Raw genomic sequence first — 58,556 nt, 5'->3', positions numbered from 1 at the left:
TTACTTCGTTCAAGTATAGCTCTATTGCTGGAGTTTGCTAATTGAATAAGCTGTTTACGGATTATATCAATTAATTTTGCTATATTTATTCTTGAGAGGGAGGATTTGATAATAGCATTGGAAAGCGCATGCCTTCTATATTTTATTACCGGAAAGGAGAAGAGAGGAGAGAGAGAGAGAGAGAGAGAGAGAGAGAGAGAGAGAGAGAGAGAGAGAGAGAGAGAGGAGGAGGAGGAGGTAGAATAGTGATTTATGATGTAGAACAGGATTCAGAAGCGTTCTTTACAAATACAGTGCCCACACACAGAGAGAGAGAGAGAGAGAGAGCTCACTGTTCTCTGATCTTTTTCCTGGTAGTATGTTGCTCTTCCGACAAGTTATATGTTGCCTAAATCAATATTTAGCGTCAGATATTGTGGGAAGAATATTTTAAACAAGGAAACACTTTCTTCTTCATCTTTTTCTCTGTTATCTTGGAAATATAGGAACTCCTTTAGACGGTAAGCAAACATTTTTAAAATAGGACATGTCTTTCATACTAATTCGCAGAAACTGAAAAATAAAGCATACACATCAAATCTTATTACATAGAATTTTAATTCATTCTTCAAAATAATGTACTTCGTTGTAAAGTACAAATTTCTTATGCACTTGAAAATGCCATCAGTGTGAAACGTGCAAGGCAGCACCAAGAGAACATAATGCTGCGATCTTTCAAGAACTAAGCATTCCTACTTAAGGTGAGATGTTCATCAATTTTTTTTTTTTTTTTTTTTGCAGCGAGAACTTGACCATTTCCAGTACCGCATCCTATTGGTTGTGACGAGTGTGACGTCACAGATATTGCTGACATGAAAAGAGAATAGCACGTTATTTAACAATTCACGAAACATACTGAATGGAGTGGACTTTCGCTCTTCAGCATCACTCGGTTTTAGTTTTGTTACGCGTTAGTCTGTGTATTCCCGGAGAGAAAAATTCAAAGTAAATTGATGTTTGAAGAAAAGAAAAGGGAATGCAGTTTGATTATTGACAAGCTTTTAATATAGTTTTTCATATTGTTTGCTGAGTGAGGATAATCAAGTCCTATCAGGTAAAGAAATTTTATTCATCTTAATAAAGTCTGGGATTAATAATAAAATTAAAAAAAAATAATAAGAATGAAAACGTAGTTGCTGTATTTAAAATCTAATTAGTGATATTTTAAACTGAATTTTCATTCTTGCCTATTTGGAAATATAAAACGAAACAATAAAATCACCCATTTTTCCAAACATTACAGAAGAATACGGAATATTTTTCTACAGTTATACGTAAAGAGGGTGGATATTGCATAAGATGATATTGTTTCCGCTTTCTAAATAAAATAAATAAATAAATAAATATTCTTTTAACGGTAAAAAAAAAACAACAAAAAGTTCTAAATGGACTTCGAAATGCTCAGATTCATAACGGTAAGACGATAGTTCTGTTTCCTTAAACTAGACGTTACACTTCCCACCTGAACATGCTGTTCACCATCGGACGACGTCAATTCCTCTTGCGTTTTGTAACGTCGAAAAATAGCAAGGATAAATTGACACTCATTCGCATTCATCTCCAAACTCTTGCTTTTTTTTTCTTGTGGACAACTTTGTAGTTATACTTTTTTCCCCATAGCATAAACATTTCATAATCTTAACTCTTACACAGAGATAAACAATAGTCACACATACTGAATAAAACATTGCATTGAAAGAACGTGTTTTGTGTGTTGAGCATTATTTTCGTATTATTTGTAACGTACTGAAATGCTTCCATGATGACACCAAGCAATGTTAAAAATTATTTAAGTGGCATTTTTATTATTGAATTTAATGTCGTTTGAGGCTTTCACTGGTACATTTCAAAGGAGTGAAAAGATGACGTGATGTACGAAAATAGTGGTCAAATCGTAAAATTAATGTAAATTACAATTGTAGATCATTAGTTATTTCTAAAGTGATGGAGATTATTCCAGTCTTGGAAAAGTTTATACGGGGGCCAGAATTTGGAGTGGATAATAGAAAACTTTATTTAGATTGTTATTGTTTAAATTCATGGCCGAATCGTTTACCGCTATGAGGACACTGTATTGAGTGTACATGGCTATATTCTTCTTGACGGTTTACCACTTTTATGGGAGGAAAAATCCTGTGACACCGGATGAGACTGGTTAACTCACCCTTTATGAAGAACAGCGTGCGTTTGGTAAGTCATGTTAATCAACTCACATTTGTGAAGAGCTTTGAGAAAATGCCTTATTTTAGGTTACTGCGTCAACCACAGTACTGGAAAAAAGATACCAACCTAGTGGCATGGATAAAGCGATGATTGTTCGACAAATAAGTGAGGTGTCCTTGGGCCACTGATATTCAATTTATAGCTCAACAACACAACGCCTACCAATTAAAAAAAAAAAAAAAATCGGCTAACGCCTTTTTATTCCCGTATACGGGGAGTAGGCGAGGCCATTTAGCCCTATCTAACTTTTGGAGACTGAGTGGGCAGTTCAATCTCCACTGGTACCAATCAGAGATAGATGGCCCAGGGCTATCACTAATTAAGCGGTACACAGTGAAGAGAGATGGCTCAAATGTGCCGCCATCTCGTGGTCCCTAACCCTAACACAATATATTTAATGTCTGAAATAATGTGGGTTCTACGGTCGATTTTCTTGCGTTTACGGAACGAAAAACCCGAGTTTCCGGGAGGAAAAACCCGCTAGCCCGTGCCAGAGATCGACTAACTCGGGAACCGGTCGAAAAAAGGCTTAGAAAAATTTCCTCTAGTCGCCGACTAGACTCGAAACCAAGTCTTCCTTCGTGCGGCCAAGCGCCGTGGTGTGTAAACGCCACATCCACTGAGCTACACAGGCTCAGCCTACCAATTTAATCAAAGTTTAAATTTATTCGTTTTAAACTCGGAGTGTGCTTTAGGAGAGCGAGGAATAATTGATACGATGGCCATTTCGAAAATAATGCCTGAATGTTATTAAGTGTTTGGAGTGTGAATAGTCTTGAACCTGTCTAGATTTGTTTTGTTCCCTCATCTTTCCGCTACAACTGAGTGCACAGTGGTGTACGACCGCAGTTGTATTTCACCTGATATCGCGTACAATGGACAAATCAAGTTTGTGGAAGTATGTAAAACAGCACTTAGGAATTAAATTTTTTAATACACAAAACTTTGAGCGCTATTGAAATACACAGCGGATAATAAACTTTTTATGGTGAAGCAAATGTGATGTGAGTATTAGTCAAGAAGAACAATAAACAGAGATGTCAACATTAATGACCATTCGCCAACTGGCAACCAAAAATTGCAACTGTATGATCTCCATAAGCAGAAAGCTGAGCAGCTAATTAGTGAAAATCTATCTCACAAGAGGAATTTTGGTTCAATAGCTATCCAAGTCATCATTCGGAACTGTGGAACATTTTCACTACATCCCGGACTTAACTCCATCGGACTTCTTGTTATTTCCCAAATTGAAATGTAATTTTGAAAATGACAAATAGCCAAAGAAGAGGGAGAAAATGATTCGGTTCAACAGCCGTTTAACTATATGGGGGTGGGGCAAGTGACACCGTAGAGCCAGCCGCAACAATCCAGAAGGTAATAAAACAGCCTTTAAAGAAACTTTTGCCCCTTTTTTACGGTTTGGTGTTTCTTGATTTTGGTTGTATTATTTGCGCTGTGATTTAGTCCTAAATAACTAAAATATTTGATAAAACTCCAGTAAAACGTGCTTGCATGTGAAAATAATAGGTAGAAAGGATGAAAGACAAAAGTCATTGAATGACGCCGGTTGTAAATTTCTATTTACGTCTCTGACTACACTACAAGGACATTGAACAATCACGTCCCTTTCGAAGGGAGTATATGGTGACAAATAGTGTACGATAATTTACAAATAGACTGCAAATTTATCGTACATTAATACCATGAGTGAGTATAAGGGTTCTATAAATCCAATAACCTCTTTAGATCAAGCCTGATACTTTCTCGAGCCACGTCATGCCTTTAGTAAGGGTGGTAGTCTCACACTATGGCAATGAGAATATACTATGGCCTGAAGACTTTCACAAACACGGATTCTAATCCTTAGTCAATTACTTGAAAAGTGAATTATGAATTCTGCCAACTAAGCATTTAGAATGATTAAATGGCTAGAATATTCTGTATTCACTCTTTACAATAATGTTATTGTTTGTTTTGTGAAATCCCACATGCAAAACCAGTGCATATCTAGAGAGGAATAAATTAGCTTATTCAATGAAAGATAGTTCTGCTTTTTGAAAAAAAAAACAAATTCATGCTAGAGACGGCTGATTTCCTCCAGTTAGTTCCTGTTATTTCCCTCTATTCGTATTTATCAAAGGCTTGACTGGCCTAGGTTAAGTTATCCATGCTCCGGCTAACAGGCTGCAAAAGTTCGATTATCACCACGGTAACGGATGTTTTGTGATAGTTTTTAGATGGGAGACGAACTTCATCGTCCGCTGTAAAACCACTATCCTGCTTACTACAGATCTGAAATGGCTTGAAAGTTCTATGTCTGATCTCTAAAGCACGTCCACTTTCTGATCTCTCCCCTAGCCTATTTTTGTGACACGCATATTATGTAGGTTCATTGATTCATTCTGCTGTTGTCATACCTTGGTCCTACTGTCAACCACAGGAATTGGGATTCTTCACACACCAGATCTCCTTTTTTTTTTTTTTTTTTTTCTTAAAAGAAAAATTCTCGTATCGATGTTCTTGCATTTACGATACAATATTTGCTCGAATTTACCTGATAAAAGTGTAACTAGGTGAGATTGTCTACTGCATCGGTTCCCAACCGGTGGTACGCGTACCACCAGGGGTACATGCTGGGCAGTTCAGGGGTACACGAAAAATAACACAGGCCTGCAAAATTCCAGTCATGAAAAGTTGTCTGGAAACTATTAACTGTTTCTGATTTATTTTTGACCGCTGATTTCAAATATCTCTTCCATTTTTCTCTATCACGTAAGGATTTTTCACAAAATGGATCTCAGTATTATAGTAAAATAGCTTTAAAACACATTATATTAAGTAAAATAACAGTATTTAAACTTTTCCTGGAACATTTTTGGAATGAAAGTATTGGGAAAAAATACTTACTTTATATTTCCTTGTGGCGTCTTTTTCTTTTTCCTTCCAAGCTTCTTTTTGAACTTTTTCTGTGAACTTCTTTTCCCGGGTCATCTATGTGCAACATCCAGTAATAGTCCGCCATCATGCTGACATTCCACCTGCCCTGACACCTTCTTTCCATCTCCATGCCTTGGTGGAATCGCTCTCCTTGCTCTTCGTTGATAGTTCCCAGATTCTCAGGAAAGTAGTCTTTTTATAGTTGGGGTCCTTGTGATTTCCTAAAAATTTGGTCACCACCTCTTTCAAAGCTTTCCACGCTTCTTTTTCAACGGTTGCCATTTTTTCTTCAAACAGTTATTCCTTCACAAGTTTCCTGATGTCCGGACCGATAAAAATACATTTTTTCAATTTTGCTGTAGATAATCCCGGAAATTTTGCACAGATGTATTTAAAACACTTTCCTTCTTTCGACAAAGCCTTGACAAATTGCTTCATCAATCCCAGCTTTATGTGAAGCGGGGGCTAAAAGGATTTTTTCCCTAGCAACCAAAGTTTCGTGTAACACATTTTTACTTTCAGGTTCTAATGTGACTCTTTCTGGCCATTCTTGATCCAATGTTGCTCTCGATCTCGGCTGTCCCACTCGCACAAAAAACACGGTTATTTGGGGTATCCTCTTTGCTAGGTGAATTTTGACATCAACATTATTACACGACACTACGTAAAAACATTAAAAAAACCCTAAACACATTAAATTAAATCTTCACACCAACTTAGAAAACATGCCACTTTTCAGAAATATGATAATCTTAGTAGTCAACGACTAAAGTTCAACTAAAGAATCACACAAGAAAATATGTCTGTGACAACAGGAAAGTCATTCGTTATCTCGACGAATTAGATTCAAAGTAGCCACCTACACTTTTATCTGCATTTCTCCCTCTCTCTTATATCTTAAGAATGAGATATAAGAACATTTAAAACTATTTCAAAAACAAGGGGAATGATTAATAGAAATGGGTTTAAAAGGGAGTACACAAGTGGAAAAAGGTTGGGAACCACTGTACGCGTTTTTGGTATACTGCATTGAGAACAACTTTTATTGTGTTTGACTGATTACGACCCGTCTGTCCATTAAGATCCTCGATTTTTGCAGACACAATTGGTTTCTTACACCAAGAATATTCCCTACCACTTCTCTGTGACAGTTTCACCATTCTGTTCTGAGTATCATGCTGCGCTTCAAGTTACTTAGGTAGCATTATTGGTCCATTATCGCACTTTCTATCTCTCTGTGTGCTTTATTTATGTAGTGATGAGTAATACCGTATTTGAAGAAGCGGTGGATTCCACAGATTTGAAGATATACATAATAAATTGAATATGCAATGTATTTGTTTCAATTAGATCTGATCGCTTACGCCTATTTCTAAACTCTACAGTCATAACCTTTTTAATTTGTCCTTAATATATATATATATATATATATTAAGTATTAGTATATATATATTATATATACTAATATATATATATATATATGAGAAAGAGCGAGAGGACCCTTTCCATGCAGAGAAATTTAGAAATAATTCTCTCTGACAATTAAATATGTTGGATTGCCTTACCAGTGTGACAGTGCTTCTACTGAGCGAAATATTTCTGATCTCCTGTGATCTTTCAAAAGGTATGAGACTTTGGCCTACTTTCGTTCGACCTTATCTTCGCTAAGTTCATAATTCTGGTTCAGGAAGCACGTACAGTCTCTTAGAGAACACACTTCTTTCCTCTTCCAAGTGCGTGTTCGCATTCAGGCCAGTCTATAGCATTGAGGGGGGGGGAGTTCAGAGAGTTTTTAGTTCGAACCTATCTAACACTACGTTTTTAGGTGTTTCGCTCTTACGGCCAGTAAAGACTTTTCGCAAATGATCAATCATTTTCACTTGAACACTTCAGAAAATATGGGGTATTTGATAGTCGACATGTGATATTGACCAAGTACCCTCATTCTGTTTAGAAGTTTCGATTGATAGTTTTGAAAGGGGTAAATGCAAAATCTTTCCATACCTGCATAACAACTGAAAGTATTCAAAAAAGTAAAATTAGAACTAAAACGATATTTTAAAAATAACTAAAAATGTTGCTTATTATGATTCGGAGATTTTGCATTTTTTTTTCACTAAGCACATGTTAGGATAAAAATTAGAATTATAAATAACTCCAATCTTTATTGCGTCTATTAAATACACTGCGGTGGTACAGCTATTCGATAAATAAATATTTTTTTTATGGCATATTGTTACCGGTAAGTAATGGGCAATGTTCGAGAAATATTGAATAATTGGCTTTACTAACAAATTCTCAAGTCTGATTGGTTACCGTGCTATCCTTATTGCTGTTGTTAGCATACAGTAATCGATGGTGAGAAAATAGAATGAGAAAGTGAAAGAATGAAAATGAAAACCCAATTAAAACATCATAGAAAACTCTGAAACTTTTCAATATCTTAATTCAGTATTTTATTTATAGCATATGATGATATAACCGCCGTGAGGCCCCTTTTACGGGGAAGTATGGCACCATCTCACTCCCCCAAATTTTTATCCGGTATCGGGACCGGCATAGCTGACGAATCAAGCCTATGGCTGGGTCTTAAGTATTCCTGACTATAATCTGTGTGTGTTCACGGGGCCGGTTTGCCTGCTTGCGGGAGGGAAAATCCCAGATAAACTGGGGAGAAAAACCTGCTGTCCACTCCCAAGACCGGCTAACTTGGTTATGTCTGAGAAAGATCCTTAAGTTCCTCACGTCGTCGACGGGAATCGACTCAGGACACTCCTTTCCCAGGCACATGGTTGCGAAGCGCATAGCCACTCGGTCAACCGAGCGGACCTTAATCAGTTACTCACCAACGTCAAAGTACTTTTACGTTGGTGAGTCTAAAACAAAATTAGACATTAATCTGCTCTTCATTGAGAATGATCAGAAAATGTATTGAGTTGTTTTGTACGTTAACCCGAGGTCAATTTGTTTGCTTCTGCATACGAGGAAGAGTAAAGACAGCCTAGTTCACCTTGAAGTGGAAAAGTCCATAAAATGTCTCAGTCCCGAGTGGCTAGCATCTCCACTCGACAGTCAACAGCCTGAGGGTTCGAATCCCGATATGAGCAGATCATGATGTCGGTGATTGGTTTTAGGTAGAAAATGAATTTCATTGTCCAGTGTGAGAATACACACAAATCAACAGGTATTTGGAATGGTGAATCTCGAGTTTAGCGTGCCTTGTTATGTCATGATCATCATGCCGCTTATTACAGGTATTGACCATATTGGTCTGTTTCGGTCTCATTATCCATCCAATATTCTTTTTTCAGGTCTACCCTGCCTTCTCTTTCCAATTGGCTTATATTTTAGTATTTGTTCGACATCTGGTGCGGACCTCAAACACATTTAATACTAGTTTTAATGGCATCGATTTAATACATGGCTGCCAAGTTTTAAGGTAAAATATCGGGTAATGTAAAGTTGATGTCGTTGCTTTTCTACATGAATTGAAGTCTCTGGTGGAATAGAAATAGCATTACTAATAATAACGGACTTACTTGATTTATTAATGGATATTTGATTGACATCCCAATAAGGTTGACTTTGTTAGGTTAAGCCAGTGTTTCTCAAATTGGCCCCCCTGTGGGGCGGGGCAATTTGAATATTTTGGGGGAAATTAGAAAATGATGTTGCATTCGTCACCTCATCACCGATATACTCAAAAAACTCATCATTATAGGCGATAAACTGTCGGTGTTGCAACTCTGACTTTCCCAGAAAAATAGCTGACATCACTGCACCAGTCAACATAAATACAGTATCAAGAAGAACTCTCAGAAAAGCAAACTGATGAGTCTATTAGAACTTTATTCAACATAAAAGGAACAATGGCATAGCTTTCTGACGAGACTGAAACGAAATACAGAAATTCAACTAGTTTTGCAAAAAAAAAAAAAAAATACTGTTGCCCTTCCCTTCGTCATATTTAGTTGAATGTGGCTTTAGTGCTGTAAATGACTTGCTACTGAAAAAAAGAAATCATCTGAATATCACAAACCACGGGGATTTGAGATTGAAAATGACTAAATTAGTACCTCAAATAAAAACTCTTTGCAGCAGACATCAAGCTCAAGGATCGCATTAATTTGGATTTTATTTTCCAGAGTTCAGCTCGATTTATGTTTTATAATATACAAAGTGTAATATAAAATTTATATTCATTGAAGAAAGTCAAAAAATCTGTTTTACCAATGTTCCTTTTTATTTAAAGTACACATTTATATTATACTTTTTCAGAACTTGGCTGACTATTATGCTGGGGGGGGCATCAAAATCTTTGAGGGGTTGAGGTGGGGCATGATCCAAAAAACGTTGGGAGACACTGGATTAAGCCATCCCATCCGTAACCAATGAAATAAAATGGTTTAACCTATGAAATAAATCGAATAGTTAATTATTATATTAAGTTCTTAAATAATTAATTAAATGAAGTTTTTAATATTCCCCGCAACGAGAGGTTGAATAATGGAACCTTTGTGACATGTAGCTGGTTTGAAGAAGTTAATTAATCAGGTTAGGGTAATGTACATAGTATTTATAACCTGAGAGAACTTAAGGCTCTGAAGATTACCTAATTGTTCACTTGAACAATTGCACTGTCAAATAGAACAGTACAATTGTTCAATTGCAATGTTCCTCGGTCATACGACACGTTATGGTATATGAATGACGTAAATAAGGTATTTATTCATGTCATATACTCAAATGAAAAATTTAGAATAATTTTCGCAAACGTAAAAGTTATTCTGAATAGCTTGGTTTAAGGGTCTTCTGAAAATCTCCCTTTTAGCTCCTTCATGGTACAAATTCGGATATAGTCTAGGCTAACAATCTTTTGTGGGTGGGGTTCAAACAAAAATATTATCAGTACTATAAGTATTATATCCTATGCTATTTATTATTAGTATAATATTAAGCATAGTAATCCATTCCTTATTTAAATGGATTATTTTGGTCTGATTTTATTCAGTTTACGTTGCATTAATGTGTTTACATGAAAACCAGAGTTCCTTGGGTTGCTGAAAAGTATAACAAGAAACCAAAAAGTGTTCAATCTATTTATTCTGAAGTATTACAAAATACCTTTTACATTCGTGTCACGCAAGGAAGTGAAATATACTTTCTTACTAGTCAAATATACAAAACGAAATGTAGCTCATTCAAGGAAAAAGATGAAGGATGTCAAAGAAAAAATACCATGTGAAATAACATTCCCTATTCCACGCATTCCCTTTTGCTGTTACATCTAATATTCATTATTATTACGTCCAATAGTCCTTACTGTAAAGTAATTTGCCTCATGTAAAACCCAATTTTGATCACAACAGTTAGCTCCTCCTATTTTAATATTCTTCAATATTTCTCCATTGATGAATTCTCTAGTCAATTTGTTGGTTTTGCAGAAGGAAAAAACTTCCGTGTAAGAAGGGCTAACTCATCATCGGCTGAAAGGTCCTTATAAATGTTGCTTGTCTTAGATAGAATTTGTATCAACATATACATGCATGCATGCTTGCATATATGCCGATTTTGGATCGTAGTTTCGCTACTTCTGTGCTTTCGAATGAATAGCGAACTCAGTATAGCATGCATCTTAAAAAATAAAGAAAGAAAATATTCTGTTTAAGCTATATCGTTTTTTTTTTGTTTGTTTGTTCAGTAGTATATCATATTCTGCAGGACAATGTGATTTCCCTCCCCCTATCCCTAATTCTGTAATGTATACTGCCTAGGTTCTTATAAATAGCTTGATTGGTGTGTGTGTTTGGTGTGTGTACCATTCCAATGGGCTAGTTTGAATATAAGTATTTAGTAGCTTGTTGATTGCTTGCTTACCATGTCCCACAAACAAACTCAAGACTAAGACTAAGACTAAGAGTAAAGTATATTAATCTCCTGAATATGGTTTTTAAAGCTAAACTTATATTATATTTTAACTATATAGGTGATTATATAGCCCAAAAGACTGCAATAACATAAATAAAATTCAGATTTTAAAAGACAACAAAACGTGATGCACTATAACATCAGGTGTCATATTTCACAACTGGTAATCACGTACGACTAGACAAAAGAGCAAGGCTAAGTGGCGTAGTACTGGATCGCTGAGTTAAATATTTGTGTACCAAACACATAAAACACAACATTATAAAAATTGTTTAATTTATCGCAAATAATTTTTAAAATAGCGACCTCTCATAACAATTGAAAATAAATGCTAACATTTTAAAAACCAAACGATTATCATGCGATTAATGTTAACAGGACATTTTGAAACTTGAAACAAAAATGATATTTAACAAACAAATAGGTTCAATGTAGCTCACGCGCTTTATCGAAACATGCTATGTATATTCCTTGCCTTTAAAAACATAAAACAAACTGAGTTTCCGTACATACTTTTCTTGGACTTTTACGAGGTATCTTTTGCTCCACCCACGTTTCACATTTTGTACAGGTGTGGATAGTCCCATCATACTGAATGCTAGCATTTGAAACGTTTTATGCTGTTACGACGTAGAATCCTACAATCGTTTATTGCTTTTGAAACTACAGTTTCGTTTACCTTTATATATATGTTAACCACAAGGATGAGAAAGAGTTTTGTTTTTTACGATGCCAAATATCATCACCCCAAATGTGGGGACGAAATTCGCTCAAATTCGATAAATTAAGGATGTTAAAATTGATTTCATGTATTTTTATATGAATGCGATGCGATACGTGTATTTACTAAATTAATTATTTATTTTGTTTTATGATTTTGAAATAATTAAAAATCACTTTAAAAAGGAATAGGCAGCTAAAATCTGAAATAATCGTATCGCATCAGTGTGTGTGTGTGTGTGTGTGTGTGTGTGTGTGTGTGTGTGTGTGTGTGTGTGTGTGTGTGTGTGTGTGTGTGTGTGTGTGTGTGTGTGTGTGTGTGATTCATCCTGGATAAATTATTGCCTCTTTCACCAAAATCATTCTGAGAAATATAATAGCATTTAACAATAAAGTATTGTGAGAGAAAGCATTCAAAGAACACAATTGCCTTTAGTCGATGAGTCACGAACAATTAAGAGTGTAAAGGTAGGTCAGGAAACATTAATATTAGCTGTAGCCTCTCATAAAAGTAGGTCTTCAGTTGAGATACGTTATATGATGGTAAGAGTGTTGTTTCAGTAAGTTTAAGGAGAAATCTTTAAAATACTACCCTCACACACGGAAGAATTGCATATTTCGAAGAGTATAAATGCCTTTATCTTTAATTTATTAGTCGTATTGTGAATGTTATTCTAATAATGCGCACACAATATGCATGTGGATAAGTCATAAAGAAATTTATCAGTCTGGCTATGCAATATCATTGAATATTTTTGAATTATTAAATGTAATTCGATAAACATGTGAGAAACAGGATAGTAAAGGATGTTGCCAAGGGAAAAGAAATTACCTAAGTAAACCATAGATTACATTAGAAAAAAAAATAATAAGTAGGTTATGCATATCCTCTCTTGTACACTTCGAAATTTGCTTTTTTTTTTAAGAAAGGCATCTTATGTATAAGACAAAATAAATGAACATTTCATAGATCGCCGTAGGTTAAATCTTTATTTTAAAATCTCTGATAATAGGATATTCGATCGGTAGTATTCTTCATTCAAGATGACACATCTTGAAAGCTATTCTATGGTCTTAATACAAACCTCCTTGTGGCTGGAATAAAAACCAGATGCCATGAAATTCGAAGAAAGATCGTGTAATATAAAACCACAGGCGTGCGATCGCATATCAAATAGTTGCTTTTTAAAAACACCGATTTCATGAGCACTAGTAATAGCTCTGTAGAATAGGCGAATGTATATTCTTTATTTCAACTTGCTTTCATTAATAGGACGATAGTACTTTTTTTATCCCTCCAGGAAACTGATTTCTGACTATAGTTTTAACGCTAATTTCTCCTATAACAGGATTAGGATCGCATTAAAAAATAAAATAAAAATAAAAACGTAGTCAACATATGTTGAAGTGAGAAAATGCGAAAGCTTGTTTGTCTACTTGGGAAAGATGCGAAGAAAGATGTTTTGATTTATTTCAAACGACATTCGAAAATAGTAAATGAAAAATCTCGTGGTTTTAACGTTTGAAATATATTTGAGATACGCTGATATATAACATAAGTGCACGTGTTTCGTTTTTATTGACTTATTCGTTTTTTTTTTTTTTTTTTTTTTTTGGACACCCTCAGGTTTTAGCATTATTCGTTCTGAACAGATGTATTGAATTTCTCCAGACAAAGAAGGTAACTTTCAGAAAATTATGCAGTCTGAGTTCTAATCATTAAACATAACGAAACATCATTAAAGATAATGATGTTTAAATGATAAATACCTTCCTTAGTAGATAAATGTGAAGTACGTTCTTTTCGAACGCTATCCACCATTACACGCAAAGAACCACATGAGAAAAAACTGGCGACGAAATACAAAGGTTGGGAAGCAGATCAACTCTGGGAAATTTTCCGAGAAGCTCCTCTATGCCAGATTCTATCAATAAGCCTTAGAATTTATAAGGGAAACACGGATTTCTCTAGATCTTTCAGGATAAATGTCTGTATACGGTTGACGTAGGTGAGAAAACCTGTTGTGCATCTTGGATGGTGGAATCCGTAGTTGTCGCTGATTAGCTGGCAGTTTTCACTTTCACATAAATCAGTTCCTTTAAAAATTTTGAAGAGAACTACAGAAACAGCAGAAACTTCCAAACGTCTGGCCAATTAGCATTCGGATCTCAATTTCGGTACTTGAAAGAATGCTATGTAAAATATTTTTTAGCAATGTACTGTACAACGTTGTTGTTTATTGTTGTTGGTGTTGTCAAACGACTCATCGTATCTGGTTAGCTGTACTATCTTGTAGTGAATGAAAATTGAATTGGCTACCATACTTCTCGGCATTAAGAAATATTGCGTAATGTTTGTACATTGGTATCAAAAAGTTAAGGACGAACTACATCTTCATATGCAAAACATTTCATGAATACAGCCAAATGGAGACATCAATTTATTGCCAGCATACTAATAAACTATATTACACAAAAATGTGTTATAAATTTCGTAAAAGTTAATTGCAATTCGTTTTTTGGCAAAAGTTACAAATTTCCTGAGGACGTAGTTAAGGAATTAATGTACAGTGCTTACAGAAAGTTATGCGCAGAGACATTTTAGTATGGAATATGTCCACCCCGAATTGAGATGCAGTTCTCGCAACGTCGTACCATGCTTAGCACTTAGCATCAAGTGATTCACGAGTTCTTGAGACAAACTGATCCACTCCTCCTTCAGAGAAAGGATATGACCTTGCTTATTTTCTGGAGGGGAATTTCGAGCACCAATGCATTGTTTCCCAAACGTGTTCTATGGTAGCGCTTCCCAAACTGGCGGCCGTATGTTTCGTTGAGGGGGCCCGTGAAATAATGAAAACAAATTTAAAATGTTTTAAGACTAAGTAGATTTTTTTATCTTAAAAGAAACGTATTTAATTTTTATTATTTATTATTTCTTTTTTTTGTAATTTTTTTATATTTTAATGGAAAAAATTACACATTCATTGGTTCACAAATTTTGCTTCCTGCGTATTTCGGCGCTTAATGAATATTAGTAAATATATGCTTATTCATGTAAGTTTCATTTCAAAGGAGAAATCTAAGAATTGCGGTTTCAAATATTTCACCTGATATTGACTTTTTGTGTAGCAGTATTGAAACACATCCATCACATTAAATTGTTATTAAATTTCTTTTACGTTTTTAATTCTTTCTTTCTTTATTACTAATCGTTTTACGTTTCATGTGCTTGTACTGCAAATGTACAATAACAATCTGTATATCTATCTATATAAAAATATGAGATAATGTGCCATGTCAAATGTGTATGTAAGATGCTAAAAATGTAATATTTGCATTTGATTTTTGCAATATTCGCTGTGTATGTTTTGTATTGAATATGAATACAATAAATATTATAATAATATATGTCTATATTACGATTTTTTTTCGAGGGGGGACCGTAAAATATTTTAATTTTTCCAAAGGGGGCCCTGACATCCAGAAGTTTGGGAAGCACTGTTCTATGGGATTGAGATCTGGAGAGCGTGCTGACCACTCGATTCAGTTAATATCCTCGGTCTCCAGAAGTATCTCTACTGCTCGTGTACGATGTGGTGTGGCATTGTCATCCTTAAAAATGAATTCTTTGCTATAGCACTACGGAACAATCGAACATGATGTTGAAGAACTTCGTTGCAATATCGTTCACCAGTCACAGTTCCTTTTATCCAGCACTTGTAGCTCGGTGCGTCCATTAAGCATAATGTATCTCCTCAAAATGATCCTAGCATCGTCTTAACTATCCCTTTCAAGAACATTATCGCAATATAAAACAGTACCACTTGCGCGCCAAATCAAGTGTCGTCTAGGATCGGAGGAAGGACTAAAACGACTCTCATCTGTAAAGAGTATATTAGCCCATTGGTGTCTTGTCCAATTTTTATGCATACAAAATCACCGAAAACGTGCTCTACGATGAGCTGTAGATAAAAGGACGCAGACTACAGGCCTTCGAGCGTATAGGCCTACTTCTCGCAGATGTCTTGCCAAGATATCCGCGAAGCTGTGCTACAATGGAGCCGACTTGCAAGCTGATCTGCTTTGATGCATCGATTACGCTTTGCTCTAATAACTAAGTATCTGTCTTCGTGCTCCTTGGTAGAGCGAGGACGACCTCTGAGCAAATTTCTGGAACAATTCCATTGGTTTGAAATGCTTCTCAGAGCCTGTATACAACGAGATTTCAAACTCTCTGGCAATATCAGTAATTCTGGGGCCTTCTTCAAGCTTTTCAGTAATTCTTCGCCGCATGGAATCATCTAGATGATGTCTATGAAATATTACAAAACATACAAATTTGCCACTTTATTCCTTCACGAGAAGAGCTTCCTTCAAACACAATTCGCTTAACCTTTGCCTTCCATCTTGTTGAATGCTGCCACGTGAACCCTCTGCGCACTATTCGAAAATCTGAATGTGTACCCGCTTTCTACTCGAAAGCATCATTTATAAAAAATTTCATCAGCTAATTCGTCTGAATTCGCGGTTGTAATTTTCAGAAATAGTGTTCGTCCTTAGGTTTTGGACGCCAATGTAGATTCTGCAATCGTTCAGATATTTGACTTACTCCATAAAAAGAATAAGCCATCCTAAAATATTATTCTGATAATTACGTATGAACTTGTTGTTCCTGACTTCAGTCAAGGATGAGAAATTCTGTGGTAGATAAATCAAAATGCTATGTATAAAATCGAATCCGAGTTAATAAAAAATTCGGTTCAAATACAGACTCTTCTTATAGATACATTTCTCATCCATTCTGTTGGAAATCAGAATGGGTGAGATTTTGAAAGTCTTTGCTCAACTTTATTGCAAAAATGGAAATCTTCCTGGTTTAGAACGTGCAGCAGTTATTAAACCAAACCCCATCTGTTAGGAATAACATATAGCTGATGATGCTCTATAAATTAGAATAAAAATATTTAAAAAATGGAAATAATGCGACATAAAAAAAGACAAAGACAATTCGGCCTAGACTTGTTTGTGGTAAAATTCATTATTAAAAGTTTTATTTATCACCGCACATAATATATAAATGTCTTGTTTGGACCAGTTTTACTCAACAAATGGCCCAATTTAAACCAAACACGTTGAATCGAAAGAAACAAAAATTGAATGCCGATTTCATTGAAATCTAACCAACATGCATGTAGATTGGCAAAACGAATTTAATAAGTGCTACTCATTTTGAAAAACTTAAAACTCGGTTGGTAAAAATAGGTGGATTTCGCAGTAAGTGAAGCTCCAGAAGTGCAAATGATCCTCACTTAGTGGTTCAACTGGCTAAACTGGAAAATGAAATACAGAAAAAAAAATATAGTACAGCGGAAGTGAAAGCGGTCAGGAAATTTAACATTCTCTTTTATTCTCCTAGCGAGATCCCATTCTGAGAGTTATGTCAGGTTTATGTATTATGCCAGATTTATAGCACCGTGTAAGGTTCGTGTCTTGCAGTGCTTCAAGGAAGTCATCTTACAAATCAGATGAAAAATAAACTTTAATCTCAATGTGTTAGGAGATTTGGCTGATTCAATTCGGTAGGCTTACATGTCACCCGAAAAAACGCTGGACTTTTTAGTCAGGTAAAAATGACTCAGAAAAAGATAAATTTACCTCAACATTTGTTTTTTGGAAATGAGAGACTGTTTTACGCTTTGGCTTCTCTCTGCAACAAGTAGCAATGCCGAAATGTTCAGTATAAGTGGTGGGGGTAATAAATGTTGTCAAACTACTCATGAAATCTAATCTCGTAAGATTGTTCATAATGACAGCTGATTTCTTTAAAATATTTCCACATACGTGGTCTCACGTTAGTAAAAAAAAAAAAGATGTGCTAAAGGGAATGATAAAAATTAGCAAATGGTGTGACGCAGTCATACGCTATCTTTAAGGTTATCAACATTCATATTGAATAAGCAAAATCAATCACTTCATTAGGTTAAAACATTTGGTAACTGACTTCCTAAAATGCCTCTACCAGTTTTCGATGAGCGGTCTACCTGTGTTTCCCATTCAACTAAAATTCTTTATATGAAGTTTATGATCTAGCGAAATATAAGCCAGTTAATAAATATCTTTTTTTATATAAAATAGTTCGTTTGATGTTCTTTATATGAAGGTTTCTCGTATATATCCTAGATAGGAAAGTTTTGTTTCTTGTAACTTTCTCGTGCTATGAGGGAGAATTTTATTTATTTATTTATTTTTTTTAAATTATTGTAATCCTAACTTTGAAAATCTGTTATCAGAAAGTCTTCACTTTTTAACTAACCAGCATGCATCAACTAAACCAAACACAAGAATACGTCAAACAAATATTACCAACTCGTTTATTCTAATCTTAGCTAGCGTTATGGTGTGAATGTCGTATGAGTTCTTCGGTCGATTTTTTCTGAGTTATGGGTTAAAAATCTGAAATACCATAAATACCATACTTAACTGCTACAAATATCAAATACTTGGAGAACTGGTTGAAAAAAATCTTTAAAAACGTTTCCCTGATTGGTGATCAGAGGAGGTTTTAAGTAAGTTTCTCTGATCACCGAACAGAGAAGCTTTAAAATGTTATTAGTTCTTTCTTCCAGTTTAATTTACAATTAGGAGGAATTATAGGTATGATTTATTTACCAGTTAGTGAGAAGTAGTTTTTCACCATAAACAACGTGACAGTAGTCCTTACCAGAAAACATTACAGAAAAATTTATTATTAATATTATTATTATTAGTAGTAGTAATAATATTATTAAGAGAGACCTCCAGGGAGTCAGTGATTCATTGACGGTATGTTATTTGCACCAGCTGACTTATCTGTTCTTAAATTCATTCATGCTACATGTACACACAACATCCAACGGTAATCCATTCCAATCGCGCACCACTCGATGAGAGAAAAGATATGTAGACTGCAAAAAGATATACAAACTTTGATCTTAAAGCGAAATGCAACCGAAAGAGGCAGAAACTCTGGACTCGTGAACAAATTCTAAAAGGCACCACTTACAAGAGAACAAATGATCTCTAATTGCATTTAAGCCTACATTTCTTTTTCAAGAGTCTGGGAACGTTTAGTTCCGCATCATAAATATTGTAATTAAACCTTCGAAGTATTTTATGGGTACACTAATCCTGTTAATTTTTACCATCTTTATTTGGATCAATTATCGATCTGGTATTTTTATTCACAATTAAAAATAAACAACTTTTGAAAATTCACGAATACAGCTTAGAAATAAATAAAAATTGTGACTATTCTAGCAAGAATTTTGTTGCTTTCCAGTCCATTCATCTTAAAAGAAAAGGTGGAACGCCTCTTGTTTAAATGATTACGACCATAAATTGCCTTTCACCGTGAGAATAATGCAAGCAACCTAGAAAATTTAAAACCACGTTGTATGAGGAATTTCCTTTATCATTAGCACTTATTACTCAGGTTAGTTTAATTTCCTTCTCCTCAATTACATAACCACTTTCCGAGAGAAAGCACTCAAACCGGTTCTACTCTTTTATTCCGTTTTCTACAACCTACTATCACCTTGTTCTGTTCTGTAATGTCTGTTCATTCGAACCTCCTCACTTATTAAACTTTGAACAGAGAGTTTTGATTTAAATATTCAGTTTTGTTTTCAGAAATTGTTTGGGTGGCCTACATTTAAAGAATCTGTATGAATCTTCCTAGTATATTCAGAAGATTCGATATAGGTTCCATCTTTTGAGGAAGTAAAACAAAAATTCAACCAATGGGCAACTTTTATAAGGAAAATGATTAGCTCATAAACTTCCATTTAATCCTTCACAATATAAACGAGGTGATACGCTCGCCCCGATTTCGTGAAAAACCTGACATTATAAAGAAGAGATATTTCCAGAATGGCAATAATTTATCTAGAACCGACGAGGAAGTATTCTATGTAATTACAAGAAAACAGTTCTTGTAACTACACAGAATAATTTCTTATCTTATCGGCTCTTCATAGAAATTTCATTATGAGATTATGCTAAAAATATTCCCACAGATTCAAGTTCGATTCACTCGTGTGAACATTTGATATGAACTATTTACAATATATTTTGTTCACTACTTGCCTTTCAGACTTTTTTTTGCATGAACCTCTTCATATTTTGCTTTAATAAAGAGAACAGAAATTTAGGTCCCAAGTTTGTACCATTTAATATTTTAGAAAAACAAAAATACAGAAAGTCATCTGTAGAAAAACCTCTTGAAACTGGTGGCAGAAATATACTGCTTAGGTAAAGTGTGATGTTTGTAAACATTTCGTGGATCGGTGATGGCATAGCTGAAGGTTAATGAGATCACGTGATCACTTGAAGAGAGCACAGATACTTAAATAACAGCAGTATAACAAAGCAATATCAAAAAAAGAGTAAAGATACGAAAATTAAAATCGAAAATTCGTTCCAAATCGCTCAATTGCAATATCGAATGAACACAATTGTTCGAAATGATAACTTCATAAGAACCATTATTTTTATCGTCTTTATTTTAAGAGGAAAATTGAATAAGAATTTCATTGTGAAATAATTCAGTTAATAAAGGATTAAAACTGGAAAAAAAGTAATCATTGAAATTAATTTAATAAAAGTACTGATATTTTTTATTGTAAGATACGAGGTGGGGAGGGGGGGATCTGGAAAGTTCTGATAAACATCTAGAACAAAAATGATATTAAAGAAAATGATATAATCACAAGAAAGAAAATATCTTAAAACCCTTTAACTTCCCCCCCACCCTTTTTAAATCAAATTGTAATTTGTTCTTTTTCTTTCAGGATATTTATATATCCTAAAAGATGTTTCTTATGAAGACATAAAATTAATTAAGTTTTGTTCTAAGTGTTTATCAAAACTTTAAAGAACCTCCTCGCATATTTTTATTTTCTATAATTATACAGATATTTTCTTTCTATAATACTGTGAATTTATTTACATCACGCATGTTTGCTAGTATGGTTCTGTTCACCACCAACAGTTTAATTCAGTCACTCGTGAAATTATCCAGAAAAAAAAAATTTTCAGGAAAAAGGACGATTTCAAACACTGTGGCAGCTCTGAATATGCTAAAATATAACTCTCATTTTGTAGACTGAATTTAAAAAAAAATCAAATATCTTCCTTTAGTTTTAATAATGTTGCGTATTTTACCACTTTAGAATAATAAAGCAATATTTTGGAGCATGCGCGGGGCACGAATATGATGGTTATTTAGAAAGCTTTTCCCCTTCCCATTCATAAAGTTCAAAAATGTGCAGGGGATTAGTTGGATCCAAACACAAAACGCTGAGAGAAATATTGTGTAGTTTCTTAGTATGCTCAACTTCTTGATTACTAAACTGATAATGGGCCAAAAGCTCTCTTGAGCACTATATGACCTGTCTCTGCATGACGGTCTCTCTCTCTTTCTCTCTCTCTGTTCATATCTCTGCTCGGTGTGCAGAGATCTGGGTTTACCTTGGACAAAATTGGTTAGGATCCTCACTCAACCAACAACCAATTGGCACGTGAGCAAATGCGTGAAGTAACTCGTAAGATTGAGGCACAGTACGAGTATGTTGAATGTCAAGCACACACACCATCGCTTTTGCCGCGAGTTAATGGAGACTCACTTCGCCCTTACTACTGATCATCATTAGAACGGAATCTAACTTACTGTGAAATCTTTATTTTAAATTGACAAATCGAACACATCACGCACTAGCTTCATTAGTTCTTTGTGTACAGCTGTTTCTTATGCAATCTACTTTCTCAAGTATAATCTAGTGCTGACAAGAATTTTTGGCAAACAAATTTTTGTTCATTTTCCAACAGTGATGAAATATGGCCTTGGTTACAGAAGCAGTATAACATTTTCCATCGTAATCGCAGGAGAGAGGGGGGGGGGAGTAAACATAACTTATCCCTTAAACAACCCCAAAAATACCTTTATAGTTAGACACCGTTCTCACGTAACAGTGTAAGAACACAACTACAAACGATGGTTATGGAAAACCACATGGCAAATGAAAATACTTCTTTCTATCAATCTATTTTATGGCACCGTAACAACTAACTATTGTTTTTGGGTCAGCAGAAACAAATAGCTGATAATCCTGGATTCACCAGGTAAAGATTAAACATGGTGATTCTTCGTGTCACGTTGTCTCCATTAAGCATTATGGTGGTGTGTTTCATACGATGATGATAAGTACTTACCAGATAAACGCTTTTCTAAGTAAAGAAGCTAAGCAGCAATTCTAAGCAAAGAAGACTTTAACCATTTAATAACCAAGGTTGGCTAAAAAAGTTGAACCAAATACAATTTTCGCAAAAAAGAGTAATCATTTTATTCACTTTTTCACAGACTGCCCATTGCACCGTTATGAAAAAATATAAAAGTTAACAGTTTTGTCCTTATATCTCTAAAAAGCCTTTTCATTTTCCAAAGGAATAGCTCCTTTAGCCTTAAGTAACTTTTGAAAATCTGTAGCCGGTCTTCATCGTTAGCTATCACCAATAACTAACCTCATAGCTATCGATGATTTTGAAGAAAACGTTCGCATCTAGTGATTCTAAATCCAATTTTCATACTGTTGTCTGAAATAATGCGGGCTGCATGGTTAAAAATCCGAGTTTCTATGGAATGAGAAAGAGAATAAAAAAAACTCCATAGGGAAAAAATCCGCGCCTTTTATTCCCTACAGGAAGTAGGCGAGGAAGTTTTAGTCCTATGCAATATATGGTGAACTACTCAATTTGTATTTTTTATTAGTTTTTGAAATCCGTTAATAGTTTCTATCCTATTTATCATCGGAAGGACAAGAATCAGAGAAAACATCGGCCAGCTCTTCAAAAAAATGATCTAATTTAGAAGAATGCATGTAAACGATAGTGCTCACCATTTCTATTCATTTTGAGGCAATAATTACTCAGTTTTATTCTATGGGTGTTTTATCCACAATAACATTTTAACATTTAATTCACTTTAAGTGAATTAAATGCTAAAATCAGTTATTTCCTGTACTAGCGAAAACGATTGCAAACAACGTACTATGTACTACGCGAACAACGATTTCAAAAATATATCTCTCTTCTCCGAAAATTGAAAAAAAAAAGTCTGTTTATTCCTTACAAAGTTCCTCCCGGTAATGATTGTTGTCCTTTAACTCCACAGGAAATTTTCCACACATGAAACTTGAATGTATTACAAGCTTAACAGTTATAAATTTTCATTGCATCATATTCCTGGGACCAAACTTGCCAGAACATGAGAACAAGAACTCAAAGAGGGTAATGTCATAGTCAAAACAGGACACACGATAAATTTATATATTTCTATAATCTAAAACAGATGTTCTTAGATAATTACTGTTTCTTATTAACTGCCATGTTTGTGTTCAATATATATATTCTATTAACTTCATTGTATTGTTTCAGAAAAAAAAATTGAAGAAATCTTGTGCTATACAAATCTCACCATTCCATGCCACCGTTTCATCAACAGAGATGTCCTCGAAAATGCACCATAAGATCTGTAGTTTATGGAATAAGTATATGGTTTGCGTTATTCTTTATTGTGTTTCATTATACACGAAACCAACATGGATTCCCGCATATGATAAACCCGCTACATCGGGGACTACTACAACAGCAACAAAAACCATGGAATGGTATAGGAATTTACAAGTACATAAAGGCCCAGAGTAACATTAATAACCTGAGAGATTCGTCATCAGTTGTGTTGAAAGTGGATTACTTGTCTGTTCCTAATGACTACCAGATACTTAAGATGACATTGAACATGTCAAATATTCCAGTTCCTTATGATATACAAGTACCTCGAACCTCCAGTGGCAGTGAAGGATGCAACAAATATCCCGATATTTATGACCTTGATTTCAACAATATTTATTGGCAACAGTTGTCCACATCGAATGGAACCTTTTATCTATATGCAGCTTATTATGATGACAGATCCCGTGTTGGTTCAACTCCTGTACTCCGAATTCTGTCCATGGTGGATCGTTTGAACCCACCAGCTCTGTTTTGTCAATTTTGGTTTGCTGATGGTGGCTCTTCAGCATTTTCAAATGCCTCTTACAAATATATGTGGTTAAGCACGTGGGGAAATTATCAAGATAATATTTTGCAGCCGTTCTTAATTTCATGCCCAGTGCCTTTTAACGAATCACGTGGTTTGGTGCCATACTCGGTATCCTTGGTCGAAGAAAAATGTACTAGACCAACTACTAATTTACGAGTGATTAACACGAGACCATCCCAGAAAAAAGACTTTGCAGTATGCGTTAAAGGACTGGATTTTTTTCACAAAGATCTTAGCGTACGATTGGTAGAGTGGATTGAACTTTTACGTATTCTAGGCGCCCAAAAAATATTTTTCTATGAATTTGAAATACATCCAAATATTTCCAAAGTAATACGCTATTATCAAGGTAAAGGATTTGTAAAGATTACTCCAATCTCCTTACCAGGAAAACAGCCTAATCACGCTGGACTACGACATCTTTATATGAAGGCCAGAATCATTAACAAACGACAGAACGAGCTGATTCCCTATAACGACTGTTTGTATCAGAACCTCTATTCTTATAAGTATTTGGTGTTACTGGACACTGATGAAGTTATTGCTCCTGTGAAGCATAGCAAATGGTCAGATTTAATGGTCAAAGTTGTCCAGCAGGCTATGCTAACTAACAAAACTTATTCTAGCTATGATGTTCGCAATGTGTACTTCCTGGATGACATGCTGGATGATGGGAGCAAACATATAGTACACGAGCAAGGAGTTCCAAGTTATATGCATATGCTGCAACACATTTATCGTTCTAAAAATTTTACTATGCCTGGATTTTATGTGAAATGTTTCCACAACACTGAGGAAGTAGTGTCATTGCATAACCACTTTCCAATCAACTGTTTCGAGGCTTGTAAAACATTTAGTGTGGGTACAGAACTTGCTCAGCTGAACCATTACAGAAATGACTGTGTACATATACTTCCAGATTGCCAAACAGATTTTAAGACGTATACTGTTAAAGATACAATTTTATGGAAATACAAAGATGAACTTATTTCAAGGACAAAAGAAGTGCTTTCCAGGTTGGGATTCTTCGACAAGCGTTGATTTGAGAACCCCCCCACCACCACCACCACAATTCATATAACTGAAAATTGTCATCTTAAAACAGATTCAAATTCATATTGCTCGCAAATTGTGCCACACAGATGGAGAAACAATATAGAAATGTCCCATTCTATCCATATTGACAGGATTAGATATGTTTGAGTTGGATAAGAACGACATAAAGGAGCTTACAGACAAGTTCTAGTATTAAAAAAAAAAAAAACTGAACAAATAAGATATTTATTTACAAATCTGAATAGATGAAGTATGTCTCTTCAGTAACCCAGTATAGTGAAGAACTGAATGTAATCCTACTGTTTATATAGAAGTGATAATTTGTTCTTTATTTAAGTAAATAATTTTCTTTTTAGCCATCTGCGTTCTTTATTCTGATAATGGATTTGAAGAAGGTAAGATTGTGATACTGGTAATTTAAAATAAATTTTGAAAGGAGTCACCGTTTTTTTTTTTATCAGAAGTGACTTGTGACTTAAATTTCATATATTAAGATGAAATAATGGATAATATTTGTCGAATATGATAGCTTATTGAATTATAACACCTACTAGTTAGTGCATTATTTAGTAAACCTACCAACTAATCAAATTTATTAATTCTAGATTAATAAATGTGGAGATTTTTTAAAACAATTCTGGATTTAACAAGTCAGAAAAAATAAAATGGTGAATTCCATATTAACAAATAATTATCAAGTAAATTCCAATGTTTTGCAAAAATCGACGAAAGATAATATAATGCAAACCATTAACTGCGCATGCGTACGTTTTCTAAATCGACAAGCAATCTTAAATAACCCCATTAATTTGTAATTAACTTCAGAATAAGAAGAAATTTATTTTAATTAAAATCGACTTGATTTTTCAGAATTAGATGAAAAAAATATTAAATAAACTTTTGATAAGCTCTACATACAAATTTATGAATTTCTTTTCTTTTTCAAGACACATGCAACATCATAATAACCATTCGATTAAAGTTCCCCTTTAAACCACTTTCAGCAAGGTGTGAATGCTATTTTCTTGCAACGGTACAAGAAATAACGGTTTGTTAATATTTTCGTTCCATTACTTCAGTGGTTCCTAAATTTTTCGATTCTCGGCGCTCTTGCTGAATCCAGGTTTTCCCAAGGCGCCCTATATCAAATTCTAACAAGTACACTTTGCGAAATAGCGAATATTTTTTTTAATTAAAGGGTACGTAAAAATAAATAAATCACGTATTTATAAATAAATATTTATAAATAAATAAATCAAGATCACAAAAAAAAATAATTGAACAAATTCAACTAATTATCATTAATGGGATAGATGAGCCTGTTGATCACCGCACATTTTCTCAAATCTTGGAATCAAACTGGACACAGCCATCCTAATTTCCTTCTCCACATTGATTTTTGCGCGATACTTAGTTTTTATCACAACGACAGCCGAAAATCCGGCTTCACACAAATAAGAAGTCACAAATGGAATTAAAATTCTCAGAGGTTTTTCACTCAGAAGGGGATATTTATCTTTTACTGATATCCAAAATTCAGTTAATTCCATGCTGCTAAATTTTGTTTTCAACGTATTGTCGCAAGAGAACTCAATAAGATTCTCTTCTTCTGCAGCAATAAATTCAGATGGAGCACTGGCATTAAATGGACCTTGAATCCATGCAAATTTATCGATATTATCATTTTGAAAATATTTCTCAAACTAGGTGATAAGCTGTGAAAAGTATTCTTCAAAAATGGATTTCATACCTCGAGAGAAATCAACTCCATTGGAGGTCAAAAACTGTTGCAACAAGGGGAAACATTCTTTGCCTCCGTCTTCATTCATTTTTCTTTTCCATAGTTTTAGTTTTTTTTTTTTAAAAGTTGAAATTTTCTCAAACGACTTTAAAAGATGCATGCTGCATTCCTGGAGAGATTCAAATCATTAATCTTTTCAAAAATATCACATAAGTATGCTAATTTTACCAAAAAATCTTCATTCACAAAATTTTCGGTATATTCGGTATATTTTCGGTATAAGAAAAATATAAATTTCCTGTCGCAGTTCAAACGTAACGAGACAAAACATTACTACGAGAGAGCCATCGCGAAGTGCTGTAGTACAACAAAGACTTGTGCTCGGATCCCATATCCTCACATAGTTTTTTGAAAAACCTTGCCTTCAATAGCCGAGTTTTTATAAAGTTTACTACATTCACTATATATTCTAAGACCTGGTTCAATGTAGGGCTCAGATATTTTGACGCGTGTGCTTCTCTGTGAACAACGCAATGCATCAGGGGCTTTGCTTCAAATAAGTGCCTGCAATCCTCCATAACAGCCGGACATAGAACTAGCACCATCAGCACAGACACCAACGCACTTAGTCCACGGCAAATTATTTTCGGATATAAAAGTATCAAGGATCTCGAACAAATCTTGAGCCTTAGCACCAACAGTGATACTTTTACAAAAGAGAAGGTCTTCTACAATGTTATTACCATCTATAAACCGTACAGAGCAAATCAAGTGAGCATCATTATTATTATCTGTGGCCTCATCCTGCTGCAACCCAAATTCCTTCCCTTTTATTTTTTCAATTAATTGAACATTGAGGTCCTCCGCTATGTGCTGTATTCTGCGACTGACGGTGTTATTGGACAAAGGCACTTTTGAAAGCAGCTTCCCAGCAGACTCACGGATCATAATGTTCACCATATCTACAGCAGCCGGTAGAATGAGTTCTTCTGCGATGGTATGAGGCTTCTTATATTTTGCGATTCTATGTGCCACCTTGTAAAATGCTAGCAAAGCATTGCTTAGTATTGACGCCTGCTTATAAAAACTACATTTTTGTTGATTTAACTCTTTTAACTTTCTGATAAAAAAGTCACGAGATGTACTAACCATGCTGGGATGAATGGTTTCTAAATGGCGTTTCAACTTACTTGGTAGCATTCACTCTGGTGCCAAAACTGTCATACACAGTACACACTGCGGCCTCCCTTCACCATTGACTTCTGTCGACGTAAAAGCAAAATCCAAATAACTGTCATCATATTTTCGATATTTACGCTTCTTCACACTCTTGCCACTATTTGACGGTGTGCCCTCTTTATTTTCCCTCTCACAATGCTTATTACTGTTTAGTAAAAAACCGTTTCATTTTTAAAAATACATGCGAGAAGAAATACTTCAAAAACTTCACTTGAAATCACAACAATATTCAGTTGACACAATCTTCAAATACTAATTCAACACTAACACCGCGCGAAATCGACAGCTATTTATATACGAACATAAAGTACCGAGAAAGTTAGAGAAACTACTAAAACAATCGAGAAATTTAATTATTGTAGAGCGCCATCTAGTAACTATTTGTAGAGGCTTCTGCAAATAGTTATTATTAATAAATTTAGTTTAATCCTTTATCCCAGTGAGAGCAAACAAAGTTTGTGCCTGGTCGAAACTAGTCTGGGTAGTGGCCAATCCCTTAATGCATAACAGTATACATATCCACAAGGAGATGCGTTTTGCATTATGGGAGATACTGGGATAGGAGTGTTGGTAGCTTGCTCCACCTTTGCTATGAGTTGCCTGGTGTTGTACTACTTACCCAGGTAAGATAGTACAACACCACATTCAGTCCTGAAGATATTTTCAGGCGCAAACTTTGTTTGCTCTCACTTGGATAAAGGATTAAACTAAATTTATTATAGTCACAAATATAGCCTAGTGAAAAATAAACTTCAACAGTTATTATTAAGTGAGTTACTGGTTTGCATTAGGTCCGCTAGACGTCCTATCACATTGAATTGAAAATGGAAATAAAATTATGAAAATTTTGTAATAATCGCGGCTCCCCAGGGCGCCGAGGCGGAGACTTTGGGAACCACTGCATTACGTAATTATGAGAAAAATAAGAATTCGGTATATACCGATCCTTTTTTTCGAGTCCTGTTAAACATAGCTAGCAAAATATGCACAGAAAGAACTGAATGAGGACAGATTATCTAATGACCTTCAGTTAGTGTTTTTAACTTCTTTTTTTTTTTTGAATCAGCACACGTAGCAGAACTAAAGCCTGAAGCACAGAAAATATGGAACCTCAATAACAATAAGGCGCATTAATTTATAAATGCATTATAAATAAATTTATGAATTATTTTGAAAATGTAATCTAAAATTTTTCTTAAAAATGTAAAAAATAAAATCTTTCATTGAATTATTTTAAGAATGATTTTTTAATAAATTATTATGAGATAATTTATAATAATTCACATGATGTTATGACATTTTATTTTGTCCTATTAGCAAGAGAGAGAGAGAGAGAGAGGATTAAAAAATATTACAATATATATGTGTTTGTGTGTGTGTGTGTGTGTGTGTGTGTGTGTGTGTGTGTGTGTGTGTGTGTGTGTGTGTGTGTGTGTGTGTGTGTGTGTGTGTTTATAATTGTTATTAATACTTCATTCAGAAGAATCTATAAACAGGGATGCTAGACTTTTGCAATATCTATTCACACAAGAAAATCTATCATTTATTTATTTATTTTACGATATCCACACATCACATAGCGTTTATGCAAATATGAAACTGTTTGAATGCCTACCTCTTAAAAAAATGGTAATTTCTTAAAACACAAAAAACTGTCATTAGTTAAAACGCAAGAATCATAATGACTGTACTATACTAAAGTCTTGTAGTTGACAAGTGATCTAGAATTAGAATAGATGTCTACGTATATCAATATTTGTCATTTAAAAAAATTACAATAAAAGCTGACAAAAAAAATCAATAATACATTTTGTCTAAACTTTTTACCGTTCTTGTACTTTCTATATATGCTGTTGATGGACTATTAATATTATATCCATTTATCAACATACCAGCCAATATCTACAACATTTAATAACAGGGATTTTATCCCGAAAAATATTCAGATAAAAGTCATTTGAAAATATGATATAAATCATCAGAATTATAATCACAATTTTCACTAGTAATTACTTTCAGTTTTCTTCAGTTGTGCTAATCTGCCACTCCTCTAGTAGAGCGTCCATTTTTCTTCTTTCATCATTAATTCTACGAGAATAACAAATACCTTGGAGTTACCTTTCAAGATACTATAGGTGTATATTCATACCGATAAAAAATACTTTATATCAACATTGATACAACTGACAATTATAAAGAATTCATACTTATAAAATCTCACTTGTATATTTATCAACTGGAAATTCTTTTTCCTCAACAAGTGGATAAACGTTAATATATATTATATTAACTTTTATTTTATTTATATATATTATATAACCTATAATATACTCTATATTATAGGTTATTTAATAACAAAATCTCTTTAAATATTAAACATATTAAATATCTTTAAACAATATGTATAAAATCACGTGATTTGAATGCGGAAAAAGGAACGTCATGTTCTCATTTATAAAGATTTATTATGTAGATTTTGATAAGCTAAAAATAGTTTGAAAGTTCAGCATATTATTTATAGCACAATCACATTGCAACTGATCAAAAATCAAGTCCAAGTACAATAAAACGATTTTAAATATAACATGCATACAAGAAGAATTGCAATGCCATGGGAAGAGGAAATTTCAACTACGAAAGGCTGTAAGGCTACAGCACACTAATTAGTATTGAGAAAGTGGATCAGCTAATGACTAATCCTTGATAATCTAGAAACGATGACATTCATCTGCCACCTAAAGTTATTTACAAATAGAAATGCTCATAATGGGTTTCGAACTCGCTTCCTGTTGGTTTGAGAGTGGAAGCATTATTCGTTCAGCATCAGGCCTGCAAATGCACTGTTCACTCATCTACGCATGTAGCGTGACCACTATAGTTCGCCCACCGTTTATAGGTCTCTGCTTGGCGTCTTGCCAATAATAGTGGATTCATGCTGAAGGGGAGAAAGAAATGAAAGACGTACGAATTGGTCGCCAACACGCGAAATCACGTGCTTTATATAGGTAAAATTTTCCAACTGTTATACAAACAACATAGTTAATTACAATAATCATATAAGAGAAGTTAATTTTCCGACCGGTAATAATAAACAACTCATCCCACAATACGGACTGATTACCCTATTATCGGAATGGATTCTCCTTTTTCTGACATGCGCAGAAGTGTCGAAAGATCTCTAATCGGTGGGCGAACTATAGTGGGAATTATTTAAGAGGTTTTATTGTAATTAATCAAATATTTTGACATCATGTTCTATCTGATTAATTATATTGTGCTTTGCAATTAAAATTACACTAAATTTGGAAGAATGAAGAACCTAATAATAAAAGAGAAAGATTTAGAGATCGACAACGTGAATATTGAAGAATATTAAATAAACAACGAAGTGAACAATCTATTTTGAAAAAGAAATGTCTTGAAAATTATGTATCATTAATATACAGACTGAATATAATGTATTTTAAAGTGTACTACTATGAAATAAGTATGAGAACAGCGCTATAATCCAGGTAAGTTTAAACGGTACATGCCTAAAAAGCATAGGCCAATCCTTCCAAAATACGAGGATGCATGCATGCATAAGTCCTCGTACTTTGTAATGATATGAGGCAGGTTAGGACTATTATTTTTCAAGTCATGAGTATCATCTATGTCGAACGACCTGGTTCGGCCCACACTCGATGTTCAATTTTGTCCCACAGGTTCTTTTAAGAGCGAATAACTGTTTCGCACACCAGTCAAATTTTTTTAACTTAATATTTTTCACCACGTCACAATAGCACCTGCGTGATCATGTGCATTGTCGTACTGAAAGAGATTTCCAATATACTGCTGTGTAATGAAATACAAAATGTACTGCACTATCTAAAAGTGCTGCATATCTCTCGACGTCGATCCTTTCGAAAAATGCAACCTGAGGTCCAAAAGGATGAATGCCGAAACCATCACTTCACCTGTGGGCGGATATAATGGCCTAGACCAGTGGTTCCCAACCTTTTTTCCACTTGTGTACCCCTTTTAAACCCATATCTATAAATTGTACTCTTTGTTTTTAAAATAGCTGGATTTCTGTTCAGTGCCTATTATTAATAAATAATAAATATTATTATTTATTAATAATTATACAGATCATTAGCCGACTGAAACATTGTTGGTGAGATCGTTGAGCTTACTTTGATGCACTTAGTTTCTTGAAATCAGGCTCAAAAGATGCAAGATACAATCTTAAATCCGGACTTGCATTAAGCTTGTTGCGGTACTTATTTTTTATGAAGGTGTAAGAAGAAAAAGCTCTCTCCACTAGTTCAGTATTAGTAAATGGAAAGAGATTTTGAAGCGTCTCCATTAGCGATGATTCAAACTTAACATTTATTGTTCTATAACTAACGTTTTGCAGTTTGTTTGCTTTACTTGTTTTTCTGCCATTACTGATTATTTTTTGTGTACCCCTGAACAGCCCAGCACGTACCCCCGAGGGTACGTGTTGGGCTGGTTGGGAACCCATGACCTAGACTCATACTAAAAGAAACAAATCTAGACCATGATATCTGCCACAGGTGAGATGATGCTCTAGCACATAAGGAGTTCCAAGACATATGCCACACTCGTCCACCCAATTGCAAAAAGGGTGCAGCATGTTTCGTCATTACTGTCATTTCTTAATTCGATGTACCAGTCAGCATGTTCTTTGTGCCAGTGTGTAATAGATATCTACACATTGTTCTGGTACTAATCTTAAATCTCTGTAATTGCATTATCCAGAAGTGTTGCATATCTATCTTGAGTGTTTCCACTTTTCAACGCTCTGCAAGCGACTCACAAATACCACTGTCGTCTGTAATGCTGATTAACATAGTTGGTGTTTGGCTTATGTGCAGTTTCTTTTCTGTAGAAACAGATACCGAGCAACCTTTCACTTAGTGTTCTATTACTGACGTGAATTTGCAGGTTCTTTTAAGTTCTTCGTTGGTCATTTCCACATTGAACTGACGAGTGACTTCTATCATATGTGCAACAAAGAGATGCACCATGATTAGCTGATAATGTTATTGTTGACCAGAATTGATTTTAGGTGTGCAATCATTTATTATTTCCATGAACTAATAGACACGGATAAGGCATTCTACGAGCAAACTTCTTTGGTAGAATGAAATTTTAAATGTGATCTCTGACAATTTAATGCCTGTTAGCACGTCTGATGTTATATTATTTAGAAATTTATTTATTCTATCCCTATTTATTCTTCTGCTGCTTCCTAATTTGTTTCACTTGGATCTTCTAACGTTATCTGTTGTGTTGTTCCTTGTATTCATTATATCCTCAAACTCACATCGTTTTAAAACTGACTCTGATTCGAGTTAAAAATGATCAGAAGTTGTTCAACATTTTCAAGGTTAAACTATGGGCACATGCGTCATCATAGTTGTCTACATTATAGACATAACACAACACCGATTTTTTTTCTGTTTTCACAAGGATATCATCAAAATACTGCCTGAACTCAGCTATCTTGACCATCTATCCATAGAAAGCAAAAAAAACTCACTGAATATTGGAAGACATTAATAGAACATCAAGCTATTATCTCTGGTGAGAGTTTAATCCAAAACGTTCTCCGGAGATAGTGAACAATGCTGACATGTATATGTTTTATATTCATCAGTTAATATTTAGGCTCTCGTCTGTTACGAACTTTGTAGAGTCCTAAACAGTTTTGCACGTCAGAAATCTGTCATGTAAAAATTAGTTGTTTTTCTAGGCCTGCTTACTTGTTACACATGTGTCTCCTCAAACCACTGCAGCAATATCAATATGCGTAGGTACTGCCAATGGACTTGACTCTACTTTTCTAAGAACAATGAAATGATTGCCTATTTTCAAGCCAGGAACCATTTCCTCGTGTTATGCACTGATATGACTTTTTTTTTCATGTAAATCCCACCCAAGATAGATGGAAACCTATCATATGCTGTTAATATGGCATTTCTGTTATACAGCCATGAACTGAAGGCAGATTTCTACAGGCGTGATGTTGGGACGTGGTTTGTTCATAGAAAAGCATTACTGTTCACAACACCTGTTTATATATGAACTCAGTAAGTGCAGTTGTCATTTTTAAACTGAGACTGTCTCTGATAGGCTGTTGCCTACTGTCTATCAGCCAAACAACATACTTTGCTTGATTGTGTACCAAAAATTGTTCAGTATAAAGACCGAATTGTAGAATCCCCCGTAAGGCATAAATATTTGGAAAAGCTTATTTGGGACAATTTTGAATAACTTCTTGATAAGGCTTCGTTAAAAAAAAAAAACTTTTTCCTACGTGGATAGCATTTCCACATCTACAGGCTGTGGATGTGGAGATGCTATCTACGCATTCAAACATCTGTATAGAGATTTGAATACATGCACAATACACTAATGTGCTTTACTCACATCAGCATATTGTGTTCGAAGCTTTTTCCATTTTAAATTCCCCCTCAAAGTAGGATATAAACATTGTATGCACTACAAGAAGCTAAAAGTAACATCATTGTGATTCGTTGTAGTGTACACAATGTTAATATCCTAGTTTGAGCAGAATTTAAAATGGAAAAAACTGAAGACAATATAGGGAAATACAGTTATCTTTATTTAGTTATCAAAAGAGTTATCTCTGACATAAAGAAACCAGTATCTGACTGCAGAGCATTTTCCACATAGCTTATTTTAAATTTCCAAATGAACACACTCATTATTGTTTATTTATTTTCTTTTTCTCCCTATGATAAATGGGACATTTTAAGATCCGATATATGAACATTTCCTCTCCCATTTCAGAATGATATGTTTGATGGTCTGCAGCCTGATTAGGAATATCTAACATGACAATTCTTAGGAATATCTAATCAGGCCGCAGACCATCAGGCTGCATGGATGAGAACTCGAACGTTTTTGCTCTTAATAAACAGACTTATTCTATCACTTGGAAGACGAGTAATGAAATCTTACTGAAACTGTAAAAATTTCCTTTACCCAGGATGCGTGGCATTTGGACACTAGTTCAAAATCAAATCAGGATTGAACTTTTACGAATATGTTATATATGTTTTAAGCAAGACTTAAAAGATCCGTAAATTAAACCCTAAGGATATCATCATTTAAAATCGTCTATATTAGAAAATATAGACGATTTTAAACCCATATTTGAATTTCCTTCGCAAGTAATGTTGGTATAAAATATAAGATCTCTATTTTGAAATATTGAATATTTTCAAACTTTTACTGATAATACGATGTGCTCATAGCTCAAGTTGGTTTTTTTTTAAAGAATGAGGAATAAGAGCAGTTACATTACAGTCATTGAAATGGGGGAAAAATGAGTAAGGAATAGTTGGCTTTTCTGATGATCATCGTATCAATAATTGGAAGAAAAATGGAAAGAGTTCAATGTGGTGATACTGTAAGATAAACGTGAATGAAGTCCAAAAACTGCTTTCCAAAATAATGGGAGAGAAAAGAACAAAGAAGAGAACAAACAACAGATACTCGTGAAAGGAATAAATAGGAAAACGAGGAAGAAAATATAAATAGCGGCATTAAGAATGGTGAAAAGCAAAGAAATTTAGATACACTTGAAATGAAAATAAAACTAAACAAAAGAAAGAAGGTAACGATAGTAAAAAAAGACGAAAATAGAAACGTCATAAATATAAGGAACAAACACAGAGATGAGGAACGATGCAAGTAGAAATACAACAGAGGCGATAAGTGCTTTGGAGGCAGAATCTTAGAACAAGGAAAGAGAATACTAAACTGTACAGTTTCTTTCGGAGTCTTTCATGAGGGAACTCAATTCGTTTGACTAGTATTGGTGACGTGGGGGGGGGGGATCTTATCTTTTATCTCTGTTTGAAACATAAAAGGGTACCAGCGTGTGATCAATATTGATTTCTGTTAGGGGATTGTTGATTTCTGCAAGAAGGTACTGCCACACACACACACACACACACCACTATATTGTGTTCGATGCGGGAAACGAAAATTCCATCACTAGTGAAGGGTTTAACTGTTTCAGAATTGATAATTGCAGAGCTTATCAAAAATTTATTTAATATTTTTTTAACCTTAGTCTTTCCTTCTATGAATACTTTCTACACTATCATATCAGTATATCAACTACATAGTTTACTCTAAACTTGTACTTCCAGAGATAAACTACATTGTGAAAGTTATCCTTTGACAGCAGCATTCGTTATGTCGTTCATGCTCTATCCCCGTAATACGGTCCACACAACCTAATTAAATTGGAATACATTTCTTCAGGAGTATCAGAGTTCGAGATTACATAGTTCTTCATAATGAGCGTTTGCAGATGAAAGTGTTCATCGTACCGAACTATTGACTCTTGTCGATCGCCACAAATAAATCGAAAACTATTTGTTTTGATGTTCATCAGTCAGGTCCCTTAATAGTTCATATTTCATTTTTTCAAATAACACTCAGTACGGATGTTGTTTATTAGCATTTCGTACTAATTTCGCGAAAATTTTAAAAGCGTCTCCACTCAGTTCCAGTAAGAAAGTAAAGAAGACTTTTGTGAGAATAGCAAGGATTAGATCGCGTCTTTATTTAGGTTCTAGGAGCTGTAACGACGCCCCACTCCCCGAAAAAAAAAAAAAACACTTTCTACACATTCGAAAGGTTGCAAAGCTTATAGCAGACCCTTGTTGTGGGAAGAGTGGTAATGAAGAAAGTAGAAATCTATTAATTCATTTCTTGAATCTTGCATAAATATAGCATAAAGCATTTTAATAAAGATTTTGGTGCCGAACCCGTAAGTAGGATAAGAGAAATTCAGGCTTGGGTGGATATGAGATGCACGTAGAATTAAAATTTGCGCAAGTTAGAAGCATCGTCTTGAGTAGAAAAGTTTATGGAAACTAAGAAAGCTATAGATGTGATGTATCTGTGGACAGCACAAACATATCAGATTTCTAGATCTTATTTCAGATCTACATTTCTAGATCTTATTCTCTGACTTTGATAACAGACAAGGTTAACAGAAGTGAGATCATTCTTGCGAGAAATAACAAAAAAAGGACAGTAGTTTGTTAGCGATGAAGTTCACAACGTTGTCTTTGCTCCATTTGAGAATGGTAAAGACATGAAAGGCATTGATATGGAAGATCTTGTAGCTGATATTTGACCAACTACAAAATCTGTGATCATAGAGAAAGAAAGTTATTTATGTAGAAGTGGAAAGCATGGAAGAGATCCTCCCTGGAGAATTTAGGCATTGGGAGAGAAATCTAAGAATCAAAATATATAAAAAGTATAAAAGAATCAAAAAAATCAAAGAATCTATCCACCATTACATTTGGATGTAAAAGATAGAAAACAGACCATAGGATGATAGTTTATGTGCAGCCTTTGTGCTAGATCAGATTAAATGCCTTTTTTTTTAAGTCTTCCCATACTTCGTATCCAAAGATAGGTGAGGACGGCTAGAAGATCTGTTTTGGATCGCGACTGGAAAAGTAGAATTATTGTTCCCTAATTGGACAGTGTAATTCCAGATCTTGATTTTGAGAAAACTGTAGTGAAATAAATACATTAAATGTAGACTTACTGCTGTGATCGATCATGAAAGATTATAAAGTCGATATACAATGATTATTAATTCCGGAGCACATGTTTTCAAGACAGTTTGTAGGGGGAAGGGAAGAGAACATCGTGACTAAAATATTATTTTTGGTATCCAAGCTATTCTTCTGATGTATTTATACCGAAAACACCGAAGGAAACATGAAGCTAGCTGTTTTCAGAATTATAGACAATTAAGATCATCTATGTAGGAGTCGTAGAAGAGGAATGAAGTCAGGAATTCAATATTATCTAGTGACGCTTAAAATGAAACAATTTTCATGTCAGAGAGGTAACAGAAATTTGCATCCGATGACTCTGACAAGGGACTAGATGTTTTCATTTTATACATTTAGGCATTCCGAAATCGGATTTGAATTTTTGATAGTTTAATGAAGCTTTTACGAACTATAATGTTTGACTATGTGCAAAATAGCCAAATTTCGAACTCAATCCCCTTTTCTTTTGGTATATATATATATATATATATATATATATATATATATATATATATATATATATTTTTTTTTTTTTTTTTTTTTTTTTTTGCGAACTTGACGTACAAGCAAATACCTTTATAGGTGTTTTCATGTTTGAGAAACTGATTACTGTGATTAATACATAGATTAATTAACGTGATTAATCCGGTTAATAGAATGATCCTTCTATTAATTCGATATTTTGGATAGCATCAAATATTTGCAGTTTATTTATGCTCCTCTCGAAATGCGAGAACAGTACTCTAAAGTTTGGTGGATTTAAGTTCTGTATAAAATTAGCCGCTAGACAAATGAGGACTGGTCCATGATCAGCAGGAAGTATGACATCAAACGATGGGAACCTGGGCAGGTTATGGATACAATGTTTATGCCGGAAAGACTAAAAGGGAGAAATATGAGTTATACCGAGAAGGGAGAAATCTGACTTGGTCTGGAATTCAATGTATTATTAAATACTGAGAAATGACATGTGAACTTTATTGCGACAAATAAAACGGAAGTATGTTTTGATTGCATTAAAACTGAAAAGGCTGTTCTCACCTCACTGGTTTAGGTAGTTGAGGTTACGACCAAAGTGACTAAGGCCAGGAGGTCACCGCATTATGTTGATTAATTGCCTGTGTTCAACGGTCGATTTCCTTGTTTGTGAGAATCCCACTGGAACATATAAGGAGATCATCAACGAAATTAGGGAAAATAAAAAAAGTTGGTCAATGTCAATTTGTGTCCCAGAAGATAATACATCTATTTCTTTTAGTTGACATAAAAACAACTTACTCCACTACATGATATCAAACATTTTATTTAATTCAATGATTTTTTAAAATAAATTTTTATAAGTGTCCGATTTTCTGAAATGTCCTTTTAGGAGGCTGGAGAGAGAGGTGTTTTAGTCCGTCTTTTAATTTTTACCAGTGCTCTCAATTCTTCTATCCCCTCCCCCCAAGTTTTCTCTTCAACTCTTCCAGGTCCTCGCGTCAACTGCACATCGCATTATTACTGCTTCTGTTCTCCATATCTAATCACCTGCTCCAACGGAAGAGCATAATTATAGATGCTTTTGTTCGCAAACAAATGTGTCAAACACAAAGTTAAAAAAAAGTATCGTATCACAAATAACTTGTAGCAGAAATTCAGCTTCGCACCAATACTGTAGTGTCAACATCTATAAAAATAAACAAACGGGAATCCCGCTTGGAAAGGACCAAATGCACAAAAAAAACTTATCTCCTGTTCACACAGCAATCAAGAATTTAGGTGGCTCGTTAAACCGATTTGGTCACACTTTCTGCACTTTCATTATTTTTCTCAGCTCTCTCTCTCTCTCTCTCTGGTAACTTTGGACCATGATCCCAATGATAGGCCTAACCCCCCCCGAACACAGAAAAATCAAGAAAAATTTTCTCTCAATGTGGAGTAAGCACCTTACTGAAACATCTATTTAAAATCTCCAATAGTATTAATAACAACGGGTGTCTGCTGGTCATGATGGTATCTATCCCCCCTCCCCACCGTAATGCTTAAAATCTCAGAATTTACATCCACAGTATATTATATGTCTACAAGCTGTCATACTCGCTTGATAAACCAAACAAAATCGGTAGAGTCTGCCTATTTTCTGCTCATCCCAAAAATGTGAATAAAAATCAGCTATAAAACTATCTTTCCATTTACCCTCCCCTAAATTACTTCGAAAACAGTGGAGAAGTTCATCAACTTCTTTACTTTCTGAAAATACATCATTTAGCAATTATGATGTCACTCTCGCTGCAGCACATCCCTCTTGTACACAAGTCATAACAAAAATTTGGAGAATGTCGTATGGTTGCTTTTGACATTTCCAGAGCATTGATCAGGTTGGGCAAAAAGAGGTCTTTTTATTAATTGACTGTTCTGTAGTATCTCTGGCTATTTATTGTGCATTATAGATGCTTCCTCCCTTCAGATTTCCCTCATCAATCCTACAGTATCCAAGACTTTAAACATTCATCAATTCTGTTCTTCCTGTGCATTAATAAATTGTTATAAACTCAAATCCTGTCCACAGTTCTGTTGGTGACAGTTCTCACTTCACTTCACTTTTTCTTATCTTTGGTAATACTCAAATGTCAAGAAAGATCACACTTCTTTTCTTGAACTTCTTTTTCTCTAAGCAATACTCCAGTTCTTTTCTGGCAAACAAATAACATCCATAGCCTCAGCATCCCAAAACCTTCGTATTCTCTTCTGTTCAGGAAACTAATTCTTATCTTTTTTCAACTCCGAATATAATATAAATACCAAATTCTCCCATAGTAAAATATTGTTTTCACAATTGATAAGACTCATCAAAAAATTCCCTAAAATGCTTGTGCTGTCCAAAAGAGGAGCATCTAGCTTCACTGATGAATAACTCTCACTCTTTTGCATACTTCCTGCAGTTACCTTTATCGAGATGTTCTCTTCCTACCTTATGCCTGTTCTATAGGTATGCTGCTGCTGCTGCTGCTGCTGTGTGTGTGTGTGTGTGTGTGTGTGTGTGTGTGTGTGTGTGTGTGTGTGTGTGTGTGTGTGTGTGTGTGTGTGTGTGTGTGTGTGCGTGCGCGCGCGCTACTCCAATGAATCTAGCCGCCACCAATCTTCTCTACTCTCCAAGCTTGGAAAAAATACGAACAGCTACTGGTTAATATCCATATCCAGTTCAGCTTCAAATTTACTGAAACAACTTCTCTATTATTTCTCTTTCATTCCATCTACATCTATTTTTGGAATGGCCTATAACATCTTAACACCCCATGAGGTTGATATTAAATATTTCTTTCTTTATGGATGTTTGTTTTTGTAAACATTACCGCTCATATTTCTTATGTATACTTTCTAGAGCTGGATGGCATGTCATTCTTTATGTGACTTTCGTAGTAATAGAAAAGAGACTTCGATTGGTGAACTGAATTAACCTAATGAATAATTGCTTCATTAAACTATTATGAATCGAACTTCCAAAAATGAAAATGAATCTGCCTATTTCTATAACAGCCATAAGTTTATGCTTTTACATTAATTTTACATAAAATAAATAACATATTCTGTTAAATCATAAATATAATAAATGCAAATTTTCATGAGGAGAAAATAAAATATGATAATTATCGTTAGAACCAATAGAACGAATTTCAATCCGAATTTATTTTTCAACTATCATTAAAAAAAATCAAACAGCATCCTTATATATTTTCACCGAAATTTGAATTGTCCAGACAGAAAGAGGCTTTCGATTCAACTATGGGACTTCATGTAGAAAGCATATCCACTGCAGAATATTAACAACAAAACATCCGAGTTAAAATAAAAAATACAGATAAAGAGCAGTGCAAAAACGATTCTCTTGTCATGATCATAAAAAAACTATTTCAATGCAAATGAGGCATCTCATGTTTATCTCAAAAATGGAAACAAACTGATTAAAAAGGTCAGAAAGATAAGGTCACCTAGAATCGTAATAACAGTCATTTTATGTGCGATAAAGAAACTAGAGCAAAAAAACTGCACACACAAAAGGCTGATATCACCCAACTCATAGATCTACAGTGATTGATATTCTAAAGTCAGTGCTTTCAAGCCCTACTGGAACTAAAGAACATTAAAATGCGTGCGATGCAAGGAACTTTCGTGACTAGTTTGACATAAAAGAAGAGATAGAGAGAAAATAAATGTCTTCTATTTTATCTGCACATTATCGTCAGAGCAATGATAGGTATTTCTAATTACGATCGAAGACAGAAATTCTTTAATGGCATGCCACAACTTCCTTTAGCTAATGTCAGCAACACTTCCGGTTGAAAACGGAAGAGCTAAATTTTAATTACCTGCGTGAACTGATGTTTTGTCATCATAAATGTGGTTGTTTGTTAAATATTATGAAGTAGTAATGCATCTCTTTATTTGCTTTACAAATAACAAAAAATTCCTAATGATAGTGATAATTTCAGAACAGGCTATGCATAGTGTTAACTAAAACTGAGCCAATTGATATTAATTTTTATCCTGTTTTTATAGCAGAAATTTCTGGATTTCATGATTTGTTTTCCCCCTTAAGCTCTACAGTAAAACAAAACAAATATTTGCTGAAGCTCTAGAGTTTCGGAGTTTTCTTGTTATTGCATATGCTTATAGAACACCCGTTGTATAACTAAATAAGTTTAAAAAAAAATAAAAAATCCAATAAAACTTGAGACTGTATTAAAAAAGTTTTTCCTGTAGAGGTATCTGGAAAGTATTTGTAGATTTCTGTATTTCCAAGATCCATCAACAGATGTCGTTCAGGTCTTTTCTTTCATTAATTTATTCTTTCTTTATTTTTTCTATTTTTCTTACTTATTTTAACTGCACATACCTCTGGAATAAAATGCACAGTTCGAAACGCACTCATTGATAATAATCTCAGTTTTCACTAGGCAGGAGCTAATCCGTGTTAAATTTAGGGTGATGAAAATGTTAGTTTTTTTTTTTCGACTGTGAAGTGCTTCTTTTATCCATAAAACAGAGGAGCTGAATTGTAGAATTTTCAGAATATACAGATATGCCAATACATGAGCTGGGATAATTGTTTGAATCTGTTTAAATCTGAAGTAACACAAATGTTCAATAATCTTTTTTAAAATATTCACGAAAAAAAAAGAAAAATAAAACGAATAGTGACGATTACTACCATGGGCTCCAATTTATCATTAATTTAAGTTAATTCGATTTTAATCGGGTTTATCATCCACAAAATCCCAAACTAAAAAAAAAAATAAAATGGCTACGTCTCATAAGTCTGAAATTTTTCATCAATTTTGTCGATCCGTTTAGGGGCATAGATCAGCACATAATTTTTATTCTGTTCATTCAATCATTAAATTTAAAAATGAAATCATAACACCAGTAAGCTAAATTAGGTTTAAGCTTAATTTATGTTTCCAAAGTGCTTTCGTTTCTAGCTAAACATCGGCTAAGGTACGAAAAACTTATTAAGATCTTTGTGACTGTTTAGACTATGAAAAAATGGATAATGGAAAATCATTAAATCATTCAATCATTAAATTAAATAGTCGATCTTTGTGCAGTAATGAAAGCAGAATTTCCAAGATGCCAACCAGCCTCCTCCGTACCAGACCGATTACCTTGTCATCAGTTAAAAAAAGCGTTTATAAAGGCTCCTCGCATTCTAGCTAATTTCTAACTGTTTTAGTCAAAGGCTAATTAAATTATAACTTAGCTGCAGTCTGTGATTAGAAATATAATTGTTAGATCTATCATAATTATTTTCAATAGTAAATCAACCAATGAAGAATGAAATAATCGATTTATTCCACGGCTTAGGTCATTCATTTGTGAATATTTGAGATCATAGTTTTTTTTTATTTAAAGTGACCTTTTTATAATGATTATCAACTTGAGAATTGTTTTTTTTGCATCGACGAAACGTTGTCACTTCCGAGTCAGTATCAGGTGAAAACCAGACCAGTTAAAACGCCAACAAAGTGAAATTAGGAATTTTAATTGACTGAACCAAGCGATTCAATAAAGAAGAAATGACAGAAGCATACAGCTAGCAAGTATATCGTAGATCCCTTTCGTTTCACTCTAATTGTTCTCAAACAGCAGAAACTCAGGTTGTATTTGCAGCTGTAATTCTAGTACATTTACCACACCGTGACACAAGAGGGAAGACGTACATCTCTTTCTTTATGTGGTGTACCAAACAGTTCCGCAACATAACGAGTTTTCTACGCACCCATTAAATGATATTACAATGATTACGATGCCTCTAAGGATCGACCATATTTTTTAATTATCGTAATGGACGTTTTCTTGTATTCAATCTGGCATTTGCGTTGTCTGCCATGGAAAGAGATATTGCCGCTTTCTTTTCTTCTTGCAATACTTCATAAGTCACACACACACACACACACACACACACACACACACACACACACACACACACACACACACACACACACACACACACACACACACACACACACACACACACACACACACACGCGTGCGCGTGCGCGTGTGTGCGCACATTAATTCTTCTTAGTCGAGATCTATTTCCTACGATTCTGGGAAACAAGGTTAATTATATTTTATCCAAGCCAAGTCATAAATACAGCTCTGGAGGAAGTGTTAGAGCATCCCATTTCTCCAAATGACACATAAAATGACGGATGAATTCTTTGTTTTGTTGGCCTCCGTAGCAGTGAGAGGGATACAAGATTCGTAGACGGATCTTTTGGCTGAAGATTAGTTTAATCGTATTTATATTCAATAACAACGAAACCCGTGTTTTTTTCATCGCGCAGCATTAGCAAGCAGATGAAAAGCACACACACACACACACACACACACACATTAGGTTTTAGCATTCCTTCTGGTATTCCGTCAGCCCCTACTGCCAATTCTTATTCAGTTATGTAACGGCGCTAGCACCTCCTCCTCACACACAGGAGTTTATTTCTTTAGTGTAGAGGTGGCATTCAGCGTCGTGTTGCATACCCCAGCTAAATAGCTCTTAGCCAAATGGGTATTTAATAGCTTAAAGATCCTTTCTGTATTTGCTACCACATACCATCCGTATTCAGTAGAGTTTTTCTGACACATTCATTTTTTTTTCTTTTACTTGCAGCATTCTTTTAGGTTGTCTTTAGCATTCGGAGTCAGTTTCCTTTCACACTAAGAAACTTTCTATCCATCTATCCATTCAATTCTCGCTCATCCAAGATAGTTGAAGGGATTCAACCATCCAAGCCGGCTGCATTGATTTTAAACAAGTAAATGCAACCTGCTTGCCATTCTTTTGCTATATCTCTCTCTCTTTTAGGAGAAAGTGTTTTTGTGTCTGTAGAATGTGTGTTCAAGGGGTCGTTTTCCCTGTTTTCTGGATGAAAAACCCGAGTCTCCAAGAAAAAAAAGAAAAAACCCTTTCCACATCGTCTGAGACCGGCTAACTCATCCTCATTTGAAAAGCTCATACGTGTTCTTCGCGTTCTAATCGGGATTTGAACCTAGGTCTTTCGAAAATGCAATACAAAACTCATGCAGGGATATAAAGGATTTCTTGGATTCCATAAACCATTAAAATGACATATAATAAATGCATACTTGCTATTTAGTTCTATTGTTTTACTAAAATACGCACTCATTGGCATGTTTAAGATTTATATATTAGGAATTAAAAAAAAAAACGTAGTTTCAAAGATGTTTCACCAATTCTTAATGAACAGTCATGATGCTCGTGTGATCACTTATTTCTAGTTTTAGAGTTGTTAGTTTTATACGCGAAACATTTTGCTTGATGATGTATGCATGAGTGGTGAATAAAAATAAGAATGAAGTCGGGGTTGGCAGATGCGCATGAGTTTCTGTGAGAATTTAACAAATACACGAATATTTATCTAAGTGCTACTCGCGTGCACCTACTCTTATCTTTGATCATTTGAATTTATATTAATGTTCTTTGAAACCATTTCTGGACTTATTCTCTATATATAGACTTAAATCGTTTGAGGGCCTCATTTTTTCAGCACGGTTAGACACCAATTATTTAAATCTCTAAAACTGATTACTACATTCTAATAACATAGAATTGATTACTCAACAAAAATAAAATCTTCAGGACAAAGAAATAAAGATTTTCATGAGGCACTATATAAAGGACATCTGCTTTTATAATGAAGTTTTATCCTTTTTTTCTTAATTTTTTAAGCATTAATTCTAATAAATGTTGTCATTATTCAGTTCGAATTTAAACTCTGCAATTGAAAGAACCTGATGTCCCAATGTATGTGTGCGTATGTGAAAGTCATAAGGTTATTTAACATGACCTCCGAAGTGAGTTTTCACTTCAAAGATCTTGATGCGTGTCCTTAACGCCTTTGACACAGTTACCTTTGTGTTTCCGGCTGAGGTAGGCTATTAGATCGTAGGCTGTGTTAGTTTGTCAAAACGACTGCTTCTTCCCACTGCTAAGCTAACCTTTTGACCAAAGATGAACCGAGAAAGCTTCGGCATTTTAGTGCCATTACGTGAAAGAGGAGGAAAAAAAGATTTGAATTTCAAATATGACAAATGGCGATGTGTGTCTTGATTGACCTTTCGACCCAGAGGGGAAAAAGCGGTTTGGTCGATGTGGGTCACTGAGCACGGTTTAAAAAGCACGAAGATGCGCAGAAGTGTCACCTTGAATCCAGGAAAGAGAGCTATTCAAGTAATTACATAGCTCGTACCTCCGTCATCAGGATTATAAATCAGAAGTCTCAAGTTTTCTATTTTGATTTCGATTTACTGAATTCATCTGAATTTTGTGTTTCGCGGGTTTTATTACTAAATGAAGGATTTTATTCTGAATATTGAACTTTATAGTTCAATATTAAGAATAAAATCAATTAAAATGATAAAATTAAAATTAAAAAATAATAATAAAAATAAAAAATATAATGAATGAATATTGAACTATAAACCGCATATTTTTATGGGCGCATACAAACTGCTTTGACAATGAAAGGTTTGTATACTAATCAACAGTGCATCATTAAGGGATAAATCAGAGGGATTATCTCTTCCCAAATAAAATCATAGTATTTGTGAATTTTTGTCTTAAAACAACAGCTTGCATTAACTGTTTTTGCCAATTTGTGCCTTAAACGCTTTAAATCTCCAAGAAATGAAATAAACAATATTTAAAATGAAGTAAGTTACGTTAATAAAACATGAAAAGCTAAAATAATCCCTAAAACTAAAATGTTTTTTGTCAGTCTCCCCCCCCTTATCCCCCCAAATAAATTTTAGTCTAATGTCAGGCTGAAGTTAACGTGTAAATTAATGAATTCGTTCAGAGGCAATGAACCACAAAAAAAAAGAAAAGACAAAAAACGAAATAAGAAGTAAAAAAGAAAAGACAAAAAGGGGAAAAAAAGAAAAGTAAAAGACCAAAAAGAAAAACAAAAGAAGAAAGCAAAAAAAGTTGAAAGACTTGTTTAGAGATTAGGCTCAGTATGTCACTTTCATATAATCTAATCTGTAGATACGAACTAAAAAAAACGCGAGGCACGATCATCCTCAAACTGGAAGTACACAAATTTAAATACAAGGTCGCAAACCACATCATCCAATAACAAATACGGTTTGCTTAATAACCGATTGTTTAATTTAAGTGGAAAATATGCACGCATTATTACGCATAAACGAAAATTGTTATTGCCATGGAAACATGGAAGCATAACAGGACATTTATCTTAAGCAATAGGCCAGTGATTCACAATTTTTCTTTTCACAGCACACCATACTCTTCAATTGACAACACTTCGAGAAAGTTGGGGTACTCGCTCATGCCCATTTCCTCTTCAATAAGAGCAGCCATTTTTGCTGGGGGTTCAGTCTAACGTGTTTTAAGGGTTAATAAGTACATCTAAAGCGATCAATCATAGAGTTCACATTATTATACATAAAAATACATGAATGCATGAAATGGTGGCAATTTTTTCACACTTTCTCTTTTGAAAACTCTTGATTCATAGATAGCGTGAACTCAGAATGGATACTTATCTGTCTTGTAAAGTTTGTGAGGACTAAAGAAGCTCCGCCTACTCTCTTTGGGGAATAAAGGCGCCAGAGGAATTTTTATTTTTATTTTTGACGATTCGATTGACTGCTCGAAGATGTTTTCTTGTGTAGCATTTTTTTTTCATGGTCTTGACAACAAGAGTGTAGATCTAACAGAATATTTTTCTGTTATTCTGAACTTTGCATATAAAGTAAAAATAATCTAAATATTTTCATAAAATGTCTTCTGATCTCTAATATAAGAATGTGAAATGTGTGACAGAAGAAGGGAACTTCATCTAATGTTATGATTATATTTGTATTTTGTTTGCTAGCGTGACCTGTAAAACAGTCTTATAATCAGGAAATAAATCTAATTTTACAAAATAACTAACATTACGTTTTGTCTTTTGCAAAATGGAGTATTAATTCAACAATCAATGTTTGTGATTGTCTGTGGAAATACTAGTAGTGGTGGTCGGCGGTAGATGGCATTGGTGTAATTGCGGTCAGTTGATGGGTTGTGAGTGGTGGAAGCAGAGTTGTAGAGTAGATGCCCTCCCTCGATGAGTCTTTGGACTCCCTGGAGGTGACAAATAATAATAATAATAATATACCTGAATGTTGTTCAACAGAGAACTAAATAAATAGCTTGCCATTGTCTCTCTTGAACAACAGTCAGTTCTTACGAGTACATAAAACGAACAGTTAAATGAATATCCCAATTTGTAGAAGACAAAAGCCGGAGAAATTTCCTATAAAATGTCATGTTCGTTATTATGTAAAATTAGATTTATTTTTTGATTATATGCCTGTTTTACTTCCTTTTATCTCTCGCCTCAAAGTTAATTGGGTAATGTTATTTAGATTTTTTTGATAGTTCATTAACATGATAACTGAGAGTAACGGTCAAGTCTGAACTTTGTCATTGAAGGATAAGCTCAATGACTGTGTGATAGTGTATTGGGACGAAAAAAAGAAGGAAGGAAAGGAGGAAAAAAGAAATACAGGGATTTAGAAACAGTACTAAAAGTAACACTTGAAAATGGATAACCAAGTTTTTAGTTTAATAAATAAATGAAATTAAAATCTAAAATGAAATAAAGAGTACGAATACTAAAACAAATGATGAAATAAACCTATTTTTAAAGAATTAGCTGTAACTAATCCATCAGAGCGTGTAGCATAATTCCTGAAAAATTCTTTCTTCTCAAAGACCTTATTTATTCCTGACCACTTGCCCACACGAAGTACTTGCTGATGGTTTTGAGACCTCTCGTGTTTAGATCTGAGGTTAAAAAAATTGTATGTTGGCTGATGAAGGGATAGAGAGAAAGGATAATTATAGCAAAGCCAAAACATTTTTACCATCTATATAGTAAGTGTTGAACCTCCTTTATTTATTTTTTTATTATTCTAATTTTATCTTCTTCTTCTTCTCTTCCGTCTAAGACGGGTTGAGTCTTCCTTTGAGCGGGATCTTCCAATCTTCTCTGTTCCTTGCTGTTCCAAAAAGTTTTTTATATGTTCTGCATCCCGAGATGTTCTTTATTAATTTCAGCCAGGTAATTCTTGGTCTTCCGGGTGTTCTTTTTTCAGTTTGAAAAGTGTTGATCAGGACGTTAGGAAGTCGGTCTGCGTGCAGTGTGGCCAAACCATCTCAGTTGTTGTTTTCTATTTTTTTCTATTATTGTCTTTTATACAATAATTCTTGTCTGACTATGCTGTTTGTTTTCTTTTCTATCCAACTTGTTCTATTTATTTTTCTTAAGCATTTCATTTCAAATGCTTAATCTCTTTAATTGCTGATCGTTAATCTTTGTGGTTTAATTTAATTTATTTTATTTTTTCCTTTTAATTTTAGGTATGCGAATATTACAGTCTTCCCTCCTCATGATTAACTAAATTATCTGAACTGTCGAGTATATCCTTCAATGAAAATAAATTCAGACTTAGTCATTGGTTTCGATAGTGCTCTTTAGGCATATGTGTTATATATATATACATCTATATATATATATATATATATATATATATATATATATATATATATATATATATATATATATATATATATATATATATATATATATATATATATATATATATATATATATATATATATATAGATGTATATATATATATATATATATATGTTAAAGATACCAAGCTATTTTAAACCTGGTTTTACTCCATTTCCCAAGTAAGCAAACAGACAAATAAGTCAAGTTTGCGCCTGCACGTAATGCAAGTCTAGCTGACCTTGCAGGTAGTGCAAGACCAAGGTCCTACTTTCTACACACACACACACACACACACACATATATGTATATATATATGTTGCCTTGGACTTGCACTACTTGCAAGTAGTGCAAGTCCAAGGCAACTCATGGTAGTGTCATTCGAGGCAACTCGTGGTAAAGGTGGATAAAGGACGTGGTAAAGGACTTGCACTACTTGCAGGCCAAACTTGACTTTCTTGTCTGTTTGCTTACTTGGGAAATAGGATTAAAACCAAGTTTAAATAAAATTACTTGGTATCTTGAATACATAAAATGCCCAAGTTAAAATACTTTCTACATCTATCTCTCATCCTGAGATTTTATATTTATAAGGTCAAAGCACCTTGTGGCAACTTGTTTTGTTAAAATACATATGAACTCTGCATTACTTCATCCTTAGCATTTTCAGGTCTGGCTCCCACTGACGAGACCTCAATAAAGGTCGAAACCGGTATGGGTAGTGACCATTGACTTTAATATTCAGCATCATACATCTCCGCAAGGGTATGTGCTTTACATTAAGGGGAAAATACTAAGAAGAGTGATCAGAGCTTTATCTACCTTTACCACGAGTTGCCTCGACTGGCACCACCATGAGTTGCCTTGGACTTGCACTACTTGCAGCCCCAAACTTGACTTTCTTGTCTGTTTGGTTACTTGGGAAATAGGATTAAAACCAAGTTTATATAAAATTACTTGGTATCTTGAATATATATATATATATACGTATTGTAATATAAACAGATTAAGTTTCTTATGTTTAGCTATTTTAAAGGTTTATTTTCCTGGATGCTAGACTGTTAATACTAGGAAAATCTTAAGATCAATCCGTTAGCATGGCTGCATTTGTCTAAAGATCTTCATGTTGCCGGATATACTGTAAGTGGTTGCTTTCAGCTTGGTTGAAAGTAATGCAAAGGTAACTAATTCTATGGCAAATTTAAATATGTTGTCTATTAATCGATTGCATGTGGTCTTCCTGTACATTTGTCTATTTTGCTAGAGAAAACCGAGTAGCCTTCCATCTTCACAAATAAGTGCTCTCTGAGAGAGAGAGAGAGGGAAAGATTGCGTTTTAATTGTATTTAATTTAAATATTCTAGATTCCGTTCAGTGACGAGTTTTTAATAACGTGTGTGGATTTCGAAGAGATGACATTTTTCTTTTAGTCGCGGCAAGGTTTATGACGTGAGAAAGATGGATGGAATGAGTTCTTCATCAGTGAAATTATGTCATTGAAAGAAGACCATTCATATATAAGAGGGGAAAAAATAAAAGATAAGTTTTGTTCAATGTCCGGGAATATGCTGAATTGTTTGCTTGCCTTGCTATCGGCAACTCGTTGGGAAACCAAGACTTTGAACAGTGGAAGAAGATTGTGGAGGGAATTCCGAAAACTGATCACTGATCAGTATTCTGTAATCAGTAATCTGATCATTGGAAGGAAAGAATAAAAACTGCGGAAGATCCTCTTTAGCATGCCTGGCTGGCCGAATGGTTAGAGTATTTCTCTCCATCCAACAAGTTGTGGATTCAAAACTCATATAGAGGATATGGATATTTGATAAATGTCGTTAGGTTGACCATTGGAGGCCAGAAGTGGGAAAAGTTGCATTTTTGTCTTCAGAGTAAGATATGTAGAATTTCCAAATTATCCAACGCTCAGCCCACCTGAGGTTTCAACAGGCTGACAGTCTTTCGTGAACAGGATTCGCGTTAAAAATAGCACATTTTGGCAGGTCAGGTAAGAGTGTTTCACAGAAATAAGAAACTCTGGAGAAGTTATGGTCTGAGTACTAAGAGGAGAGTTGACATTATGGTATACGTAAAAAGGACAGCTGGTCAAGATAAAAATACAAAATGTTGGTGTGATGGTGATAATTATCGTATTTTGATTCATAGGTGGACAATCTGTATTATGTCATTACTGATAACAAATATTTCGGCATTACTTTTAGCAAGGTCATTGTAATCGGAAAACAAGAAAGTCAATTTGATTTGTGATTATTGAATTACCTCCCAAGCAAGATGACTGCACTGTTTCGGTGGTTGAACTGTAGGAATTGATCTTCAGGCACAACAATTTCAAAAGTTCTCAGTGATTACCAGAATATGGAGAACGATGAAGGCGGTAAATGAATATTATGGAATCAACCGAGAAACTTTTGAGCCAGAGAAGTTCAAGAGGAAGGACTGTAACCAGGCATTAGCTCGTATGACTTGTTAATATTATGAAAGCACAAACACCACTAATGTGACAGAATGACTCACCAAGAGTGTAATTTGGACAGTTGAGATAATTAGTGGTAATCGCAGCTCCCAAAAAGAATTATTGGGTTTTAATGGTTCATTTGGATTTTTAAAAGATTTTGGTTGGATTTTTTTTGTTTTAATAATTTTAGAATTCGTTTTTGAGCAAATTTGAACCTCGTATTATTCATTAGTTATGTTGTTGTTTTCATGGTGATGGATGACTTGGAAAGTATCCACCACGCTATAGTGGGACTCTTCCAGTATCGCGTGGTGAATAATTCTGACAATATAATTATATGCAAGCTAATAAGAAAGCCTCCATATGTGCTGTTTAGTTTCTGTCCAGAAGCCTGCCTACGAACCGCCTTCCTTAGAATGGGGGAGTGGAGTTTAAGTATGTTTGGAGGACAGAAATTAAAGTCTTCCTAAGGTAATCAAACATAATTACCGTAACGTTGAGCCCTCAGTAAGCACGTTGGTGGTATTTCAGCGGACGATGTACTTTCGCTACCACCTAGAAGCCTAGTTGCGTTTCCTGTCAGTTATGAAGGTATGTTTTTATGCAACATTACTCGCCAGGGTCATCAAAGCCCCGTTTGTGGAGTCAGGTCATACTACAGGATGGTGGGATTGGACTAGCCCATTCGTGACCCCTAAATGAGCTAAATTCCAAGTTACCGAATACACGCAAGTAAAAAAAGGCATTATATTGAAAGATACCAGAGTGCAATTTCAAGAATAATGTAACTTATTTTCTTATTATTATCCGTATCAGGAAGTCAGCTTTTCTTTAGATAATGTGCCGCAGAATCATGAAGTTGCAAAAAAAGTTAAGATAAAGTCCGCGGCCTTAGTACATTTTTTTAAAATAATTGTATAAAGAAAGGAAGTCTCGAATAGAATGATGGCCTTCAATGAAACAAAAGTGACTTCGAATAATAAAAATAGTAACGACAAAAGTATAGTATGCATCGAAAGGGGTGTATTGGGAAGTCTAGCTAACAGATGCAAGGATTCTACCTCTATAATGATTTAAAACCTTTGCATAGTTTTCTAGACTAAAGAAAAAATGTATAAACGTGATGTCAAGGCGTTAAACTTGATTTTATTACACGTAAGTATACATTAAAGACATGGTAATATGTATTTTATAGCAATAAGACTTCAGTTCAATATTTTCGATTTTCTGATCGATGTTTTGGCGCCATCTATCATCAGTTAGAGTAACAATACGTTATTTCTTGGATTTTATAATTACCTCCGATTTAGAACCACTTCTAATAGAATTTTCGATAAGTACACACATTCAAAAAAATATATCGACGTTTCTGTATGTGAACTTTAAGAATAGTCAAAAATGTTTAATCGAACAAATCAATCAATGTGCTGAAATGATTAAAAGTTTATATTATTAATAAATGAAAAAACAAATGGAATTAAGTGTACAAAAGTGAATGTAACAAAGAATGTAATTAAGAATAAGCATGCAGAACAAGTATGTCACATCTGTAATATGAAATGTCTTAAATATAAAATAATCAAAAGAACAATTGATCGTTTATACGAAAGAGAAAACGAAAACAGGAATGAAGTCACAGATAACCCAAGATCGTTCGCAGGACTACAAAATCACAGAGGATGCATGGAAAACACGACATACTTCCACAGTTAATGACCCTGAGAGGTAAATTTCACAAAATTAAATAACTATAACAAATAGTGAGACCGCTCAGGGTAAAAGCATCTATATGATCAGTATTATTTACTACGATGTTTATATATATTAGTAATGATTTAATAAAACACTCCACGACTCAGTTAGAAAAATAACGAGTAATGATTTATTCTGTCGAAAAACACCAGCTTCTTGTTATAAGGGCGAGAAATTTGTTGCGTTTCTCTCTCTCTCTCTCTCTCTCTCTCTCTCTCTCTCTCTCTCTCTCTCTCTCTCTCTGTGGGCAGCAATACGATCCTCTGCCTCCACAAGAGGGAGAGCAATAATCGTTATCCAAATAGCCACCAATGTCCTTTGGCATACACTAAAGAATCTTACGCCACCAGTGCAATTCATCAAACAAATAAAGTCAACCATATATCGATTCATATGGAACAAAACAAACTGGCTTTCATACTCCTATGTACTTCTCTCAAAGATGGAGGACAAAATTTGACCTCCATTGACAAAAGGATAACAACGTTCCGCGCTCGATTTCTCCTGAATACCATACAACCAAAGGAAATATCACACAAATGCACCACTGAATATATTTTCACTTCTGCCACTAGAGGTCTCTCTCTCTCTCCACAACCTTAAGAATGACAACAGCTCAAGTGACAGTAAATTTAACAAACTTCTACAAAGATGCCCTTCGACGATGGAAGAAGCTAATCCTCCAGCACACAGTGAAGACGGCATCCCTACCTGAAATCCTCATGGAATCCATCTTTCACAACACGATGGTAAGAAGCCCGATTACTCAGAAAGAGTTTTTCTTTCCTCCATGGAGCTGGCGAAGCGTGAGGATCTTGGGTGACATTCTTTCTCCAAGCCTCACCTGGCGCTTTCCAAATTCTCTCGAAAACCTGGAATATGGGAATCAGTCTGAGCAGATAGACAACGTAAAGGCCGCTTTTCAAGCCGCTATGCCTGATAGCATAACAGAAGAGGGGCTTAGCCCTCCCAACTCAGAAGATCTGACGCCTATCTTTCTGATAAAAACCAATAACTCATGGGAAAAACTTACACCCAGCAACACCAACAAGATCTACAGCACTCTAACACAACAGTCGAACCAAAGCACTTTATTGGAAAATCCTGCATCATCGGATCAAACACTATTTCAATGAGATCTACCATATCGCACAAGAGCCATCAAACCTGACGCAGATATTCAGTGGAGAATGTGGCACAATATATTACCCACTCCTACTATATTACGAAAATTTAACTCAAACGTCTCAGATAATTGCCTGTTCTGCTACCAATTAGGAACAGTCCGGCATATCTACTTGGAATGCCCAGTCAACACCCAATTAATCAGTTTGTCTCGGGAAACGGCAGCTCTCACCTGTGGTAGTCTTCATACAGAAGAGGAATATTTCAATCTCGTCCATGCGGAGTCAAATAACCATTCATTCTGCAACTACCTTTTCATCACTGCGAAAGCGGTAATATACAACTTCTACCTCAGACATACAAGACCAGACAGCACAGCAACTTCACAGAGAGAGGCAACTGACCAACTCACTGCAGCCTTCCAACAAAAGGTGAGAAGTCGGATCCTACACGAGTATCACCACCACAGGCAATATAACACCTTAGATCTTTTCCACCAAGACTGGAATCCACGGAATCAACTCCTGGCTGAGCAGGGTGACTGCATTATAATTCACTTTCCAGCATAGAAGTGACACCATCCCACCCCCCAAAGAAAGGGGAAAAAAGAAGGATTGTTGTGTTTAACAGTGCGAAAATCAGCTGGCACTCTCATGTAAATAGACAATATTGTGCAATAGAAACTCCTATGTTTTTCCACTTTTATGATCTTATACAGTATCATGTTAGAATAACTCTTAATGGCTTTAATCTAAAAAAAAAAAAAAAATGTAATTTTTCTTTCAAACGACTTCGATGTAACATACCTCAACAAGAATACGAGCATGTAACCTCTCTGCCTGACTGCAGAGAACCAAAAAGCGGTTAATCCTGTAAATAAGATTGTTATGTTCACAATAAAATATATATATATATATATATATCTGTTTCTCTCTTTTTCCAAGTAAAGCTGAGTTAGCCTTTCTCATTGGATATCGTGGTGTATTTCTCCTAGAAAAAAACTGGAAATTTTCCTCCCATAAAAAAGTCAACTACCAGAAAACACATACACTCCATAGACAAAAAACATAGGCTATAGAGTTTAGCGTAGGTATGAGTCTTGTAATGTTAAGTACTTTAGAGTGGTCGCCTGCAATGAGCACTGGAACACCGTGAAAATGTCCCAGTCCTGATCATTGTCCTGGTGAATGTAACAATCTGTATATTTAATAGACAGTGCGACTCATTCTATAATCCTTTTGACGACTTAACATTTAATCCTTTTGACGACTTAACATTTAATCCTTTTGACGACTTAACATTTAATCCTTTTGACGACTTAGCATTATCCTATCTAGTTCGGAAAAAAATATTTCACATTAAAGTTCATTTGTGTGGATCTTCAGAAAAATATTCACGTTAAAAAATGTAACATGAATACTTTTTACAGAAAAAAAGTTGAGAAAGAAAAGAATCGGGAACACTTACTCTCTAGCTTGTTCGTGAGTGGACGTTTTCACTCTTCAGTGAGCTGGGTAGCGAGTGTTCTTATACCATCCAGTTTCCATGATAAGCGCTTCTGCTATTTCTGCTGTTCGTACACGCCCAAGTACACCATCTCATCATAAAGATCCTGACAACCCTTTGTTGTAATGTATACGGCTATATACATCGCAACAAAGAAGCACACGGTCTTCGTAGACAAACATTAATAGTAAAATTAGCCGTACTGAAGAGCTCATTGACTTTCGACGTGGCGCTATCATATGATGCTACCTTTGCAACAACTCACTTTGGCAAATTTCTGTTCTGCTGCAGCTGCCTAAACATCACATAATAACACCACCGCTGCCTGTGATGTTATCATGAAGTGGAAATACAGACGATCAACGACAACACATCCGCGACCTAGTAAGTAAGAAAAAATCACCTATCTTCCGTTGATACGCTCATTAGAGAGTTCCGAAATGCCTCTGCAAAGCAACGCCAGTACCACAATTCTTCATTGGAAGCTGAATAACAATTGTTTCCATGGTCGCTCAGCCACATCTAATTCGAACATCAGTAAGGACTGTAGGCCAAGCGTCGAATGGAGTAGTGTAAAGCTTACAGCAACTGGAAAGGAGTTCGCTGGAGTCACTAGAGTGAAGAATCATGGTTTACCATCTGATAGTCAGACGGATGAGTCTTGGCTTGGCGAATGTCAGGAGAACGCTACCTGCCCGAATGTGTTGTGCCAGTTATGAGGTTTGGTCGAGGAGGCATCATGATCTTATTTTTTCATGGCTTGTGCTGCGCCCCTAGTTCCAGCGACGGGAAATCTTAACGGGCTGGCATATTATGAATATTCTAGACAATTCTTTGCTTCTAAATTTATTTCAACATTTCGGTGAAGGCTAATTCAGTCAACCAGACAATATTCCTGTCCACAAAGCAAGGTCTGTGTAGGAATGGTTTGAGTAGATATTGAAGAACTTGACTGGCCAGCACAGTGCGCCAATCTCACTGCATCGAACACCTTCAAGATGAATTGGAACACTGACTACGAGTCAGATCCAGTCACCCGACACCAGTGACCGACCTTACTACTGTTTTTCTGGAATGAATTACAATTCATTTAACTGCCTAGGATGTATGATTAACCATATATGGTATTAAAGTACTGTAGGTTGACCAACCAACCTCTCGTATATGAGCCCAGCATAAAAAATAAATAAATAAATACATAAATAAAAAAACGGGAATGAAATGCACAGGGTGGAACAACTCCACATTAATTTTTATCAGATAGTGTATACACACCCGTATTTTAGTAAAATCTTAAGAGTGGTCTACTTTCGAAAACAAAAGGCTCAAGAATAGCAGACGTGTACGATGTGTACATGTACAGTAATTACATATATCTCACATATAAATAGACACTTTTCGACGCGTAAACATTTCATCACATTCGGGTTAATAGCCCGGGTGCGCGTTCAAAATGCATACACCATTGCTCCCTTTGAAAAGATGTACAGATGGCGCAGGGGGTTAAATCCACAGCGGTGTAGTAGTTTTAAACCGCCCACAAGGCGAGGCAGGGTAAGCTCTGAGACAATAGCATCTAGAGCCTGTGAATGGTTATTATGTCAACCAATCCAATTGAACGCTCTCATTTGTCATGAGTTGCTGTTTTTTTGTTTTCTGAGTTTCATCTGTTTTGCGTGCGTGAAGCGTGAACTGACGTGGTAAGCAAGTTTTTATACATAATATGGACAAGTTTTTAAAATTAGGAACCGGGAGTGTGGAATGTGGCTGTTCTTACAGAATTTGAATTCAGGTGGAGTAAATAATATTCAAGCATTCAGGTAACAAAATTTGAATTCAGGTGGAGTAAATAATATTCAAGCATTCAGATAACAAAATTTGAATTCAGGTGGAGTAAATAATATTCAAGCATTCAGGTAACAAAATTTGAATTCATGTGGAGTAAATAATATTCAAGCAAAAATAC

The 58,556-nt window shown here is 34.8% G+C and overlaps 1 protein-coding gene across 1 annotated transcript; it reads left to right on the top strand.

Annotated features, from left to right (window-relative positions):
- The first annotated feature begins 911 nt into the window (after positions 1–911).
- Positions 912–25,498, top strand: LOC150108620 (uncharacterized). The gene is made up of 2 exons (XM_090416077.1): positions 912–1,093; positions 23,320–25,498. The coding sequence occupies exon 2, from the start codon at positions 23,366–23,368 to the stop codon at positions 25,025–25,027; it is 1,662 nt and encodes a 553-aa protein (XP_090272203.1). The 5' UTR covers positions 912–1,093; positions 23,320–23,365; the 3' UTR covers positions 25,028–25,498.
- Positions 25,499–58,556: the final 33,058 nt, after the last annotated feature.

The sequence above is a fragment of the Typopeltis vanoorti genome, chromosome 3, assembly GCF_054136105.1.
Source record: "Typopeltis vanoorti isolate ZY-2024b chromosome 3, IOZ_Tvanoo_1.0, whole genome shotgun sequence".
Classification (NCBI taxonomy): domain Eukaryota; kingdom Metazoa; phylum Arthropoda; class Arachnida; order Uropygi; family Thelyphonidae; genus Typopeltis; species Typopeltis vanoorti.
The sequence above is the reverse complement of the archived record's forward strand: the minus strand, read 5'-3'. Positions and strand labels throughout refer to the sequence as shown.

What these genes read in the sequence shown, in the direction of transcription:
- LOC150108620 (XM_090416077.1), top strand. Translation starts at nt 23,366, where the DNA reads ATGCCACCGTTTCATCAACAGAGATGTCCTCGAAAATGCACCATAAGA.